Source organism: Perna viridis, chromosome 8 (genome assembly GCF_037379345.1).
Source record: "Perna viridis isolate PV_CMFRI_1.1 ecotype Kerala chromosome 8, ASM3737934v1, whole genome shotgun sequence".
In the NCBI taxonomy this organism is placed as follows: domain Eukaryota; kingdom Metazoa; phylum Mollusca; class Bivalvia; order Mytilida; family Mytilidae; genus Perna; species Perna viridis.
Genome location: NC_142452.1, coordinates 13,588,468 through 13,657,661, shown reverse-complemented (window position 1 = coordinate 13,657,661; position 69,194 = coordinate 13,588,468). Strand labels below are relative to the sequence as shown.

The 69,194-nt window shown below is 32.6% G+C and overlaps 1 protein-coding gene across 4 annotated transcripts; it reads right to left on the bottom strand.

The window, feature by feature from the left end:
- Positions 1-8,645: 8,645 nt before the first annotated feature.
- LOC148609414 (uncharacterized) lies at positions 8,646-48,286 on the bottom strand. 4 transcript variants are annotated; one of them, XM_088541810.1, is made up of 4 exons: positions 33,365-33,488; positions 32,584-32,638; positions 9,631-10,485; positions 8,646-8,895 (listed from the first exon to the last, which is right to left on the bottom strand). In XM_088541810.1, exon 3 carries the CDS (start codon positions 10,453-10,455, stop codon positions 9,652-9,654), a length of 804 nt encoding a protein of 267 aa, XP_088397936.1. In that variant the 5' UTR covers positions 10,456-10,485; positions 32,584-32,638; positions 33,365-33,488; the 3' UTR covers positions 8,646-8,895; positions 9,631-9,651. The 4 variants fall into 4 exon arrangements, with proteins under 4 accessions (XP_088397936.1, XP_088397937.1, XP_088397935.1 ...); XM_088541811.1 differs by lacking the exons at positions 32,584-32,638; positions 33,365-33,488 and adding an exon at positions 48,215-48,286; XM_088541809.1 differs by lacking the exon at positions 32,584-32,638 and having other exon boundaries at positions 33,365-33,521.
- Positions 48,287-69,194: the final 20,908 nt, after the last annotated feature.

Sequence of the window (69,194 nt, the reverse complement as noted above, 5' to 3'; positions counted from 1 at the left end):
TGGTAAGTGATTTTTTGCATAAAAGTAGACATTCCCACAAATAGCGTAAATCAGAACACATTAAGTTGGAATATAAATTTATATCGAGCGTTTCTTGGCAGTTTGATATATTCAATATAAAAGTGGTAAAACCTAGAGTATCGTCCCGTCAGTCTTCTCTTAAATAATGTTTTCTCTGCCTTATTTGATTTTAATGAAATTCGAACATATCCAAGGCTATTGTTACTAAAAACATAATCTGAAAATTAGTTTTAGTTCAAAATTTTAAAATCCAACCATGCATTAAAAAAGGCAAATGCTGTAGCGACTTTGGATGCATCTACCGCTTTCTTCTCCAAGGCAAAAATTACAGTGTAATGCTTATTTTTCCTTCTTAAAACGAAATACTTTAGTTGATTGAATATAAGCCATGGCTGATACAAAATATGCGTATGTTTATTGTTCTTTGTGTATATTTTGTAATGCATGTCTTTTGGTGAACACAAAAAAAACCGTTAGTCTCCAAACCTGGTGATTCTTTACATCAGTCATTGTTTGAGGTCTACTTTTACTTTATATCTTGTGCAACCGAATCGTTAATTTGTCGCAAATGAATCGTGCATTCTCAGTGTAGCCATTGTTAAAAAAGTATAATCAACCAAGTTTGATCCATTTTAAGGTCAGGATTCAGTTTGTGAACTCGACATAGCGGCAAATATAATACCTCAGTATACTTTTTCTTTACAAAATTTATGTGAATAGTTTTACTATTCTAATGATTTGCGCGCCAAAAACTATTGACCTGCAAATATTTTTCAAACGTTTTGCCCTCCCTGAATCTATTTGACCACAAGTGTAATTATATGCTGAGAATTACCCATTGCTGTTATGAATAAGGGATCGGCTTGGATTTTAGCACTTCATTCGGAATTCTTGGCATTCATTGTTCCTCTAGGTCGAGTCTAGATATTTCATTCTTCAGTCATCATGGACGGTGCCCAGTCGGATACATCAGGTCGATTTGCGTGTCTGTTGTCTCCTCAACGTAAAAAGAAAATATGACTGTGTATGTGACTCCTAAAATAGTTATATGGACTTCATAATTTCCTGAGATATAGCATGTTGTCTCTTAGGTCTTTGTGGTATATAAGTGTCTATTGTCTTTTACGGTATTATAAACCACTGGCTGTATATTCTGGGGAATAGAAAATTTGTTTTCTTTTCGGTTACACTATTGTTGTACATCGGGAAAATTGAATTTACTTTTCTCCTCATACTTAATAAGTACAAACACGTCCTAATATTACAAAATGAAAATTGCACGAGTACCAGTTCTTGCAACAGAAGATTGACTGTGTTCGATTCTCCAAAACGCATTTTTTTTTTCAAAATCTATCTAGAATATATTCAACCAGTAATCAAGGAACAAAAAGGTTCTCCAAAATATTTTGCAATAATATTGTGTGCACACTCATGAGCATAATTAAGCTTGATTGCTATCTTATTGAAATAATAATAATAATAATAATAAGATACGATGTTTCACGTTGTAGTATGTACGTTTGCTCGACAGTATCAAAGAATAAGTACAGTATATGCCATACCGATACATTACTTGGTTGTTTAAAATGATTGTACAACACGAGCCAAATTTTATAAGGAAAGAATCTTTTGCATACAGAACTACATGCATGTCACATCTTTTAAAAACAAATGCAAACTACTTTTTTAACCTCGATTTTTTTCTTTCCTGCACTAGACATGTAATGCCTCAGAGGAATGTTTAGACATGTATAACACAATCATAGGACAGAAACTCTGACAGAAAATGACTGAATCTGGGCTTGATACATTTACTTCTACTTCCTAAATAACCACGGTGCTGAATGGTAACGTCCATTGACTACTGACCGTGACCGTATAGTACATTGCATGAACATGAATGGGCGAGAACTAAAACTCTTTGTTGAAGAGATTTACAATAGATCTTTCACGGAATAATGTTTTTTTCTCATATAAGTGGTAAACACCATTCATAAATCCTTGTACAACCCAGCAGTTCTGCAATAAATAATTGAGATTTCATGTCTTCGTAAAATTATATCTTATTTCTGGAAACATGACATTTTTTCAGCAAATGTTATTGAAAGATAAGTTTTTGTAGATAAGCTCTTTATGGTGCACCTTTTTTTGAAAATTAAAACTACAGGCTTACTTACATGTGCATGCATTTTAAGTTTTCTTCTTAGATCAAGTCTTTCTTGACAAATTAATGTCTTTTCTTTTTTAACCTTTCTCAGGTTAACGTCCTGTCAGACTGAAATGAGATTTTCGGTGATTCTAAGGTCAAAGGTTAAATTCTTATTGAGTGCCATTATGTTGAGTTTGAAATCTATGAGTTCTTCACAGTCATCTATGTCTTACTAAAACACTTACGGATTTAACTGTCATCTTATTTGCAGTTTGTTGAGGACATGCCAATATTTGTGTATTTTATGAAAGTTTAAGTCCTTTTAAATTGCATCGATTAAATATAACCAACAAAGTAAGGAAAAAAAGCTTTGAACAAAAACATGCACTTAACAACATATGTCGCTCTGTTAGAGGTAATACTTAATACATTTTATGTTCGCTTCGTCAATTGTTCATTGTAATTACACGCAGTGAATGGCCAGTTTTGTTTTGTGCTATCATTAAAACAAATTTTGACATTACCATTTTATTGCAGTGCTAAACACATACAATTCTGCTAACAACTAATCTAGATGAATAATGTATGAATACCTTAAAATGTACTTAGCACGTTGTGATATTCCATGTGAAGAAATTAGCAGTTTCAGTTTTACCTTCTCAGGTAAACGGAAGTACAAATCAATTTATGCTTTTTTTATTTTAGATTGTTAAGTATTGTTCTTTTTAGTAATTACCAGCTGCCAAACAAATCATTACAGTTTTGTCTTTCATGCCCAATTCATTAACATACATGGAGTTATGTTCACATTTAAATTGCAAATATTCATTCGCTTTGTAAAGTCTCACTATTTCAACGATGAAGAGTTACACATGGGAAAAGATACGACACTTTTGAAGTAAAGTCGTTTCATCTAAAAGATGAAATTATACAGCTTTTAGTTTATTTCTAATTGTTTAGACAAAATTCTAAATACAAATTATAATAAAGAGTGTTCAATGTGACGGTGAGCTGTTCCTCCATTTACTTGTCCTGTAAATGCGCAACTCGGACGCCACTAGAAACTGGGAGCAGGACCAGGTGTACCGGTAGGGTAAGCGTCCTCTGCTTTTATAGAAACATCCGCCGAGCTGCTCATAAAGGTCAAGTCCGGGTTAGACGAAAGAGGAAAGGAAAACTATGACACGTTGAAAAAAATCAGTTTTCATGGTGCAGATGGATACACCGTAACGATCCATGAGTTCATGATGACGACCATAAAACCTCTGTAGTGATGATTTCAATCTTGTAGCAACATAACCTTGTTCCAGAAGCCTCATGGTAAGAAATCTGGCGCGCGCGATACAAAAACTCTGCGTAGTTACGGCAAGCTCTGGCATAACGTATTAGTTCTAATATGAAAACTCAATGCGCAAGTGCTGAAGAAATGTTGCTACGAATGAAAGGAAAGTTTGCAATTCTGAATGAAAAGTCATCACATTTGTCGTAAAGTTTGGATAATAGTTTCCTTTACCATCGATCTCTAAGTGTAGGTCACGTTTTGCAAACAGAAACAATGTTGTTTTGGGCTTTGTCTTCTGGTACGACAACATATGTGTCATGTATAATGCAGAAGTTTTTGCTACATCGGGGTCTTTGAAAACTGATGTAGCATTGACACTCATTGACCTACTTGAAACTTTCATTCGTTTCAAAATTAAAGACCTAAACAAAAGACTTTCGATTTCTTCCTTCCTAGAAACTGCTCCATATTTTTATATCCCGGTTTTAACAAAGAAATATATATGTAAAATAAAAGTCGCTATAAAAATTAGTCTCCATTCACAAATCTATGTATTGTCTTTTTCTGTGAATCATTAGGTAAAAGCTAATATTTTCAACAGTCCGACTTGACTTGGTTATGGGTAGACCCATACTAGTGTTTTTGTTCGCAGGTACTTCAAAATGAACTAAAATAGTTATTTTCATTTGAGATTTTTCGGATCAATTTCAACATTTTGAATCAAAAGGTCATATATATAAGCATGCAATGGTATTATGTATTAAGTTTTATTCAGGATTTGTCCATGCAATAAATTATTGACGAAACTTGGGCTTTATTGCTTTTTTTAATCACTTCATAGGTTTATAGGGTATGTGAGTCTCGTCACGTGACTCCGTGATTTCATGAGAATGGGTCCTCATCTCCCATTCAAAGGCATAGAGATTCGTCATTAACATAGCATTGAGTTCAATGTTAAAACCAAAATATCTCTTTGTGAAAAAATAATAATAATAACAAATGACAAATATCTGGTTCTACTGGATAAAGACGTAAACAAAAACATAAAATAGAAGATTTTGCATTGTGATACAGGGTTTCAATTTCCCGGAAATAAACATTAAAATACAGACCGGTTTCCGGATTTCGATACGTTCTACATCTAAAATTCCGGAAAGGAAACTGAAACTAGAACGAGATTTACGAACACTATTGAAAGTAAATGATAATCGTTAAGTAAGATTATTATAATTGCATAGATTATATGTAATTCTATTTTCTTAAGGAATTTGTTGCGGTTGTTTATGAAACCTTTCACTTGTTATTGCTTGTTTATTGGTCAGTTATTGCTGTTGTTATTGTTTCATATCTTTTTTGTCTATTTTTTTTATTGCGTATCACTTCTTTCTAAGCCCTATTTGCTCGGTAGTTATTATTATTTTATTTCAATTTATGTTCAATACCAATACATAACTTTCTCAATTCAATTATCTACTATCCTTAAAACTAAAACCCTTTAAGTGCATAACCTCAGCGCTAATGTCGATCCTAAATTATACAAGTATTGTTTTTAAATTCATAACCATTGGAAATAATCATCCTTTTCATTTAAGATAATTAAATCTGCAAATAATTGTACATTACCAGTGATGTAGAGTAGAAACCGATTTATTCGCTTCAGATACACAGTAGGATTATAACAAGCTCTGTGTGTTCTGACTGGCTTCCTTCATGCATTAATTGCACAGGTCGAATAACTGATTGAGGCACATCCCTAAAATTTTACAGCGTAAATTATTAATTCTGTCATGTCCTTCCTTGCTAAGACTTCTTTAAACACAGCTAATTATTTTTATTTATTTGAGAAGGTAATCAAATATTCATAGGTGTAGAAGATTTCACATTTGTTTATTTTGTTTCATATCAAAACAAAAGTATACATTTAAAGACCAACATTTCTTGTCATTTGACATAACGTGATATTATCATCAATGTTACTTAAGAGTAAAACAGGTTTCGACAATCTGTAGCTGGTAACCATTGAAAATCACAATGAATTTTTTTAACCTTATGAATATGGTTCATTTCCCACCTTGCTTTACGAGTAACTGTCTATTACAGAGAAGAAGAAATTATTGTAATTAATATATATTTTATTGAAATGCTCTCCACAGATCGATTTTTCATTCATATTGTTATAGTTTACGCAAATATTTCTCCCAAAATGCATGTTATGCAAAACGTAGTATAGAGATTTAATTAGTTAAATTTCTGACAATGTCACATTCAAAAACATTTCTGAGTTCCATATGTGTATGTAGCTTGTCTTAAAATACAACATCTGCGATTTTTGAACCCAATACCAATGTAATGTATACAAGTCTTTGATGTAAATATTTCATATCCTATATGTTGAAGTAAACAAACCATTCACGAAATCAAGTCGGTGTATATTAAAAAAAAATCATGTTCAGGTAATCTGTAGAAATTATCAAGTAAAGCACTAAAGAAACGAATGTTTAAAAACGGTTAATAATGAAAATGATATGGTCGTTGAATATGACTATTTCTGTTATAGCAATGCAGAACTGTTTTGTCGTGTTACCTGAACCTTGCTTCAGGAGATGATGGTCGTTGATTATGACTATTTCTGTTATAGCAATGCAGAACTGTTTTGTCGTGTTACCTGAACCTTGCTTCAGGAGTTGATGGTCGTTGATTATGACTATTTCTGTTATAGCAATGCAGAACTGTTTTGTCGTGTTACCTGAAACTTGCTTCAGGAGATAATGGTCGTTGATTATGACTATTTGTTATAGCTAAGCAGAACTGTTTTGTCGTGTTACCTGAACCTTGCTTCAGGAGATGGTGATCGTTGATTATGACTATTTCTGTTATAGCAATGCAGAACTGTTTTGTCGTGTTACCTGAACCTTGCTTCAGGAGATGGTGATCGTTGATTATGACTATTTGTTATAGCTAAGCAGAACTGTTTTGTCGTGCTGCTTCAGGAGTTGGTGGTCGTTGGTTATTATTACTTGATTTCCTCAATTTGCTTGTTCTGTTTTCTTTTGTATTTGTTTTGCTGTTGTTTTTGTTATGTTTTAATTATTTTGTTTGTGCCTCTGTTGTTGTTGTTGTTTTTTTTTTGTTTGCGTGTTTGTTTGTTTGTTTGTTTTGCTTGCTTGTTCCTTTCCTGGTTTCTCTTCATTTTTTGCCTCTAGCTCCAGTCATTCTTTGTGTTTTATTGTAATGTTCTTATTTGTAATATATGTTAGATATAGTTCAAGGGAACCAAGATTCTTGCGAAATCAAAAGAATATAATACAGGGTGACAGACCCAGCAAGGAAAGCAGACACACACAACAAAGAACATAAAATAACCAAAATAATACGCACAAAGTAACAAAAGTAAATGAGCAACTCGGACTCCACTAGAGACTCGGAGCATTGACTAGGTTCATCGGTAGGGTAAGCTTCCTCTCTCTGCTTTTTCTAGAAATACCCGCCAATTTGCTCATAAAAAGACAAGTCCAGGGTAGTCGAAAAAGGAAAGGAAAACTATGGCATGTTGAACAAATCAGTTTTCTTGGTGCAGAAGGATACACTGTAACGATCCATGAGTTCATGATGACGACCATAAAACTTCTGTTGTGATGACTTCAATCTTTTTGCAACATACATGTAACCCTGTTCCAGACGCTTTTTTAAAGAAGTCTAGCGAGTTAAAAAAGTCTGTGTAGTTAGGACAAGCTCTGGCATAACGTATGAGTTGTGATATGAACACTCCATAAGTAGGTGCTGAAGGAATGTTGCTACAGATGAAAGGAAAGTTGACGGAATAAAAAGTCATCGCGTTTGTCGTATAGTTTGGTCAATAGTTTTCTTTTACCATCACTTTTTAAGTGTAGGTCAAGATATGAGGCTGACTTCACAGTGTTTGTAGTATCCTTTATCTCAAGTTCTTTGGGGTATACGCGATGTATAAAATTCCCGAAATTAGCGTTGTTTAACAATAATACGTCATCTATACAGCGGAAACTGAGATTAAAGGATCTGGCTAAACGATGTTTCTTCTTTTTTGATCTAATCAGCTAAAAATTCAACTTCATAAGTGTGAATGAATAGGTCAGCTGGTAGAAGAGCACATAAACTTAGGTTCTGTAATTTTACATTTTAAAACTAAAATTTTACATTATAAAAACAGACGATGGATATATGTTGACAGAATTATTTTCTTTGATTGTAGTTATTTTGTTTTTGGTTATTCAATATTGAAAAGCTTTGCACTTTGTAAAAATGATTTCGGATTTTTATTTAAATAGTATGCTGATCGTGTGACTAGTACACCCAATGACAGGAATATACCGTTTTTCTATACCCATCAATCTGTTTCCACAATGGTGCTTGGTTTCTTACAACCAATAAACGCAAGGCTAACACAACAGAGTGAAAAGTCATTGCGTCTGTCGTAGGGTTTAGCTTTGTAACGAGTTGTGCTCTGTAACCATTTAACAATAAAAAATCATGAAAATGACAATGCATAAGTTTAGTTGAATAAAAGAAAACTATACTATAGAAAGGTTTATATAGACTGATTCAATATACATGTACAACTCGGAATGTGACCACTCTGTTTCGCTATGATGACCTATCGTATATTTTATTCCATAATGCAGGGAAGATCAAGTATGCATACTCTCCTAACTATTTTAAAATTGTCGCATTTGTATTCGTTCCCTCACTGTGACTTCATCGAGCCTCTCTGACATGAGTTGTAATAGCGCCTGCACGAAGCTTGGCTTCTTAAAAAAATGATATTGCTGAGTGAAACCGACTGTTTGGATTAATATGAGGTGTGACTTCAGTGCACGATATTTGGAATATGTGCTTGATGTAACCAACCTACTATCTGCAATTTGAGATGGATTCAATTAATATGTAATATTGGAAATTGGAATTTATGAGACTTAATAAAGAGGAATTGTAGCAGACTTGAATATTATTGAATTGAAATTATCGTCACATTTTGAGATTTAACTTTTTCTTTCCCCTCTTCGGTGTTGAGTTTAGTCATGAATGTCAAGGTTTGTTAATATTTAAAGATGGAAGATGGTTGTTAATAATATAACATGTTAGTGTTAGCATTGGCTGCATGGTAAAAACGATCTTTCACCGAATGAATAAAACATATCGTCGTATAACATATATGTGTCAGCGGTTGTCACAATTTATTACACAAATATTATTTATAAATAAATTTATTTTACTTCAAAGAAATGATTTATGTCTGTAAAACACGTTGAAACAAAACAAAAACATCAGATGCTCCACAAATGGTTCTATGATACGAATGTTAGTGATCTAGACAGACTGTTACGTCTTCACACTTCCAGTTTGTTTTTAGTTTTTTTTATTATCTCGACAAGTCTCCTCGAAATGTCTCTGGATTCAAGCATCTTCCCTAGAAAAAAGAACTTGCATTTAGAAGTACAGAACATTAGTCAGCATATTGAAGGCAGTGTCCTATATCAAATTAATATTAAGGCAGTTTTTTTGTGTTTCAATCAAACCTAATATATATTTTAACAATTAAAAGATAAATCTTAAAATCAAATTATATACAAAATAAAACTTTTTTAGACGCCAACAGTGTTGGTCATAAGGCACTTTCAAAATCTAGTTTTGGTTAGAAAATTCATTTTAAAACTTATTTGATTTTTTTTGTTTGCTTGTTAGAAATTGCAAATAGAAGAAATAATTATAAGTTTATCTCAACTAACTAAATAAAAAAAACTTTGAACCATTAACTCGTAAAAAATAGAGAAACATAAAGATAAGATAGAGAAAACAACAACGAAATGCGATATGAGAATATAAAATTGCACAATATAAAGTGAAAAAAAATCATAGCGACTTTTCAAACCACCTTGCAATAAAGCAAAACATTATGATGTAATTTCGCATTGGCGGCGCTGTATAGTTTTCTTTTGAAAACAGAAGCTGAAAGGATCATTCATATATTTAGTTTGCAACTAGCTTACGGGACAACAATGTGTAGACCATGCAGCATTGAGTATGAGTTTAAGAGCAAAATGTTCTACAGACAAGAGTGAATGAAAGCTTTTGCATGCAAGGTATATTATTAGTAAATTGATTCACGCTATAACAGAGGGTGGAATCGGTGTCCTTGACTTACGCCATGCAGCATTTTCTTTCTTTATGTTTCTTGTGGAATCTCTTGATCTATACTTCTTTTACCAAGGGAGCCAAACAATGAATATTTATCAATGCCCCGCTTTGAGCTTCGACTTGTCCTAAACCATGATCTAGTTTTTCGAGCTGGCAAAAAATCATTTGATTCATATGAGTTGTCTAATTCAGAGTCGTCAAAATTATAATTATTATACCTTTCTTCAATTTCATTGCCATTTCTTTTACCCAGAGTACCAAAGTATGCTAGTCTGTCCATTCGTCTTTTTCCCAGACTCCCAAAGAAAGCATGTCTATCAAAGGCTCTCTTACCAAGGCTACCAAAGAATGCATGTCTATCAAAGCCTCTTTTGCCTAGACTTCCAAGATAGGCAAGTCGGTCCATTCCTCTTTTGCCTAGATTGCCAAAATATGAAAACCGGTCCATTCGACGCTTGTCTGCTTCCATTTCGTCTTCATTGTTGTCAAATCGCTTACCTAAAGTGGGTGCAAACATGAATTTGTCGTATTTTGCTCTCTTATCTGGGTGGTTAAATGGGTGATAATCTTCAAGCTCAAAACGCTTGCCTAATGTGCCCATAAAGCGGGCATAGTCTATCCTTCTTTTTTCGAACTGATCTTCTGCTATTTGATCCTCGTCTTGCCTTTTCCCAAGACCTCCATGAAATTTGAACATGTCCATTTTTCTTTTGTACTCTGACATATCATTATTTGAGAGTTCACTGCCATCTTGACAAACGAGTTCATTGCATAGAAAGATTAAGTATATAACTAGGGAATACAGTCCTCGGAAGCACATGCTAGTTGCCATTTTAATTTGCACTTTCTGCCTTCACTTCACCTGAAAATAAAATTAAAACATAGTAATAATTACTGTTAGCTGATGATATATAACCGAAAGTTTTAAGTCTTTTAATAGTAAAACATGATGAATTGTGTTAAAATTAAACTGTTTAAATCTTGCTGACATTGAAAATGAATATGACAATAAAAAAACACAGTAAACAATGCTCATTAAATGATACCCCTACATCCCTATCAGATAACATTCAACTTTTGACCGATGACCTTAAAGATATATAGTGTTCTAGTTCTTGGTAAGGACTACTTACGTACCAAATCTGATCAAAATACAACCGAAAGATGTTTGTTTAAGATCCTCGTCAAGAATATAATATACAGTCTAAAAGTATCAATTTCTCACTAAATTGATGGTACCCTTTTTTCATTAACACTAAAAGAAACCCCCCAAAACACCCATGCCAAAATCTAAAATCAATATTTTATAAATATTATATGAAAGTTTCATTTAATCCAATTCAGTGGTGCATCAGGATTGCGGAACAAGAGATGGGCACCATAAATTAATCAAAGGCCAAGTCAATATTTTACCAATGACCCCCTAAAAATCAGATTGAAATCTGTTATAGAAAGTGTAAAACTAAAACATTGAGTAAATAATTCGTAAACGTTTCATTAAAGTCTATTTCGTGGTGTGGAGGAGTAGTGGACAAGGGAAAGGTACTCCTATACGTAACGCAAGTGAGGGCGGAGGACGGACACCCCTATCACTTTATGATATTACAAGTGGGTAATGATAATGGTGAAATATTGCATACGTCGCGATAGATATGTTTAAGAGATCATTCCATTTTCAAGTTAAAATCGAAATGACTTTACACGTATTGCTTCTGTGATGGATGGTGATTTGCCCAACTAATAAGAATAAGTATAATCTGCAGGTACCTCGAAAGAATCACCAATGTCCTTTGCCGGGTATAGTTTTCATGTATTCTGCCACGAAATTTTAATCTTTTAAATTTTGGAGGAAAATAGCGGAAAGTGATCGTAACAAATATTGTAAATTCTGATTATGACACCAATAATTATTCATTATCTAACCCTACCTTGCAATGTGGAAAAATGAAGATTTGAATGGCAATTAAACCAATTAAGCTTATTCACTTCATAAATATATAATTGCTATTAATCTCGTGTTTTACAGCCGACATTGATGTATTTGATAAAAACTGTATGGGAAAATGTCATTTATACCAAATTTAATCACAATCCATAATAAAACAATCAGTTTATTGATAATTAAATACCAATATAGTTCCCCTATCTGGAAAATCAATCAATTTACTTTAACATTTGAATCTTTTTTTATTAAAATTGAACAATTATTGCATTAATTTTTCAATTTGTCGACATTTTCTCAACAACATTTTCAACGAATGACAAATGTAATAGTGCATTTCAGGAAGCGTTAATTGGAAATTTCAATATAGAATACATCAAGTTAAAATTTGAATTCGAAAGCAAAAAAATGGAGATATTTATCTGGAATTGAAATTGATTAGTTTACAGTTATTTTCACATATTAAATAATAGATACCTTAAGCCGGAGGCGGAATCTTTTATTGAAGATCTATAGAATTTTAACATTCTATTTACACTACAACTTTTTCCTTCCTAGATGTACATGTCCTTGACTGTCCAATATAATAATTACATGTAACGGTAGCTTGTTCATATTTTACCACTAACGTGTGTTTCAAAACTTTTTACAACTATTTAAAATACATTGACGGAATCATGGGTAATTATTTGTCTAACGATCATATTCCAAGGATGAAGACCAGACAAGGAAAACTGACACATACAAAAAAATGAAATATCAAAATAACACGCACAAATTAACGAGAGTAAATGAGCAACTCGGGGTCCACAATAACTGCGTGCATGGGCCAGATGAATCGGTAGTGTAAGCGTCTTTTACATTTCTTGAAACACTCGCCGAGTTCTTCATAAATGGCACGTCCAGGGTAAACGAAAGAGGAAATTCATACTATAACATGGTGATTGGATCGGTTCCCATGTTGCGTATGGATACCATTACGATCCTCGAGTTTATCATGACAACAATAAAACTACTGTAGGGGTGGCGTAAATCGTTAAAAGACAATATGTCATCTATATATCGGAAACTGAAAAGTATCTGGCTAATTAAAGTTCCTTCTTTTGTACAAAAGCAGCCAAAAAGTCAACTTAATAAAACTTTAGAAATGGGTCAACAAGTAGCGGAACACAATTTGAAATGCTGAAATGTTGATATGTACACGTCAACCACATGGACAAATGTGCCGTTGATAAAGAGAATGCCAACATTTGTGGAGGTTGTGGGATTTTATTGCGACAATTTGACAAACGCTGTGTTATAAACATAATAAACATCGGCAACCAATCATAAAGAAAAACTTTTTTCTGTCAATACTTCAGACAAAATATGTACTTTTTTTTATCATGTGGCCCATATTACCGGATTGTAAAACCGCACGGAAACTGATGTTCGCTAGAAGCAGAAATTATTAGACCGTAGTACAGTAAGCAGGATTGCTGTATTAGGTATTAACAGGATAATTAATTGGACAGAATTTAATATGATCACAACTGCCGAAGAACGCGCAGATTTAACGAGTACACGGAACTTGTTCCGCGCACGAGGAGTTAAGTCTTCAAGCGTTTTTGGCACAAGTGTGAATTACATAATTATTTTACACAGGGACAATACGGCAAATCAATTTTATCTATATAATAAACAGACGTAAATATCAAAATCAGTAAATACGTAATTCTTTGTACTATAGTACATAGATCAAATACTGTTCAAATAAACTACCAGAAAAAGTATCCAACTGTAAATGATTCTTTAATTGACAAAAAGACAGTTGTGTGATATTTAAATCTCTCAATATTGTAACAATTAAAATAAGACTTTTTTTACTTGAGTAGATTTTCTTAATACTTATAGTTTGACTTTTGAAGGATTTCTATTGATCTGTATTATTTGGATGATAATTCGATGACAAAATCCCAACAGCCTTCAAATATGGAAAAAAAATAGATTGGCAAGCGATAACGTTATAGTCTGGTTAAGATTTTATCAATATCTGGATACGGAGTTTTACACGAAAAAGGGCATTGCGAAACGAAACACAATAACTTCTAAGTGAATTATATCGTGTAGACTAACTTCCGATTTGTCGTCAATCAAAATGGGCAACGTAGTGCGATTACGTAAAAACTCACTGACAGAAATTGATTTAAGATGCGTCGAGTGGTCAATAAGACTTTATTTAACTGAATATGTTACACTTAATAAGATACTTCATTGTCGTTTTCAAGAGCGGTTTAAAATATGAACAATTTACGAACAAAGAATTTTCCATATTCAATGTTACTGCTGTTTTAAATGTATGGATATAAAATACTTTGGCTATATGTAGGTGGTATAAAAATAAGCTACATGTACAATTCAAGGCAAAAACTATAAGCAATTCATAAAGAGTTCTACGCTGGTGCATTTGTTACGTTTCTCTATATCCTTTCTTTTTTCTAATACTTGTAGTCAATGTTACTGCTGTTTTAAATTTATGCATATAAATACTTTTGTCACAATCAAAGTACACGTATAACATTTACGATTTTAGACTGATTGATTGATTGATTGTTGGGGTTTAACGCCCAAGCAGCAATATTTCAGCTATATTCAGGCAATGAAAATGAAATGGATGATAAAATGAACATGAAATGAAATGATGATGAAATGAAAAAAGGGATGGGGCACAAGGGCAAAAAGGTCGACAAAATTAAGATTGCCACTAGAAAATGGCGGGATGGGTAGGGTCGGGCAATTTTGCCTCCTGTGGCGGAGCGCAAAGGTTCTTACTTCTATCTTATACCACAGCAGGGTTCTTAAGCGTGCGAGGAACGTGGCATCTTTCCCAATATGGTGCACCACTATGGTTTGCGGTCATGTTTTCCGTATTATAGCATGACAATCCCAGCATGTAACACGCCAGGGGTACCCCATTCCACCACATGGGGCACACAACCCAGTTGCTCTGTGGGCAGAGCGCATAGCCCCCGGCTAGGTTTCTAAGTACTATTTAGTCGCCTTTTACGACAAGCGGCCTATTCTTTTTACACCTGGACCTGCTACGATCGTAGAGAAAAAAACGGAATTGGGCCATCATCAGTAAACTATTTTACATCAACATAAAACTCGTTTCAGTGGACAACCAACGTCTGGTTGTTATACGACGACTGACATATTCAAGCTTTCAATTAATATTTGTCTATGAATTTACGAAATATTCTTGAATACCATTGACCCAAAATATTTTTTTTTAATTTTTCCGGTTGTCTTAGACGTTCCAATAGTTCAGACCTTTGGAAAAAAATAGAAATATTCCATTAGTTAAACGAGGTGCGTATTCACTAACTTGCACAAATGTAGCAATCACCTAGATTATAAAAATGCTGGGAATGCCAAGCCATTTAAAGCATTGTTTACCAATGAATATGAACATGAATTGATACTTTTGCAGTTTTATAAATAATAAAATATTTTTTGAAAAAATTCAATGAAAACCAAACTTTTCCCATAAACTTTAAAGTATTCTCAAGAGACTGTTATGTTTAGTTGAAAATTAAAACTGCTGTCTATGGAACATAACATTTGATTGAATCGACAGGCTTGTAGTAGATCTTGGAACTTGGTTATATCTTCCTTACTTTTGTTCACTCAAATAAACATTGATTTGATCGCATAAAAGATATCAATAGTTCGTTGTGGTTAGTTTTTACTACTACCGCAAAAAGCAAGAAATAGCCAACAACCACCGAATATAGTAAATTTTGTAATAAAATACACCAACGGCCATCTACATGTAACATATATTGTGTATGATACAGGTCTTGTATGACCAAAAACCATCCCCTGTTCCGAATTCACTTTTACCCAATACTCCATACCCCGAAAAAGGAATGTCCATTCGTGATAAATTGTATTCAAAACATAATGAATTAAAAAAAATATATATATACATTTTGTTGACATTTCTGAGTTAATCACTGTAGATTTAAATGTAGCCTATTTGCTCTATTTGCTACAAAAGGTTGTTCAGATATGCATGTTCTTTTTACATGATATAATGATAACTTATCTCAGTCAATTTATAAATAATTATGGAACAAGGCAACGTAGCAAAATCACTTCAAAGCATTTGTCCCGAACAAAGTTTCACTCAACCACTAATTAACCACGAATATGAATCATTTTCATGGAATCATTTAATTAGAAACTCTACCATTACATTACAGTACTGACATATTGTTTCAAGTCATGCAATTTATTGCAGATATTAAGTGATTGGTTTTCTAAATTAGACCATATCAATTTCCCAAAGAAATGTTTGTATTTGGAAAATTGGAAAAAGATTTCAAAATGTTCCCAGCTGTCAATAGTAAATTGAAGAAGTCTGTCAGAAATATTTTTATCGAAGATGAATTCATATCTTCACATCTTAACTGAAGGCATATGGAGTCCCATTGACATCTTGTAGCCCGTCGTTGTTTTGTTGTTATCGCTATACGGAACCAAATCACGTATAAACGAGATTTGTTTTTATTACCAATATATTAAAAAGTGTCTGCACCATCTTAGCTTTTCTCTTTGGTCCTACATCTCTTATGATATCCTAATCCAATCTTGAACTATATTTCAGAAACAGAGGAAATGAAGGCAATTCAATTGATCTACGGCATAGATAACACATCAAAATTAATGTACGAAACATTACAAGAAACATATCAGTGCAGTGGTAACATTAATGGTTAACTTGAATCAAACGGTTCACCATAAAGACACTTTATTAAATACTGATGGAAAGAGATATAATATGATTCGAATATTGTTATATATATACATATAAACATATATTCAGACTCTTTGATTAATATACCAGTAATGGTGTATGGTCATGGTGTAGAGAATAAATCTAATCATGACTTTCCGTGTTGACAAGATTAACTGAACATGATATGATATTGAAGTGCTGTTAATCGTGTCGTTTTTCTTTAATCTTTTTTTTACCTTGGATATGAAAAATATATTTTGACGTTATGTTGTCTCTGAACAGTACAATAATGATTATAACATTATTTACATTATCAGTGTTTGAACTTTAAGTAAAATTTCGAAACCTAACACTGGAATGAGACTTCTTAGTTGGAAGTAAAATAAATAACCGATAAGTATTTCGAAATCACAACGATTTGTATAATATGCATCAAACGACATATCCAATCGAACTCCTCCAAGTTGGTATTATGCTGTTCACAAAACTAAAAACAAAAACAAAAACAAAAACAAAACAAAAAAAATATTTTCAACAAGAAATCTTGACAGGGAAATGTACTAAATTTGGGTATCTTTGAGATCTTTCAACATTAAATATATGTTAATTTATAGATACAGATATTTTGTATTTACGACGATATCTCAATTTAGCTAAGTATTTGTCAAGTCCCATATATCTTTTATATTGCTTCTTTTCATAACAGATTAGTCAAGTAATTGTTAAAAATAAAAAGGTTTCATTTTTTTAATTGATTCTGTCTCTTTATTCCGTGCGTTGTCAAAGTTAAACTGCAATTTTGAATTGAATCTTAGCACTAATGCTCAAGATTTAGGCAGTGCAATTTCAGATAATGAGGAAAAATTACAAAAGGTAATGACTTGAATAAACTAATTTGCATTAAAATTAAAATGATTCAATTTCGTTTATATATTTCTCATACTTTCTTGCACAACGAACAGATATACATGACTATGTATCCATTTAACTGTTTGATTAACGAAATCCACTGTTTGATATATTAATTCCTCTGAACTAATCAATAGGTTTGGTTATACTGAAAGAGCTAATTTGATCTTTTGTAATTTCTTTCAGAGAGAATAGTATTACAACCACGGTAGAACAACTTAGCGATTTTGTACACTGCAAGGAAATCTATTTTTTGCAAGTGATTCATTTTGCCATTTTTGCGGGTACAAAATTCGAAAAATATCGGGAACGTTTGTTACGAACAGTCGACCTAATGTAATGACACAGAAACAATCAAACTATGTTAAAATGCAATATGAAGCCTTCGTAATTATGAAATCTTATATTTCATACTAAATTTTATCTATAACTGAAGTGTAATGATACAGTTTTGTGCCGTCTCATATGATTTCGCTCACTACTGACTTGAATGTAATACGTTATAGCAATAGTCTATTTTCTACTATTACTGTAAATATTACCCAAATGCTGGTAATTCAGAAACCATTGCACGCATTACTTATAGCTATTCTGTCAATGAGTCATGTGCAGTTTTAATGTTTTGAAATTTTGAAGAAAAAAAAAACATAAGTTCTGTGTAAATTTCCATAATGTGAATTTTTATTATTGCTATTCAATATCAGTCGCATATTTTGCAATTCTGAAAACATCGCATTGATTTCTGAATTTACTATATTCAATAATAACTCATGTATTTGTTTCCCCAATAAAATACACTTATTCAATTTAGTACAATTTTGGAAGTTACTATTAAGGTACGAAATTTTCCATTAATGCCGATTTCCCCCAAGATCTATCTATACGATTCCTAGCATTTACGATTAGAACAGGAAATATGATTAATTATGTAGATAGCAGTGATTTACAGAATGTTGCCTGTGTTAAAATTTTTGATCATTTACACAATGTAATAAAATTGGTAATTTCACTATCTGATTTTACCCGCCAAAACGTCACAAAACAAGAAATAAGAACATAATACCCATAAACAAACGTAACTCTATAATTACATAAATCATCTGCAAGAAAATGTTAAGAAACAAAAGTCATTTCATACGTAGAGTTTAGGCCAGGTGCATCGATAGGGTAAGCTTGTCAGCTTTTTAAACATCAGTTGATATCATGTTTAATCCTGGTTAAAACAAAAGAGGGAAACTACAACATTGTGAAACAAGTACTATCTTTAAAAAGACAGCCGACGCAGTAACATCTTGTTATTTTTACTTATAATTTTCTACATTTCATTCAGGAAAATAACACATGGCACGTAATTACGATACAGTTTTTTTTTCGAACGCCACTAAGTTATCAGTATTTGGCCAATCGGGGAACAGAAAGGGTAAAAAGCGAAATTATAAAAATTGAAAAAAAAATTATTCTCACTGTGAAGATAGTTACGATAGAACGAGTTTATTGTATCGAATAAATGTTGTTTGCTATGTTTCCGTATTTTACTAAAGTCAATTATGACGTCTGATACGGAGACAGTGTATGGAAGATCATGCAATATAACAACACGAAAGGTGACAAGTCATACAAAAGAGATTAACCTCTCGAGTTTAAACTATTCCCTTGCTATTTTGAATTATTATTGCTGATGATAATGATTCCATAAACAAGATTTAGTTTAGACACCTTATAAATAAAGACATAGGTTGGGGTTTTATATTCTCTGCTTTTAATCAACTTAAAAATTATGTTAAAACCTTCTGGGCAGTTAATCAAAGTAAATAGCCTATCTTGTTCCGGTAAGGAATCCCGTAATGGTCATTTATAAATTAGATTAAGCCTTGTTATTCTTCAATGATGAACTCATATTGGACATTTATTTGCTAAATATCCATTCTTAAAATAGAAATTTCGTATGAAACAAAACTGTCTTCCATAGACTGAAAAATGGATTTTGTTTTTCTTTTGAACATCATGTTAAATCTTATTACAACATTCTTAGGTTGTATAACTAAGGGCTGTTTGATAAGATACAATCATCATGACAGTTTATCAGGTCAGTGACTCGAGTTGAGATTTGTCAATAAGAAATTTGAAGATAGTCAGCGAGTATACTTAATATAATTTTAAAGGTGAATTTAAGGGATACGATGCCAAATACTAGTACACTTATATCAGGGGAAAAGGTAATAGGGGTAAGGAGTATTTATGTCAAGTTCATTACCTTATATAAATAAGTAAAAGGCATAATTGTAAAGTAAAACCGAAACAAAAAATGAAAAAAGACGAATAAACAAACACAAACAAAAACCGATACAAAATAGACAAAAGATAAAGTATATGAAATATGAAACATAAAATAACAAAAAAACACGAACATAAAATGTAAGGTAAGTAATATCCGCCCTACCGAGAAGACCCGCCAAGTAACTTATAAAATGTAACATCCGAGGTAGACAAAAAAAAAGTTTGTTTGTTTGTTGGGGTTTAACGCCCGAGCAGCAATATTTCGGCTATATTCAGGCGATGAACATAAAATAGATGATAAAATGAATATGAAATAATGATGAAATGAAAAATGGGATGGGACACAAGGATAATGGGGTCGACAAATTTTGATTGCCACTAGAAAAAGGGGGAATGGGTAGGTCGGGCAATTTTGCCTCCTGTGGTGGTGCCCTATTGTTCCTACTCCTATCGAATACCACAGTAGAGTTTTTTAACGTGCGAGGAACGTGGCATCTTTCCCAACATGGTGCACCACTATGGTTTCCGGTCAGGTTTTCCGTATTATAGCTTGACAACCCCAGCATGTAACACGCCAAGGGTACCCCATTCCACCACCTGGGGCACACATCCCAGTTGCACTGTGGGCAGAGCGCCCTAACCCCAAGCCTATTCTTTTAAAACACGGACCTGCAAGGGGCCAAAAAAAAAGACATGGTGAACAAATCGGTTCTCATTGTGCAGATGGATGCACCATTACGATCCACAAGTTCATGATTATAAATCTTTCTTTTATATTAATAATTTTAATCCTTTAGCATTTAATCCTTTTAATTGTAAGAGGTCTAGCATATGTATAATACAAAAATTCCGCTTAGCTTCGGCAAGCTTTGGCATAGTGTATGATTTGTGTTATAAAAACTCCATACGTCTGTAGTATAGTTGATTTAATGTGTTGTATATTAATGTCTTACAAATACCTTACACTTACAGCTTGAGTTGAGGGTAGTTACTAGATAACTACACGAATGAAGAATATTGCCCGAGACGAAGTTATCTTCCCTTCTATGTGTGTTGATCTAGTATATACAGGATAAATTGCTACATATGTTTTTCATATGTTTTAGAAACTTGTGAAAAACTTATGTTTCTCACATGTTTTGAATATGTGTAGGACCATCAAGAACAGAAACATATGAACAACACAAGTGAAGGACTACCAAATAAATTCATGAAAAGAAGATGAATAAAATCAAAAGGTTATTACATATCTTCCATAGGATTTAGATCTGAAAAGGGATTGGTTTTCCTATACTTTCGGAAAAAAACGTTTGTTTCCATGTTATATTAATACACAAAAATACAAAAATAAAAATTTCCATATTTGTCCAAAGCAATTGTTTCCACATACTTTCAAGCATGTGGAAACATATGTTACGATTTTTCCCGTGAACCACCATCACCTGCATGAAATACGTGTTTTATTATACTAAATCTTTAAATAAGTTATGAATCTCTAAACGGTCTTATACATACATCGTTATTTAACCTTTAACTAAATTAATAGAAACTGGTTGAGTAACATCAATTCTGTAATGACTTCTTTGTTTTCTTTGATTACATGACTGATACTTTTTTAGTTTATTTTTCCTGACGCAGTCGTTAAAGTTTCGCTTTTGACCCTTTGACCTTAAAAAACGCTCTTCCATGGAAACGCAAGTCACCTGATCACAGTTCTGTTTTTCCAGTTAGCAAGATACTGATAACTTAGTGGCGTTTGGTAAACTGTATCGAAAATTGAAAGTGTCATATTTTTTTCCTGAATGAAATGTAGAAAATTATAAGTAAAAAGAACAATTTTTACTGCGTCGGCCATCTTTTTTTCTAAAAATAGTACTTGTTTAATATAATATTTTTTGATAATGTTGTTGTCGAGATAAACTATTAATTAGCGGACATTGGAACGGAAAGGATAAGAATTATTTCCAGCTGAAACGGGCAATATTCGTGAGAAAAGAGTGGTGTTCATAAAGGAATGGTGGAATACCAGAATAAACAATCATTATTTATACAATTATAAACATTAAATATTATGTGAATTGTAATATAATGTGATAATGCAAATTTCTGTATACTATCTGATATTGAGATAAGGTACTTATATTATAAAACATTTTTCTTTAAATGTTTCGTTGCAATATAAAGACAATAACAGTCTCAACCATATATCAGTTTTATGTCAAGTCAGAGCACCGTTATTGTTTATATATTCGTTTATTGTGGGTGTCTTTTGAGAGGCAGTTACCGGTTGTTAGATGAGTTCGTGCTCCGTAGGTCAAACGTATGAGAAAAGATGTGTTAATATGTTTAATTTCTTGAATTTTAGTTATAATTCCTTATTAACACATGTCTTTAAGTAAAAAATTCGAATCTTGTTGAGGAAAGATTATGAATGCAAAAGAATAAATTTATTTGCTTAGGTTCACAAAAATTAATATGGCACATATTGGGAGTATATAGAAACACTCCCACATTCCCTCAATTTGCAGTGCAAGCTGCGATACATACGTCACACTGAAGAAACACTGTACTGTCATTTATTTAGAAGTTAATCAAGAAACGTGTAATCAATGAATAAATTGAAAGTAATATGTTTTCCTAAATAAACACATAGACGCTTGACAGGAGAAAGTTAAAATTTATCTAGTATTAAAGTTCAGTTGTTGCAGCAGCACTAAGCTTGTCGTAAAAGGCGATTAAATAGTGCTCAGAAACCTAGCCGGGGGCTAGGCGCTCTGCCCACAAAGCAACTGGGATGTGTGTCCCAGGTGGTGGAATGGGGTACCCCTGGTGTGTTACATGCTGGGGTTGTCAGCCTATAATACGGAAAACCTGACCGCAAACCATAGTGGTGCACCGTGTTCCTCGCACGTTAAAGAACCATGCTGTGGTATTCGATAGGAGTAGGAACCTTTGCGCTCCGCCACAGGAGGCTAAATTGCCTCCTTTTTCTAGTGGCAATCAAAATTGGTCGACCCTATTATCCTTGTGTCCCATCCCTTGTTTTATTTCATCATCATTCATGTTCGTTGTATCACCCATTTCATGTTCATCACCTGAATATAGCTGAAATATTGCTGCTCGGGTGTAAACCCCCCAACAATCAATTGCCTGGAATGTAGATCCATTGCTGTGCATTGCCAAGGTTAAAGTTGTTATCGAAATACAATCGAATACTTGGAGGGTAAATCATAAATATTACAGTAAGCAAAATTGAAATGATTAAAATGTAGCGGAGATAAGATTGGCATTGAAGAGCCCTCCGACGCTTAAGGGAATAGCGACAAATATTAATCCTTGAGACATAGGTACAGTGTATTGACCAGACACGTAACAAAAAAACAGTTGACAGGAGGGTGATATGTTGTTATCATGTTTTTTCATGACTTCTTATCCATACAGTTCAATAATCTTTGGTCTTAATAAGCGGATGTTGAATGATGTGTCATTCAGTACTAGGTTTGTCTTTAAGTAGAGTATTTTAAATATTGATAAGTGTGCTAACGAAGGGTAAGGAACCATTACAAGAAAAGGAGTAAATATATATTGAAAATGCATGAGATTTTCGAAGATAAAAAATATTTTAATAGACAATTTGGGATTATGAATTGTTTGTGTTTGTTATAGCATTGAAAATAAGTCCTCGGTAAAAAAAGGCTAATAATTGGGGATGACGAACCAACAGTTGATCATAACTTTTAAATGTACTACTGTATATTGTATGTACCAGTAAGTTAATGATTTTTCTGATAATCTTTAAAGGGGTATTTCCTGTTGATATAAAAAAAAATCCTAATCATAAACTTTGCCAAATCAACGTACATCTTGCATACACTTTGAATGATGCTTAGATTGGATTAAAATTGACACAAAAGTATTCATAAATAGAAAACACAATGATTTATTTTGGAATAATGAAATATTTCTAATAAGACTTAAGGTTATAACTTTTCATATTTGATATCTTTTTATGGAACATGTATATTGAACAAAAACTTAATTTTCATGTCATTTTGCATCAGGCAATTAATCGCAGTGCTTGCCTAACACTTTTTAAATCTTTCTTTTTTTCCCATTTGGTAAATGATCACATTTTCACTGAACAAAATATAGAATTTACTTTTTTTAGGTATAACTAGGCATCAACCTGATTTGAACAATCACGCCGCAAGGTCCGCGAGTTAAATAATCCAAAACAATATAAAACAATATCTTTGCATTTGAACCACCAGAAATTAAATTAAAGTTAATTGCCACAGAAACATTTTATATAACTTTCCAAAAGTAACAAATATTCCTCAAATCATTTGCATCGACAAAACGGATCGCATTTGTTTGGATAATAACTGACAGGTACACAGCACATAATTTTTTTTTACTTTTGTGGAGCTTATTTCATCGCAATTGTCAGCAAATAAACACATGCATTAAATGTATGTAACAAAACGTTTACAATTAAGTAGCAATCAAACAGCATATGTGTCCACTTCAATATAATAAGTTTCATATGAATTGAGTTAACCTTGTCAGTAAGACATTTCCCGATTTAATTCGAAAGCTTCCTATGGGAAAACTTACATGGTCATTTATTCAGTCAATGTGAATGCAATGAAACAATTATACATATATACTTCATGAAATGAATATTAAGTAATTGATTACTTCTGCCAAGATCATGAATCTGATGGGCAATTCAACACCCAAAGGACTCCCATGGACACGTTCCGATTGTCATTATCATATCTAATTAGTAATTATTTTTTGCGCGCTGTCAGTCCAGGATTGATTTGCTTTTCGATATCATATCATTAATCGATTGATCTTTTAGGATTGACCTTTGCTTATATCAAAGCAAAGTTTTTTTTTGTGAAAAAGGTCATATTCCTTGTGTGATAGATAAAAATGTACTGAATTATGAATTACAAACATACCGGTCAAGGAGTAGGTCTAGCCGGCAAGTAATTTTCTGTAATCGATTTTCCGTCCTGTCCTGTGAAACAAGTTCAAACCCAAATTTTAAGAAAAAAAAATCTAACAGATTAATGATATTTTGCCTTCAAAAATGATCTATCATACAATGATTTTCATTGCGGAATAAACTTTTGGTGAACAGATTGGCGTGAATTGCTGAAAATGGTCAGATCTATTCTTTCACCAGTAGTTACATCACAAGTATGTACAAATGATTGGAAAAGTTCATATTACATATCCCTAAAAGAACCGCAATAAATACATGTAGTACACAATAATCCACAAAGCACGATATAAGATTAGATATCAAAAGCATAATTGGAAATTCAAACTATGACGTCATAGATTACATGGTCATGCTGTAATCATTTAGCTTACCATCGCATTATGTGAAGCTTCTAGAGACGAATCTATGATGTTAAAAATAATCGTTTTAATAGTGATGTCATGAATAATCAGGATTCTTATCACACAGCTTTATCTACTTAAATATCAAAATTGTAATACACTTTGTATTATTTTACACAATAAATATATTGAATATGTGATATGTCTTACATATCTTAAATTATATGTGAATATAATAATGATGGTACTACGAGGATCCTTTTGACTCAATGATGTATTTAAAAAATATAATTACACTGTAATATCGGTTCATTCATAAAACAGTAATTAATTGCAAGAAAAGTATTTCCTTCGAACCTCGAATATAATCCCTTTTAACACGATGGAATTCGGTATAATTACATATGTTATATATTTTATGCTATGATGTAATTGTACACTACGCTTGTGTGCTATTAACTTTATATATATACCAGCAATTTCAAAACAATTAATTATGGATCCTTAGTCGACGGACAATGGTAGCTTGAAGTTTTGCTTATAGTTGATTGGTCATTTAAATTTTCAAGAATACCTCTTAGGGAGATAGACCTAGGGTAAGGGATATAACTTTTAAAAAGCAGTGATATGTTGGTATCATATTCAATATTACCACAGCCTTTCAAGCTTTTTTTAAACAGAATGAAATCAGTCTAATTTACTTTGATGCTTACATGAGATTGATGTAAAATGCTGAATGTAAACGTTCCCATGATTTGTACGAGTTGTGTCCCTGACCAAAGTTCTACTTCCTCAAATGTAAACCTCCCGAATGGAGGAAGGTTCGTCACATCTACTTCTTATTCAGCGTTTTGAGTCATTTACACAGCAGTATTGAGGTTTTTTGATTTTTGTATTTGATCACGTTAAGCATTAATGACATAATCCGTTTAACAATTAAATTGCAGCTGTACTAATAGATTTGTATTGTTTTGTGCTTAAAGACTTGTTATCGCTGCTTCATTTATTAAATGATATTTATTTCACATCGCACATAAAATATCAATACTGCATTTAAATTCAGAGATTTTAATTCTGAACAAATAGTTAAAATGCAAAAACTTCATTGTAGCCGATGAATACATATACTTTCATTGAATTGTTTCTCTTTCTTTAATCCACTGAATATATAATTAAGAGTAATGAAAAACTAACTTACTTTCATCATGCTTAAATATTATACATTATTTTGCTATCATTCGAGATCAAATGTATCGGCTGATATTTCTCCATTCCTTTACAAATGTTAAAAATTGAAGCCTATAGAAAGCATTTATACGCTATATCACCGATGCTTTTTAGCGCTGCTGCAGGCCTATTCTTTTAACACCCGGACCTGCTGATGCTTTTGAGGCTATATTTGTTTGGAATTTATTTTACATGTACCACAAGGCCATTACTTTAAACGAATGAAACTTTACTCAATACAAGCAATTTGTGTATAATTGTGATACTTTTTTATTAGATAATACACTTTACAAATAACATAGCATTTCCTAAATTCAAGTTCGATTATATAGAACCATGAATAAACACCCAAAGTACCAAACGATGAAAGTGAATAAACAAATACATAAAACAAACAAAAAACATTAATACACCAACAACAAACAAATTGTTCTTATTTCATCATACCTGCAATTAGTTAATAGGTGCACTATTTCTAGAAAATGCAACAAACGCACTGTTCTATAATCGAATATAAAAGGTACAAATCTTTAGTGTGACAGTTTGGCGTTTTTATGTGAAACATTCAAAAGGAAAATGTTGAATGGTCAACAATCAGTTTTGCACATTTGCATTGACAAGTTACATGTATATGCAATTGTAACTTATTTTCCCTATCAACATTTTCATGCCCTCTCTGTGTTGAGAGAGATGACGTGAAAATATTAATACGCCTTAAATCTGAATTGTTTGCCTTATTTTTAAACAAACAAGTATTAAGCTATAGAATCTAAATTTGTTTCAATACTGTTCCTACAATATATTTTGACTATAATGTGCCGAAAACATTAATTTCTTTTTTAATCAATTAGATTTATGGCAAAGTATTGTTAGAGACTCTTTTTCTATTGAAACCATCCCATTCAACACATTCTTCATAAAGTTCACTGCTCAAAGATTTGAGTAGTCTTAATTGGTTCAACGTGTATCAGCTTTGCATAAAACAAATTAAATAATCGGTTTTAATGCTAAAGCAATTAAATTCTTCCAGATTGTTTGCATAAAATTCTTAACTGAAATGTTTTATCAAGGGTATAAAATAGTTGAAAATGTTCTATGGCGATAAACCATGTTCGCGCAGCATCCACAATGTTGTATGGCACTGAACCGGAAATTCGTCATTTGTCGGTACTTGACTTTGTATTTTATCCTAAGAGTAACTTTGTGGTAATGAAGAGATAATGCCTTTTATGGCTCTATTGAAGAACTTAATTGTTCCCAACGACAGCTTGGAATTAATCATTCTTTGTTTCTATCGTTGATGTTGTATCATTTTACGATTTATTTACTAGCAGCAAAGTGCATACACTTGACAAGTTATTGTGATGCAAAATGTATTTAAGCATTTAAATCGTGCTTTCGATTTTGTGCAGATGCTTGTCCTGAGATACTTAATTTGTGAATAGAAGGAAACATTGACCCTTTTCTGAGTTTCTTGAGTGTATTTACAGTTTTGAAATATTTGATGCTTTGGCAGCTTCATTGTTATACATGTCATTCAAATGACTTGTCATACCTTTGTGTCGATATTGACGTAACTTGACATAATATACTTCTAGTGACTTCAAGAATGAGTTATTCAATAACTATAAGCTAAAAGAAGCGAAATCGAGAATCATTGAATTCCGGGACATTTCAGTGTAATCGTCTTATAAACAAGCTCTATCAAATTTTAAACAATTTGTATTGTTCCTCAACTTTCCAAGATTGGTCAGAAGTGTAAGAAGAATGCGTTAAGACTCACAACCGAAGCCAACAAACGCTAGGGGCAAATACATGTACATAAAATGTGTTCTCCATTCAAACATGTTTTCCTAAGCATAACATAATTGGTTTTATTCAAATATACCTATACATTGTTTAGGTGTCCTGATGATTTACAAATGATATACAGCATTTAAACTAAAGTTTGTGGGTTACGTATTGCCTCGTCAATTAAACTGGTGGCTTTAAAGGTCGATTACTTAAAGTATCAAATTTATTATTACGTTGTTGAATGCAATTTTTGCGCATTGCAATTAGTTAAAAACATATTAGTTATGTTTGAAAAAAAAAACAAATTTGAACATTCACCGCACATATTTTAGTCACAATCATCGAAACGACTATTTTATATTGGTTTATGTATATCTTTTCCCTATTTATCTTCTTGTCGGATACTTTTTTATCTATTGTACAAGACGAGATATTCGAAATTATCTGTCAAAACATTGGTAGTGGTGTTGACGTATCCAAATCGTCTTCTATAAATTTTGAATAAAAAAGTAATCCTATAAAAATGTACATTTAAATGATTAAAGATGCCAAAATTAAATCACAGGTGAACAGAATAACTGTTACTTTCGATATTGATACTGATAATATCACGTGGAACTTCTATTCAATGACATATGAGATACATATTGCAAAGATATATAGTTATTTAAGGACAAACATTTACCACAATATTTTTTAATAACAAATGATCTTTTGACTTATCAAAATTGGCAATAATTAAACAATAAGAAATATACGGAACAGGTTATGTCTATAACAATTGAAGGGTTAAACGTTTCTTCAGAAACATTTACAATTATAATAAATGTAAACATGGTAAGTAGTTGGACACTGTTGCTGGTTCTAATTTAATGGCGAAATTTTATAGTTTTAAGAATCTCCATTTAATGAATGCCACAAAACTAAAAAAAAATCACTTAACTCTGTGGATTTCTTAACTTACAAAAAGTCCCTACAACTGATTATGTCACAAACAGTTAAAATGCCTACAACTAAGTAGCCTTTGAAGCATTTTTTGTATTAAAACTGAGATGACACTTATCCACCTTCTATATAAAGTTTGATTTTCAGCATTATTTGGTATTCATTATAATTGTATCCTGGAAAACGTTTGACCTCTAAATAACATATTATAAACAAAACAAAACAGGAAGTTAAGAAAACAACTAGAAGAACAACTGAAGTTTTACACTTTTATCTTATAACCAAGCCTTAATTTTCAATGGCAGTTGTAATAATATATAAACAATGCATATGATGTAATTTTTAATTGCTCAAAAAAGGAAGAAAAGAAACTTATAGCATTAGCGGTGTAACCCAAATGTCATAAAATCTCCCTATTTATTTAATAATTATTAGTTTGTTCTCAAACGTTGTATCGTGATTTTCGTTTTCGTTCGAGGTTTTCAGCAAGCGACAGAAGCAAAACATATTTTAAATGAGAACTAAAACCAACAGCTTGCAATGTCAGACATGTGTTTTTTATTTGATCAACAAACAGTTTCGGTAAGGAATCAATTAGGGAATGATGAAGTCTACGTATCATTTTTGACAGGAGTCTCATGATTCAATACATAAAAGCTGAATAATGGGAGAGTGTAAAAATCTAATACAAATTTGATTATATTCCATAGGAACGCATTGAAAACTTTAGAACCCAAGAGCTCTTTGTTATTATTTTGCGTATTTTGGTGTAAATGAGTAGATGTGTCTAAAAATTGCACTTACACGTGTGTGTTAAAATTCTTTGCAATGAATTAATCCACAACGGTTTACAAAAGTTCGATTTTCGAGTTTCAGATTTAAATTTGAATAGCTTTCTTCCTCTTTCGCCTTGTACCAGGACAGGACTTAACATTTTTTGGGCGATTCGGCAAGTGTTTCTAGAATAGAAGAGGACGCTTATCCTTTTGGTGCACCTGGTCCATGCTCTTGTTTTAGTGGAGTCCGAGTTATTCATTTACTTTTTTTCTTTACAAGTGATATTTGGGATTGTTTTTTATCGATATAATTCACTCATACAAGTCGTACAAAAGTTACCGCTTTTAAAGCAAGACCTACACAAACTGACAATTTACTTAAAAATTCATTTGATAATGAACTATGAAATAGTTGACAATAATACATTGTACGTTTGGATTCTTTTTTTTTCTTAGAAGACTTTCAAAAGGTCTCCGCTCAATGATGTGCAATTAATTATTCTCTATATTGATATTCATGTCTGGTTGTTATGACTGTCTTCTAAACACACTCAAGTGAGAGAATAATCATATAAATATTCTTGACATTTCCATTTCATGGAGACTTTTACACATATGAACCAAACTTAGTATTCGAAATGCACTATGAAGTAGTGAATTGTATAAAGAGAAATGAACACATTTCTTACTAAGAAACTGACTGAAAACATGTATTATGCTATAGACAATATCATTTAATAAAGCAAAAGTCTAACGAAAACAAATCGTTGTTATTCATTGAATATGCAGTTTTTTTTTTATTAAAATGCAGAATTGATTTACGACATTTTATATGAAGTAATTGTAAATATTGAATCCTTGTCAATAAGAGAAAATATTGTTTTTTATTGTATATTTTTCATGTAACTAAATTAAACATATTGTTGAATTTTGTTTGATACTTTTTAAAAGTAGATGTATAGTTGTAAATCATTCTTATATTGCACTGTAAATGAACTCATTGTTTAATCTTTATAACAATTTTATTAAATTATAATTAATGTTTAATATCATTATTTATCCATCGATTTGTAAATCGATTCTCTGTTGTGACAAAAAAATTAGTTTCAATACGATTTTTCTTTGTTTTATTTTTTTGTATTTCTTTTTGTTCTGATGGACAAAAATAATTTTCAAACATGACCTTTATTCATACAACTTCCGGCATTGTAAAGTTCATCCAAAACGTTAACACTATCAACCTACATAATTCAAAATTATTCAACATCTTTTCCCTAAGCTATGATTACCACATATCTCAAGGCAGAGAACTCAGAGATTAAAGGAGCTGAGGCATTGAAAATTGAACTATAACAATGCAGCTAATGTCATTTTAAGAGTCAATGTCATGAAACTTTTACGATGGCAGTACCATGAAATTGTGTGGTAGTCTTTAAGAACTAAGCAATTAAGATTTTAATTAAATATGCTTTGGCTTTTCTCTTTTTTACTGACTATACAGTTGAGATAATTTTAATTATAGTATGTTATTAATGGTGCAACCTATTTATTTTCATATTTCATTTGAATTTCCCTAAACGCCTACTTTCTTGAACGATCCTTTTGTACCCAGTGATCAACCAATCAAATCGTTTATTAAATAACCTTTTCAAGTACTTGTATTAAGAGATGAGATCAAAAGGACTTTGTAAAATTAAGTCTTTTCTCCTTTTTTATAACTGTATCTTATATTTAGCAGTACAATGCAACATACACATGAACTATATCATTATCACACTTTAGCTTTGGCCTTTACAGTCTTTTTGTTTATGGAATCTTATGAAATAGTCTAGTATACCCGTATGATATTGCAATGATATTTCGGAAGGTTTTGTTTAGTAAATAAATTTAAAACTTCACTAAAATAACCCATATGTTATCCTTTCTGATTCAATTTTATAGGAATAAATTCACTGAAAGAATTTAAAGAATGAAGGAGGCAATAGTTTACAAATGTTTTTACGTTTTTTAGTAGTTTTCCTGTCTTTAATGCTTAATCGTAATCAAAGTTAAGTTTGTATGAATAAGCGTTATATTTTAATTTAGAATTGGATGCAAAGAATTAAATTTAGTTATAAAATAAGAATAAAAAAACAAAATTGTTAAAAAAAAACTATTCAACATACACCAACAGTTTTCTTGTGAAATTTCTTTAGTAACTATATAAATATAAGATGTGTTATACTTTGTTTTCTTGCAGAGTAGTGAGATGTTTTTACTAGTAGTAATACTTCTTACTATTGTAGAATCATAGCCAGTAAAGAACACAAGCGAAAAGAACAAGCTAATAACAGACAATTTTTAGAGACTACATTCAAGTACAATTAACTTTGTTTTTTATGGATTCTAAATTTATTCACGTAACAGAACAAATTATACTTATGTAATGTGGTTTCAACTTTTTGATGCAAACAATTGCGAAAAATATGCATTTCGCACACACACATGATGACATAAAACAGTTAATATTTTTTTTCTAATATGTATACTTTCAGGGTGTTCTATCTTACACAGTATTACTGAATATTTTCAGCGTGTTCTATCCTATACAGTATCACTTAACTCGGTTAAGAGGTCTCTATACTAAATAACTGAAATCTTATCAACCATTTATAAATATTTGGTACCATGTATATCAGATCTTACTCATAACTTATAATTTAAAGACCTTTCCGTTTGTGTGTGTTTTTGTTCTTAATTTGGAGTACCTAAAACACCATATCAGTGAAATAATTTTAACTGTAAAAAACGCATTACTGAAGCTAAACATAAGTGTATCTAATATCTTCAAATAACGTTTTCTTCGTTCATTGACCGTTAAGTATGATCTAAATATTTTAAGTCAGGCCTAATGAAGAACAATACAATAAAATTTATTCAACTTAAAACAAAATCGGACCTCTGTTTTACCTTATATAATCTTTCCATTGACCGAAGATAATTTCGAAAATCTTTAACAGACACCCTAAAACAAAGTTGAAAAAAAAAACTTTGTATAATGCATGGCCTGAAAATAACACTTGATATATAAAAAATATCATCATAGTAGATTCGACTTTAAGTGTATACTATGTGTTGAAGACTTAATATCATGGTTACAAAAGATGCCTGGTTTGTGGGTACAAGAATTATATATAAGAATGTCATTCATTATGATAGCTGTTCGAAGTGTATACAAAATTTCCTTTCATGATTTGATGTTTAATATGGTCTTTGCGAAGCGTAAAACAAAGATCAGTCTTACAAATGTTCCTAACAAATAATACCAGTAACTCATTACAGTACTATGCTTTTTATCTTCTTGTCAAAAGGTTGTCAAACTAACTCGCATGAACATGTTGTTTGGCTGATTGCACCTGTATTTAAAACTAGTATTTTGTACACATTTATTTTTTAACTGAGGGAAAAAAAACAGAAATTTAATAGCTATGGTTAAATGTTTCATTTAGATGCTGAATTAATTTCATAAGATCGTTTCATCAAAATCAAACTGTGCTAGTACTACAGATTAACACAGCGTTTCAGATTTATGAGAGTAAGGAATGATAAATGATTAAGAAGTTGTTGTTTAAACCTACTCAGTATATCCTTAATACTCGCTTTATATTTTATAGTTAAATTTTATTCATTTGAAACAAACTGTTAAATTAGTTGCTTTTTTTACATTAACTAACTGTTATAATGCTCTTACCGATTGCCTTGCTAGTATTCCAGGTACAAAAATATCAACTTAATTAATAAACGAGAAGGCTTTTATAGACTGTGTTGTTATAGTCTGGTGGGTGTTCCACAGATCAATCCTATAGTTATTCAGCCTGCATCCTCCCTCGTTCACGGAATCCCAAAGAGCATTGGATGATAGAAATTTATTTAGTTATTCAACCGTCGTTTATCATATAACCGAAACATGCTTGATATTGGTATCCGAGCTAAATGGTTAATCTAATTTGATAGGACTGATAACAGTTAATAAAATTATAAGTAAATTTTATTTGTTTTGGTATTGTCTTTGTGGTTCCGCTTTCGTGCTGTATATCGGTGTTTACGTGACGTTGTCTTGTCCTTCAAGTTCCGTCTCCGGGTTTTATCACTTTTATTAATTTAGCGTTCAAACTGACGTCTATAAAAATGATTCTTAACAAACAGTTTTACAGTTAGTTACTGGAATATTGCACTTCTATATTATATTTTAATATTTCTATTTAAGCTTTACTCAGCAGAATTCGTTATGATATCTTATTTTTCTTTTCCAAAGGATTGTTTAACAATGTAACTTCGAAATGTTTAGAATTAACGTTTATAATTGAATAAACAACAGTGATATGAGTGGGTTCCTTGTCGCAGAAAGTATATTTAGATTATACATAAATGTAAAAACATTATAGCCATAAAATGAAGTCAGTTATGTAAGACTTTTCCTGTTATATGACAAAAAAAAAACTAGCAAGATAAAGGTGAATAACCACAAATATATTTTAATACCGAAAAAATGACAACGCAGTGTAAATTCCAGTTGAAAGCTAGAAAGAGTAATCAAGGGAATCAATGTTATAGCGGTAATTAAAAGAATGTAATCCAGGGACAATGACCAGACATGGAAAACAGACATACACAACAAAGAACATAAAGTAATTAAAATCATACATACAAAGTAACAAAAGCAACTAAAAACTGGGAGCATGCACGAGGTGCACCGGCAGGGTAAGCGACCTTTGCTTTTCTAGAAACACCCGCCGAGTTGCTCATAAAAAGTCAAGTCCGGGGTAGACAACGAGGAAAGGAAAACATGACCCGTTGAATAAATTAGTTTTCATGGTGCAGATGGATACACCATAACGATCCACGAGTTCATGATGACGACCATAAAACTTCTGTAGTGATGACTTCACGTTTGTCGTAAAGTTTGGTCAATAGTTCCTTTACCATCGATTTCTAAGTGTAGGTCAAGATATGAGGCTGACTTCACAGTGTCTGTAGTATCCTTTATCTCAAGTTCTTTTGGGTAGATGCGATGTATCAAATCCCCGAAATTAGGATTGTTTAAAGATAATACGTCATCTATATAGCGGAAACTGAGATTGAAGGATCTAGCCAAACGATATTCGTTCTTTCTGATCAGATCAGCTATAAAGTCAGTCTCATAAGAGTGAAGGAATAGGTCAGCAAGTAAAGGAGCACAATTTATTCCCATTGGAATGCCGACCGTTTGTTGAAAAACACGTCCACCACAATGGACAAATATGTTGTCGATTAGAAGGTCCGATTATCATCTTTTTTCAAACAGGACTATAAAGGGACTATACTTAAAAGGGCAATAATACATTTCAAACGTGTTTTCCTAAAAAATTGGTTTTAACTTGGCAAAATAAAACATAATAATAGATTGTGGGATATTTTACCCTGATATCTCTTGTTTGTTTAAATCTAATGACGAGTAGAAACAATACATGAATTTATGTTTACTGGTAATTTTCTTACACAAAATATAAATGTTATCATGCTTCGTTTAAAAAGATGATAAAACGACTACTGTGTGTGCAAGTGCTAACAATGATTGTGGTATTTATCGGACGAACGTTTTATTGGAGCCAATATAGGATGTCATATAATAATATAAATCTTATTTTGACACCATATGATTTCATATTTGGCATTCGATAATACAAAAAAAACTATTGGTACAAATTGGAAATGTTATTTATTTTCATTTCTGCAAATCAAATCAATTAATTGTTCTCGATCGATGTTCATTTAATTCATTAATAGTTAAACGTAATAAGTGATAGAAATCTAAAACCATATTGATTGTTTAATTATTCATACATTCTGTCAATTTTCTAGTTGTCAATTAGATAAAAATGCCATATTAAAACTGACATACATGTACATCTTATCTCTGAAATAAAACATAATTAAAGAAATATCTTTTCTTGTTTAGTTCATCACGAAAGATGATTATTAAATATAAATATAAATATAAATAAACGAAGAGTTCCAATTCTATTAATTATCCGACTGAGTGATACCGAAATACTTCAAAGTAAGAAATGAAAGTAGTATTTCCGATAAGCACGTGGTAAAGAACGGATAGGGTAGGAAAATTACGAGACCCTCGAAATTAGAAAATATGCGTGATGGACAGGACATGCCACATGGCGAATGTTGCTTAATTTAGCTTGGAGATTTAAATTGTGGATCAGCATGTCGAACTGGTTCAAAGCAGAGTTGATTGATATTTTTTTTTTTTGTTTTTTTTTTTTGCCCTGACATGCTTCACGATGTATCACTACATTAAACTAAATAACCAATCAAATAATCTATCGTTTAGTAACTATCTGACAACTCATCAATTACATCATTTCACTGACTTCCAAGGTAGAGTTTATCGGTTACAGCAACCTATAAAAGATTATTACACCTATGGGTTAGGGTCGTTGCTTCAAATGCCCAACTGTCTTCCTATAACCTGAATGACCTATATGGAGTGTTAATTTCCATACTACCTCTATTTGTAGATATTGTACTTCCTCCTTAAACTGACATGATCTCCAAAAGAAAGCGGGAATTTGTTTTATGATTTTATATTTTGTACTGTTGTTAAACATTGAAGTTCCTGTACGTTTTTGTCTTTTTCTCTCGGATTTATTTCGATTTTGTTGGACACAGCACAAGAACCATCGTTCTAGAGCGCTGGTTCAGCTAAGCAATATGAAATTATAGCTATCATTTACTGAGTGATACTTTCTCGGAGGAAAACCCATAGCACATGATATTTATATCAGTATGTCAAATTTATTCAAGTTTCCCCTTGTGTTGAAAACATATACGACATTTTTATCTTTAATAAATGCAAAAATGTTTTGACGATGAAAAGGCCCAGTTGCTCATCTCCTTTTGTTACTTTGTATGTATGATTTTAGTTACTTTATGTTTTTTGTTGTGTATGTCTGTTTTCCATGTCTAGTCTTTTTCCCTGGGTTACATTCTTTTGATTACTGCTATAACCGTGGTTCCTTTGATTACTCTTTGATACTTTTTAATTTGAAAGTCATCTATACAGTCAGTAATTCATTCGAGATTCATTTGTTTTTTTGACAACAAAAATACATGGCTGAAATATTAATTACAAATAGATATTAATTAATAACAAGAATCAACACCTCTGTAAACACCCTAAGCCTATCGCCTCTTGAATTATCGTGACCCTCTCTTCATTAAAAAGCCATATAATTATAATAAAGCGTGATTCGAAAAATCTGATAACTTTTTGGCAGTATTACAAGATAATACCATTGTTCTTTGTGCCAACAGTATATTCACAACGTAATGGAAGAAGGAGGTTAAACTCTTTCAGACCTATATTTAACCCACCATTTCGTTTGAAATGTTAAGCCTGAATGGAATGAAGTCTGGACCATTGCTGTACCAGCTGCGTCGGTTATGTAATGTCTATTTGTCTGGATTTGTTTTGAAATTGACTTGATTATGGATCGGATTTTGTTGTTACCCTTTTTATGATACATTTTCCATTTGTTCATTAATTTTCAGTTTCACTTCCGGTTTTATCGCCCCTCATTTCATCGTCAAATTCACAATACTGCCATTCCAAGCATTTGAACTAAAGGTGGCGGTTAAAACAAGATAATTCACATGTCGGCACAACAATACTAACGCATCAAATTGGAAGGACAATTCCAAAAATTAGGGCCAAAAGACAGCAGCCCTTTTCACAAAAAAATCGTAAGAGTAAAGTTAGTTTTAAGTTGTATTTAACTCTATTATGACATCATAACTTACGACTAATTTTACACTTACGATTTTTTGTGAAAAGGACCGCAGGTTCTTAAAGAAAACCGAGGACGATCCTCATACACAATGTACCATGTAGAATTATCACCAATTTGATTGTGATTTCCGTTGATCGGGAGGGAAAACGGCTGAGATGAGCCTTTATTGGTTTTGAGACCGAAATATATGTATGGATAGTATTTGCGTTTGGGTAACATATAACGTGAAAAGTGCTTTCTACGCGTATGTCAACGTTTTAGTCGTGCCGTTTGCCTAAAACATTTGTGAAAAGATGAATTCTTGGGATAGATAAGTTTTGAAAAGTCTGAATCTGGAGTACTTTGGTGATACTTCGTGATTTAATATTGGATGGTGCACAGTTATGTTATGAGACAAATTCGTGCAGAACTTCCGATTTCAGAACAAGCCTTTATTTGATCATGTCTATCAGATTAGCAAGTACAATATGGTAATTGCATAAATGGATGTAAGTATCATTTCAACATTAACACTAAATTATTACACAGGCACTACGTATATTCTTCCTCTGTGGATAACAATTTAGACAATACTTTTTGTATTGTAGGTAACATCAACTTTGCATTTCTACTGCAGTGCCAATAAGAGTATGATACGAAATTTGGTAAAAAAATTTTGAAGCCTAATGAATATCGACAGGATTTCATTTGCCTATTTCAATATGAGAGTTTAACCCATACGTAAAATAACAGTGAACGTGACCGTTTAACATTTCAAAAAAATAGTTTTAAATGGCAAAAGATGGTATGAGTTAGCCTTTTCTTATTGTTTACGTTTCGAAGAACCCTTCTGCTGCCACTTGTGCAAAGGTTTTTTTTCTTAAACTACAAGTACAATTTTCGGAAATTCTGCGTTTTCGTTTAAAGAATACTTTTTTCGAAAATATCCTTCCAGAGATTTCTTAAGTCTGGTAAAAAGGTTATAATTAGGTAATTACCTAAAGTTACACATATAAGATGTGTAATTGTACCCCATCTTGTTCACTCAGTGCACGTGTATGTTTACGTCTTCGGCCGTCTGCCTTTTCCATTATGAAACCCAGTCTAGTTTAAAACCCGTAAATCATGGAATTAGTGACAGTATGCGCGTAACATAAAAATGAAAACGAAGCTTGGGAAAGGAGTCAAGAGAACAAAACAAACTAAACAAACAAAAAACATGGAAGCAACACCCAATCATAAATCCATAGAATTTGTAAAGACACGTAAATGTTTGAAAATGCATTATATATCGAAATAAAGTAATAAAACTTATTATGCTATATGTTCGCAGTCACGACAAATGCTAAAAAAAGTATTCAAACTTCTAAAGACTCATTCCAAATGAAGTTAAATGTGTAGTCGAATTAATAAATGAGTCCAATATCGAACAGATTGAATTCGGTGTTGGCACATGCTAGCATAATCTCTTCACAAGTACAATTAACCTTGAATATGCTGATATGCTTATTGAAGTAATCACTAACACATAAAGTAAAATTATGTCATTTGTATACCGGAAAGTCAACAATGTCCCGACTCACTTCATTTTTTTTTTGTAACTTTTATTGCTAGATAAAGTCTATAAATTGGCACAATGGTAGATACACACCTGGCGGTTAACATCCATTTGTTATTAACGTACACTACTCAAAGTCCTTTCAATTAAAGATCGTGGCTTAATCTTACTTTTGTTTTCCCAGGTTTTTGTGAAAAAAACGTTGTTTTCATGATTGATTGATTGATTGATTGTTGGCGTTAAACGCCCGAGCAGCAATATTTCAGCTATATTCAGGCGATGACCATAAAATGGATGATAAAATGAACATGAAATTTTGATGAAAAGAAAAAAAAAGATGGAACAAAAGGATAAAAGGGTCGACAAATTTTAATTGACACTAGAAAAAAAGAGGGATGGATAGGGTCAGGCAATTAAGCCTACCGAGAGGGAGCGCAAAGGGTCCTACTCCTATCGAATACCACAGCAGTGTTCTTTAACGTGCTAGGAACGTGGCATATTTCTCATTACGGTGCACCACTATGGTTTACGTCAGCTTTTCCGTATTTTAGCTTGACAACCCCAGTATGTAACACGCCAGGAGTACCCCATTCCACCACCTGGGGCACACAACTTAGTTGCTCTGTGGGCAGAGCGCCCTAGCCCCCGGCTAGGTTTCTGAGTACTATTTAGTAGCCTTTTACGACAAGCTTAGCGCGGCTGCAGGCCTATTCTTTTTACACCCGGACCTGTTACGATCGTAGAGAAAAAACTGAGTTGGGCCATCGTCAGTAAACTATTTTACATCAACATAAAACACGTTTCAGTGGACAACCAACGTCTGGTTGTTGTTACACGACGACTGACATATCAAAGCTTTCCATTAATATTTACTTATTAGCTTTTTTTTTGTCTGGTAGTTACTTTTAAAGGCATTGGCAAAGAACATAACAACAGTATTTACTGTAGCGAGAGCACGATTCTTATTGTTAACATCGTGGTAAATTTCTGCCTGATGTACATCATATAATAAAATGCAATACATACTGAAGATAAGAAAGCAAGACAGTAAACACTAAAACAATATACTCCAAAATGAATTTTATAATTGTACATTCTTGTAATGTAAGACAAAAGCAGTTAACGCAGTTTTATTTAACTTTTTACCAGTAGTAAAGAAATTCAATTATTTGTGATATAAAAACACTGAATAAGAAACGTTTAATGATGTTTAGGCGTTCATAAAGTGAAAATATTTTTTCTAATAATCATGACTTTTGATCGAATTATTTGATAAGGAATATTGTTATGCTTGCACAAGTCACATTTCACACTTCAAGAGTCGCATTGAAAGGCCATAGCAAGTTTGTCTAGACAATTAAGAAAAAAAAAACGTGAAATGAAACCTTTTACGTCTAAAAGGCTCAGAAAGGAAAACCATGGACATAGGTGCAGTCTACAATAGCTTCAATATAACAAAAATAAGACGGTTAAAATAACCAACATATTTCTATATAATATCACTTCACTAATAGAAGAAATTGATATTTTTTAGAGCTGCCGATCACAATCTATTTTTTTTCTAACTAATAAGGCCTCCTCTTTTTATCTAACGTAGCAAATTAATTTTACGGATAAATTAATACATTTTTATCCTTTTGGCGTATAATCTCTCTAATATTCATGTTATAAATCGTATTTCAGTAAACAAGAAGTTGTTGACGTACACACTGTAATGTTGTTGACCATTTGTACAATGCATGAAATCGATGGACAGTGTTGCTTTGCACCTCAACAGTCTTGGTCAAAGCGATTAACGTACCAGCAGACGTACCAAAAATCAATGTCTGCTATGACAAGTTGTGCAATATAAGGGTGAATATATTGTCCGCAGTATTTGTCCTGCAAATGTTCTAGAAAATAAGTAGTTTATTTATCATAACCTTATGCATTGTTTACAAGTGCTTTTTGTCTTTCCTGAAAGAGTAATCAAGGGAACCAAGATTATAGGGTAATCAAAAGAATGTTATCCAGGGACAAAGACCAGACATGGAAAACAGACATACACAACAAACAACATAAAATAACTAAAATCATACATACAAAGTAACAAAAGCAAATGAGCAACTCGGACTCCACTAAAAACTGGGAGCATGGACCAGGTGCACCGGTAGGGTCAGCGTCCTTTGCCTTTCTAGAAACACCCGCCGAGTTGCTCATAAAAAGTCAAGTCCGGGGTAGACAAACGAGGAAAGGAAAACTATGACCCGTTGAATAAATCAGTTTTCTTGGTGCAGATGGATACACCACAGCGATCCATGAGTTCATGATGACGACCATAAAACTTCTGTAGTGATGACCTCAATCTTGTAGCAACATAACCCTGTTTCAGAAGCCTTTTTGTTTGAGTTCTAGCGCGATACAAAAAGTCTGCGTAGTTTCGGCAAGCTCTGGCATAACGTATCAGTTGTGATATGAACACTCCATACGCAGGTGCCGAAGGGATTTTGCCACAGATGAAGGGAAAGTTGACAATTCTGAATGAAAAGTCATCACGTTTGTCGTAATGTTTGGTCAGTAGTTTTCCTTTACCATCGATTTCTAAGTGTAGGTCAAGATATGAGGCTGACTTCACAGTATCTGTAGTATCCTTTATCTCAAGTTCTTTTGGGTAGATGCGATGTATCAAATCCCCGAAATTAGGATTGTTTAAAGATAATACGTCATCTATATAGCGGAAACTGAGATTGAAGGATCTAGCCAAATGATATTCTTTCTTTCTGATCAGATCAGCTATAAAGTCAGCCTCATAAAAGTGAAGAAATAGGTCAGCAAGTAAAGGAGCACAATTTATTTCCATTGGAATGCCGACCGTTTGTTGAAAAACACGTCCACCACACATAGAAAATATACATAGAACAAAATAAGACTACATAACTAAACGTTGAGTTAAAACTTAAATCTTATGAGTATAACTTTTTGTTGATGTGGCTAAAAACTGGGTAAACTAATGGTTCAGTTGTAGTGATGATTTTGTAGCAGAGACACATGGGGCTTTTTAAGGAAATGTCATAAATATAAAATTTCAGCATCGTTGTATATGTTGAGAGTCATGTAGAGATATTTACATGGTGTTGGAATGTGTTATTTCAACAACATCACATGAGTTGCTGACTAAATGTTAGGCAGTCGTTTAAAATAACACTTCTCCTGTTTGAGGGCAACATAACTGAACCTTGTATCACATTAAAATCATAAATGCATACGATTGAATAAAACTTTTAGCCAGAAATCATGGTGCCAAGTCATCTTAGAATACTTTATCACAGACACAAGTAACCACTTCTACTCTACATTATACCAAATCATATCAATACGTATTACCAACTTCAATTTTCCAAATATTAACTGAGAAACCAACAATACGGAAGTAAACCAAACAACAATAAAATACAATCAAACATAAACAAACAAGAAAATCAAAACATAGTTTGAAATGATAACAATAAATTATTGCAATTGAGTGTTCATAATCAGTTTAAAATGAAACAAACGATGTGTTTGTAACAGCTTACACAATGTTCGATATTCTCCAAGTAAGGTAAACATTTTTATTTTTTGCGAAGACGATAACCATTGACCAATTCAAAAGATCGTGCTTTGTACTAGCCTGATCTTAAGTCTGCTAGCTCACAAAAACAATAGCATGCAGAGGCATGTCCCCAATTCTGACCCCAAGATAACTATTTGTCATTCTATCTCGATAAAAGTTAATATATCGAATATGATTTAAAGATTGATTTGATACTATTTCTACGAAAAGGAAAAGGGAATGGAACAAACTCCTGGTAGCTACGTGTCTTATCTCGTTTCCAGGTAGTTGTTAATGAAATGCAAAACTGTCACTAATTTTAATACTTTCAGCTGTGGACATATCGTATTCCATTACAAAACTAGAACTAGACCACAAGACTTATACAGCGGATAGAGTTAGATCAGATGTAATACAAGGCGTACTTTATCTAAGGCCTATAAACTGAATTTTATCTTTATTGGCGACAAACTTTGTCATTGCATTGCCTATAAATTACAATTCATATTCCACCAAGATGAAAATAGAAACACCGAGTGACCAAACAGTGATGACACATAATGATGGTACCGTTGAACTTACAGGTTACTTACTTTAATTTGATATTATCAAAAACCAAATTAACAAATCGTGTACTGTAATAATTCTGATTAAGAAAAAAAATGCTCCAAAGAATAATCTGACCTATCTACCTTTTCGTGCATAGCCGCTGCACAAGTGATACCGTAACATTATACACACAGGAACATTATGAAATGATATCAAGTCGATACAATTTAGATTTATATTTAAAATCAAAGACGGAAATATCACACCGGTAAAATTCCGGAACTTTATATCCAAACAAATTTATTACATAACTGCTGATTCGCTGTTTAAATGGGTCACTTGGGTCTCGTTACGGAGTTCCCAACAAGATTTAGATAAAATATTCACTACAAACTATTAATAATGCATGCATTGAGAAAGCGGTTTCCCTTGAAGGTGAATCTTTATTGTGCCCGCATAGGGAAGATCAAATGATTTGTTTCACGTATATAATTCATAATAAAATTGAGTAAGGCTAATTCAAATCAGAGAAAGTGTTCTGTAAAATCAAAAGAGTATGCTATTCAGATATCAAATACATTTACATGGTCGTAATGAATAATGATGATCATCAATTTATACTTATATTTATATTTACAGACTATGGTACTAGAATGGAATCAATGATTCACTATGTATATCGTATTTATATAAAGTGAATTTAGTGAAGGCAGATCTATTTTAATTCAGAAAATAAGAAGTACCTAGTTCATTCTGCATTTGTGCTATTTTTTTTCCTTTTTTTTTGTATTGTAATTATTATTATTATTATTATTATTATTATTTATATGTGCTACTAGCTCCTGGCTTGCTATCTCCCCTTTATTTTATTTTGTTATAGTGTCTTTATCAATCGGCATACCGTAGTGGATTATATTGTAATCTGTTCTATTCTTAGTTTGTCATGTTTTGTTTTTTAATTTCGATATTTTTTAACGTTTCGATTATTTAGTTGCACATACAAGTCCTGAATGTTTGTGCAAGGATCATAAACAGCGGCTACGTTATTGTCACAACGAGGATACAAAATATCGGCAAAATACAGGGGCGTCAGCAGTGTTTTATAAATGTTTTTTAATAAAGTGTTTTATGCATTTTATAAAGCTTGTAACAGTTATTCAGGCATGCTGAAAAGACAAAAATCAGATGACTTTTGATAATTAAAGATCAATATACGGAGTTTATCATGTTCGTTTGCAAGCTCCGATGTCTGGTCTTTTCCCTGGATTACATTCTTTTGATTACCCTATAACCTTGGTTCCCTTGATTACTCTTCCGAACAGCGTCTGACGTTCGAAATTCACTCCAGACGATGCAGCCAACTCTCTCAGAAAATGCAACAATCTTGCAAAGTCGGGAAAAAATGGGAATGATTTTGCCAAGCTCCAAATAGCGTCTAACGTTCAAAATTCACTCTAGACGCTACAACCAGCCCTCTTAGAAAATCGAAGAATCTTGCAAAGTCGGGAAAAGTGAAAGAAATTACGTTTGTCAAACGAAATATTATTTGAATAACCCGGCGAATTTCAAAAGGCTTGTCTGCATCGGTTAGTAAGAGGGGAAACGAACGTCTGCCGCTGCGTGGAGCTTAGTTAGTTTGTTTTCTTTGTTCTTGCTATTACTAAAATAAATCGGGTTTCACTTATTTGAATAAATGCGCAACTATATGAATCCAAAGCGTAGTTCAGGAGCTATTTCCAAACTTCGTAATATTGCAATCATTTACTTGTGTTTTTAAGATATATAGTTGAAAGTTGCTCCATAAATACAGTAGACCTAGCAATGAAAAATATTGTTTTGTTATAGTTATTGTATTCATCAAAGCTGGTTTAGGAAATTACCATGATCTATGGATGTATAATAAAATAAATCTAGTTTTATTGTCATTGTTTTACATTGACAAATGTAATTATTCCTCATTTACAATGATTTGATTGCAGTTATATCAGTCACTGCAGACAACGATGTTGTAAACTGTGCATGTCATACATAGCAGATTAAATTAATGAACAACAAACTGAAACTTTATCTATTCAGTTTTTTTGTTGCCAAGTCAGGACTTTTTTTACAATGCTCAACCATTTTATTATGGTCAAAACTTCACTTCCGTATTTTGTACGTCATTTCCGACCGTTTAATCCATTCGCGTACCAAACTCCTTACATATAAAAAACGTCATTATGAACGATACAAAACAAATTAACATAATACACCTCCAAATCCAAACTGGCAAAATAATAGGAGGACGAGTAAAATGAAATGTGTAGCAATGAACTGCACACAAAGAGGCTGTTTTATACCGTTCAATTTCAAATGACAAATTTTCTCTTCATAACAAAATGGTTGCAGTTACCATAAAGTCGCAATCATGACATTTCGAAACAAAGTGTTAATTTTTTCGGAGTATGATTTGTGACATTCGTTATTTCAGCTGTATAATTACAAGTATCAATTATGAATAGCCATTCTGTATATTTTATTGATAAGATTGAAGTATAATAAATATGAATCTGATATATTCAGGGTCAAATGCATTTTTGTCGGCTTGTAATAGGATTCTCATATTTATTGATGTAATTCCTAGTCTGCCATTGCATTGTTATACATATATCTGTAAATAAGTTAAGCTATGTTCAATTTATTAAAAGGTTGAATTCAATATTAATGTCAAAGGTACTATTATCACCTCAAAAAGACCAAGTTTTTAGTCAAAAGTTTTAGTTGGAACAATTAAGTACAGCAATATATTCATTCGTGTTATCTGTACATCATTTATTTCAATAGAAAAGATATTTTAATGGAGAAGTTGAGAATTGATTGTCTATTTTAATTCACAAATTTGTTTTCAGCATACAACATAAGACCAAATTTAAAAATAAAACAAGAATAATAAGAATTAGATAAGGCGAACGATGATTAAGGGTTTATCTCTTTCTACACACTTAGTTGAAATGAAGCTATGGCACATCCTGATATAAGTATGTCTTTGTCCAAATGCGTATTTGTGCCATATGCGCATCATCCGACTTTATCAATACACGTTTTTTTCCCCATTATTACTTCTGATTCCTTCTCTTTATATGATTAATACGCTGATTGGATACGCTTTACAATTATACGACATGTATTTTAGGATACCTAACGGTAAACGTATTCAAACATTTTCAAAATAAAATACACGCAGAATACCAAATATATTTTTTTTCAATGTGTAATTGAACCAAATACAAGGAGCAGATCGTAACGCTAACAAAATAGATTTCCTATTAAAATATGATCAGTAATGATTCAGTGAAATTAATAAACATAAATTCAAGTTTAAACATGGTTTATTCAGATATTGGAATATTAAATAAAGACCATCAGGGTTGATGACATAAAGATACAAACTACTCTGTTTAGTGTTACATCCTCATGGGAGTTGTTTCTATTAACGGTTGATAAATTTTAAGAGCGATGAAAATTGAAGTTGAAATGTCCTCTGATGGCTATCATATTTAATAGTTATTCCGCGTTTTGATCCTTTTTGCTCTGAAACGTTTCAGTTTCCTCTGATAAACCCACATAGTCGACCGTAATTTTGTTAATGTAATCAGAACACAATTTCGTTTTATTATATTTACAAACGGATGTATATAGTAAAACATTCATTTATAATTTGACTATTGCTCTAATTAATTTACCCAATTTATCAAATTAATCTTCCAAAATGAATGCTTTATTAGTATGCCTTTCGATGATCAAATAGGTTGAAGGTTGGGCTAATAATCTGTGACCACCTTGACGACGACATAATATTAATGATTATAATGTACTTTTGTCGCATTTGAACAAAGGTACAATATATAAACTAATTTCCGAAACTGTGATGAGGTTAGGCTTCAAAAATAACGTATCTTCTAATGCCGAATTTATGACAGTCTGTTGATCGTTGTTTTTTTTTATAATATGAAGAGGACGAATTTAGATATAATTGATATATTTGAAAATCTTCTTGTCACTTTTTGACGCTACTTGACAGTTCTTGTCGATAATCAGTGAGACCGGTATTTTTAAGAGTTCATACTTTGGACTCTCTAGCTAAAGCTATACATGCCTACCCTTATGACATGTCGGAAACGAAAAAGAGTTTCCTAACTTAAATAATTATTGGAGATAAAAAATAAACGGTCTTTAGTAAATTGGAAGAATATTATATAATACCAAATTGTGTTTGTGAAGCTCCGTAAGAAGTGAGTCAGACTGAAATTAGACTTTTGACGCTTCCAAGCAAGCTATTTACTTTGCATTAAATACCTAATAATGTCCGTGTGTTTTTCCTTTCTTCCAAAATAAAATGGCGATTGATATTACAATCTCAAGGGACACCTTTTATTCCCCCCTTTGTATAGATCCGTATTTGATTCATTGTTTGAATGTTGGGATAAACTTAATGAAAATTGACGGCTGGTTGTTCGTTTGTACAACAAAAATGGATGCATTCAGATATAAGCTTTTATGTTAATTGCAAACAAAGGATAAATGTACAGTATTACGTTCGGTATTTAGATATTTGGTTTAAAAATGATGAGCGAAGTTCCACTATAATATACATGTCCTACATGTTAATAAGCCCTTGACTCGAAGGCGGACATGTCGTAAAATAAAATTATCTTGTTATGAACGTTGTATGATCATTTGGTTATTATCATGTCATGAATTATCTACTAATGAGTTGTAGTGCGTGTTAACAATGTAGGGCACTTGTTTTAAAATACACTGACAAGAAACGCAGAAATTTAACGCGACTTTCAGGTCCAGCCAAAATGATTTTCAGGTTTATTCAAATGCAAAAAAAGTTCAGATTCTAGATGAATTCGCAACTGGATTTTATCATTAAATATCAATTAAGATGAAAAGTGAAGCATTTTGTTTTAAATTTTCGATACAATATCTAAAGACGAGTCACAGGACATGCACATCATTCAGAAGTTCAGAAATCTTATCTGAAAAAAATAATATTATCAACAAATTCTATATCAAAAGCATACAAGCATTACGAGAATGTATTCTACTTACCGCAAAATATACAAGTTTTCGTCAAGCCAAATGGCAAGTCAATTGTGACTTTTTGTCACTATCACCTATTTATTATTCAGAAATGACTTATTTTGAATTATGTCATAAAATACTTAATACATGTATTTGTTTTTTGTAATTATCAATTTCAAAGTACAACATGGGTACAAACTATTAATTTACTAAATGCAGATATAAATAAGGAGCATATATGAAATTATATGCTATAAATCATCTTTATGGAAGATTCAACGGTTTTAAAAAGTAATATGCGGTCAAACAATTGTCAAATAAATACCATTACAATTTGTTTTATTGATATTAGTAGTTTGTACTTATACCATTCGAATTATTTTAACTCTCATTATAAGTTTATGACTAATTTTATGTAGGTTTAATTGCGGACACAATACTTAAAGATAAACGTAAACAAATTTCTAAACATTAGGGTTTTTTTTTACTTTCTTGTATTTCTTCTTCTAATTAAAGTATTACAGAATTACGTAATTTGTTACTAACGGTAGACTACATGGGAATCTCCTTGATTTTTAGTGTCCTTGGCTATTTCTTATCTAAATATCGGTATTTACTCACACAATTTCAAGATCAAATGACTTGTCAGCAGAAGATTTTTGAACTAATTTTGTACACGAAATCTAAAACAATTATAATTGTACATATCTATGCAATGGGGTGAAAAGTCACAGATCAAAGACAAATTTCAACCATGTATCCCTTCTCACTCATAAATTTTGTGTTATCTCCAAAGGGAAAAAAATACCAGCGTATTGCTATATATGTGGCATTACATGACAACTATCTATAAAATGATCATATTGACTGTTCCTTTTTCTAAAATTTTAACTATAAGCTTGCCATATGTTATGCTGTTCCCCATGTATTTATCATCATTAATATGATGTTTGAATGGAATTTCCTCGGTCATTGCTCCTCTTTGTTCCTTATAAAGGAAACATATCTTTGCTAGTTTTGCCCATAGCAAACCATAAAATATCTTAATCTTTGTTTTCCTTAACGCATGTCCATAGCATTGAACGTTATTAACCTTAGAGATTCATTAACTTCAAATAACAGTTAGTACAGAAGGTAAACATAAACGAAAAAAAAATAATCCAGGTATAGAGTCATTAACAACTGAATTCAAGTGAAGTACGGAGATAATACCAAAGGGACAAGAAATCTTGCAGTACAATTTACAGGTAAACATACTATCAGAAATTCAATAAATATTTAATATAGTTTTTGTATTTGTCTACTTTATGGATTATAAAGAAATAAATTCTGTACTTTTCGCCATAACGTGATAACCGTTAATAAAAGACTATAAGACCGAGATGAAAGACTACGATACGTATGTTTTTATTTTCCATTGTAACTGTTTCTGCTTTAATGTATAAATATTTTTTCGTTATTCGTCCGACGTGATACGAATAATCGATTGATCTAACAAATAACGAAATGCTCACCATATTGACACAGGTTATCTGAGTTCAAAAAGGATAAGCTTTGTTTCTTTTAAGTTTGTATTTGTTTGTTTGTTTGTTTTTTTTTTTTTTGTTTGGGCTATTCTGGTATTGCCCCTTCTTACATTGTGCTCGTCATTGGCTTTTATTAGATTTTCATATCGCTATAACGTAGATATTGACAAATGTCTTTTTGAACAATTTCAAGTACAATTTGCAAGAACATAGCTTTATACAAGTATATTGATTTTAATTAGTTTTCAGTTCGTTTTTATAGTCAAAATGTACGGTATTCATAAGTTCAATTGTTTCTATTTATTAAACAAGTTATAGGAAATAACCTGGTTTGCAGAAAGTTACCCTTGTATACTGCGTAGCAGTTTATAAAAGGTGTAAAGTGGCCGAAATCAGGTGACCGAGTTTAACGTATTCAAAAACTAGAAAAATTCCATGTAATTAGATTTCTGATAAATGACAGTCCAAGTTTAAATATTTGTTTCGTATTCAAAATTATACTTTGTTTGAGATTATTTGAATCGCTAATTAGGTTGATTGATTGATTGTTGGGGTATAACGTCCGAGCAGCAATATTTCAGCTATAGGGATCAATCGATATTAACTACGTCATAGTTCCAAGCCAGGTTGCCTAAGCCAATCAGTATGATTGTTACAAAACAAATTAAATTATTTACATTTAAGGTAGCAATGTATAAAGATAAGCAAGTATTAATTTTAAAGCAGTTTTGCAAACAACATGGCAATCTTCACTTGTTGAACAAATATTCTTTAGCTTAGAGTGTTTTTCAAAATCATCTCTATTGTATGTTGGGAAAAAGCGATATGATAAACGTACTACACACTAACTGTCGTTCTACCGTTTACACTACCTGTAGTTTTAAAAGTTCTACGGTGGCTTCTTCGATCTGATTGTTTGATCTGGAATTGCAAAATATTCAGCAACCTCTTATTTGTGATCTTTATCTTTCAACGGATTTGACCCCATAATGAAGGTTTTGCAATACGTTGAAATTGATAATCATTCTGAAGGATCCGAGTTCAGTTCTAATGGGGTTCGTTATGTTCGATTATCTGTTTGTTTGGTTTCGTAGATTCTGAGTTTTACGGTCTTTAAACAAAAAATCGTATATTATCCTCTTAGTAAATCTTTGTTTTAGATATCAGTCGTTGGTTAACGTTTGTTTGTTTGTTTGGGTTTTTTTTGTTTTTTGTTTGTTTTTGTTTGTTTGTTTATTTTTGTTTGTTTGTTTGTTTTTGTTTTGTTTGTTTTGTTTTTTTTTTGTTTTTTTTTGTTGTTTTTTGTTGTTGTAAATTGTTCTTTGTGCCGATGTTCACGCTGCTATGGGAAAGGGAAGTTTTGTGCGCGGTAAAACCTAGATTTAACCCGTCACTTCGTTTGAAATGCCTGTACCAACTGCTCCGGTGGATAAATATATATTTTGCTAGATTTATTTTGGACTTGACTTGATTATGAATCGGATCACTGTTCAGTACTTTTGTTGGTACCCTTATTTGGTTTACCAGGGTAGGAAACTCACTCAATTTCTAGCCAGTCCTGAATACACTTTTTTAATATATTTACTATATGACTTTATAGATTTTTGCTAAAATTAGCCAGCCCTGCCAAAAATAGCCACTCTCCGGCTACTATTTGTAACCCGCGTGTAATTATGTTCAATGACTTTCTATCGTTTCCACTTTTGGTATCGCTAATTTCTTTTAATGTAAACTAACTTATTATTGTGCTTCATGATATCGATTAAGTTTGTTACAATTTATGTTCTCGACTTACACTCTGATAAGTATTTATTGCATAGTGATTAGACATATTCGCGTTTATTTTTTGTGCGACTTTGTCATGTTCGCGAAATCATTGAAAATAACCTGCTCAAAACCGCTTAGATGATTTACAATATATGCTTCCACTACTTCTGATTAATAAAATATATACAAATATTGCTGTATTTTTAATATCTATTTATGCGCCCATTTATTGCCTTTATTTACACTCCTTGAAACGTTCACGTTTCCCATTTTGGCGTTCGTGCATCGTTTATCGTTTGTTTACACACTTTTCGATTGTTTAAACGCATGATAGAAGCGTTCGTGTAAACGCAGACTAGAAGCTTTTGTTTGAACGCACGACAGAAGAGTTCGTTTATGTTTTGTACATTCAGTATTTCCTTTGTTCAACTGTTGTTTTCGTATGTTTTGCTATAATTATTGTTTATATTTTCAATAATTCTGGTTTTTTTTTTCATTAATATTTGTTAATATTTTTTTTCATCGTTCGACTATAGTGCGTGTATCGTGCATTTAAGTGCACGCTAAGAGCGTTCGTTTATTGTTTGTTTAAATACATGCTGGGAGCGATCATTCCACGTGCGTTTTTTGTGATAGTTAGCGTCCGTTTAGATAGCTTGCATGCGGGAAACTTTAACGTCTCAAGGAATGTAACTGTACGACAATGTAACGTTTATACTATTTTCAGATTATTTCTTATGTGCAATTAAGCTATCGATTCGACCAAGAATTATTAGGAAATGGTAATGGACAATTGATAAAATATAGATTGTAGTCATTTATAAAAAATAAATGAATGAAGTAATGAAACAACTTATGAAATAAACAATACAACACTTCCATTATAAATTAATTAGCAATGTCGACGTATTAATACGTGGAAAATATTAATGAACAATTACCGAAAGTATTGTGAACGTTGATATTGTTAATGAACAAAAAAATCAAAACTTAAACTATATAATCTTCTAGTAGCTGTTATCATATTTGAGCAATCGAAATGGGAAAAACCTGAGATAATACACTGCATCTTTAATCTTGTAGAAATGCATTCCATTCTAATATGACGTTCATAAAGGCCTTGAGACAAAATTGGTTGATTTATTTTTGAGCACATATTTAATTGTAAAAAATATTAATGTGAAAATTACATGTACCTCTCATAATTTTAATCGTGTAAGCAAACACCGGTATAATTTACACGTCTATAAACCACAAATTCATTTTATTCATTTCATTAGAATAAAAGAAAATCAAAATTAATAGTCATAATATGTAAAACGTAATAAAAGGACTTACGAGACCTTTTCGAAAACATTGAAGGCCTTTCAGTTAAAATAAAATTCATCATCAAAAATGTATTATCTTGTTCACGTTGTCTATATAATGATTCATTATAATTGCTGTAAACTGTAGGACCACATGTGAACACTGCAACCTTAACTGGCATCACTACAGAAGTTTTATGGTCGTCGTCATAAACTCGTGGGTCGTTATGGTGTATCCATCAGGACCATGAAAACTGATTTATTCAACGGGTCATAGTTTTCCGTTCCTCGTTTGTCTAAATCGGACTTGACTTTTTATAAGCAACTCGGTGGGTGTTTCTAGAAAAGCAGAGGACGCTTACCCTATCGGTGCACCTGGTCCATGCTCCCAGTTTTTAGTGGAGTCCGAGTGGCTCATTTGCTTTTATTATTTGATTTTAGTTATTTTGTTCTTTGTTTTGTATGTCTGTTTTCCATGTCAGGTCTTTGTCCCTGGATTGCATTCTTTTGATTACCGCTGTAACCTTTGTTCCCTTGATTACTCTTAAAGATGCATGAAGTCTGTTGCATGGTGTGTGTTTGCCAACCGAAAGACCCGAATTGAATATGGTGAAAAAGTAAGGTTACATTAGGTGACAAAATCACAAAAATATGGAAATAGCACCATAACTGCCCTATTAGAATCAATGATTGATTTATTGTTGGGGTTTAACGTCCGAGCAGCAATATTACAGCTATATTCAGACGACGAACATGAAATGATGATGACATGAAAAAAGGGATGGGACACAAGGATAATAGGGTCGAAAAATTTTGATTGCCACTAGAAGAAGGGAGGGATGGGTAAAGTTAGGCAATTTAGCCTCCTGTGGCGGAGCACAAAGGTTCCTACTCCTATTGAATACCACAACAGGGTTCTTTAACGTGCTAGGAACGAGACATCTTTCCCACTCGGTCCACCACTATGGTTTGCGGTCAGGTTTTCCGTATTATAACCTGACAACCACAGCAAGTAACACGCCAGGGGTACCCCTTTTCCACCACCTGGGGCACACACCCCAGTTTCTCTGTGTGAAAAGCGCCTAGCCCCCGGCTAGCTTTCTGAGCACTATTTAGTCGCCTTTTACAACAAGCTTAGCGCTGCTTAGGCCTATTCGTTTGACGCCCGGGCCTGCACGGTGCCCTATTAGAATCAAACAAAACAAAATCATGAAAACTCTACTTTACAATTGCTTACCAAGGGCTTGGCATTTGTGCTGATATTTGTCCCCTTCCTATCGCTCAAGATAAAATAATGCGACATAGAAGCCAGCCCTTGCTAAAACAAAGATAAAATTATGTTATTAGAAAAAAAAAGTATTAGATTCTTTTTAATCAAAGTTACATATTCTTACCATGATTTATTAGAGCTCAGAATTCATATTTCAACTTACACGGTACAACAACAATGTCTTTCATATGTGAGTAGGAGTACTTTTCTAATAAGTTGAGCAAAGAAAGTTCAGGGTAAGAATTATCATAATATGGTTGCACTAAAACAAACCATGAAAGCTTTATCTGTTACTTTCTGATATTATTCGTTCTGCTTTTTACAATAAACTACAAACAATTAGAGTTAGAAGAAAGTATTCAGGTATATCGTTGACATATCAGAAATCTTTTATCCTGAAATGAAAGGAAAAAGAAGATTAAAAATGACAACAAACCAAACCTTTTGAAGCCTTATAGTATCAGACAAAAACACCAATTAACCTACCTACATTAATAAGTACTCAACTACTGCTTGGCGGTATGTCCAGTGAAGCCAATACGCCCCAGTAAAACTCGGTTGTTTTCTTATTGTAAATTGCACTCTTAAAGAATACCAACAAAATACGTAAATAATCTAATTACCAATGTCATTTATTAGAAATCCTTCTACGATTAAAAGACAACGAAGTGAAGTTCAACTCAGCAAGATGATTCCTCGGTAATAGGAATTAATGCTCGCCTTGCTATTTTCCAACAATTTAAACCATGTGAGACCGCGAATTACGGTTTTGTTAAAAAACGAAAGTTGATCCATAATGCAAAAAGGCAAATAAAGGTCAAAAGAGCATGACATAAAAAGCAACAGAGAAATGTAGGGATTTTTTAAACAATATCACATGTTGAAACTGTTAGTGTTGACATTACAATTTTATATGTAAACGTATTAAGACTACAGAAAATTTGTTCTGGTTCGCATCTTATGCAGAAAAATATCTGTCGGTACCTTTTACGCATCATCATTTTTCTTGATAGCATAAGCAGAAGAACTTGTTATACCATCAATCTCTATACATTTTATGTTCCAAATGCTCATCTCTTTGTGTAAATTTAAGCTTTACTGACATTAAGTTGACGTAATTTTTTTTGTCTACCAATCCATAAACATGGTTTATCCATGAAAAATCGCTGCTAAAGTCAAAGCAATTTTGCTTTTCTATTTTTTGAATATGATTTCTCATCTCAGAAGATATGTTCTTTGAACTTTTAAAACTTACAGTGCTAGTACCTTCCCTATTGGGTCCAACTGCTTTGTTGGGATACAATGTGCAGAAGGTGTCGTTTACAATTCTCAGATAACGCATTCGAAAAAATGAAATTATCGTGTGCCTTGTTTCAACTCGACTGCAAACGATGGAGAGATGATAATTGGTTTTTTCAAAGTGCATATATCAAGCAGTGTTTACTATCTTTGTTTTTTAGATCAACAAGAAAACTGCTTTCAAATTTCTTTCAGCAAATTATTTACCTTATTATTGATTGCACACATTGGAAATTAAACCTCCTTTTTGTTTGCTGTTAAAAGTGTTCGTAAAAGGATCCTGCTTTCAACTTTCTCCCCCGAATGTTCGAGCTAATCTACACTTTGTCAGCATACAAATATTTGTATCTCTGAAGAAATGGAAGATCATTTTTATGAAATATACTACCTTATCTACGGGCGTTATGAAGAAGCTATGTCAAATCCCTATTTTTTTTGCGGTATCTCATACATGTAATCCCATTTATATAATCCCATTCACTAGAATGTTGGTTTAGATCTTAAACGGCCATTTCTGTCTGACATGTCTGGACAGAAATTTGCTAAGATATCGGGGTTCTAGGCATTTCAATCTCATTCAGTCGATTGTCTTTATTTGCCGAGACCGGTTCAAGAGGGTCTCCACCCATGTTAAGATGAAGATAGTCCTTGTTTCGGTATGTCCATTCAAAAAAAATCATTTAGTTACGTTAAATGTACTAATTTGGCGGTGTACTAATTTTCCCTATTTTCGCGGTGAACTCGCGAAATTGATTTTTAACACTATACTAGTATTACGCTAATCATTTTTTGAAACCTCGAAAAGTTATACCCGCGCATATGTTCATTTGAGAGTATCCGCGAAAATTAATACGTTTAGTAATCATACGTCAAAGGATATATACTTTGTTTTATATTTTATAAACAAAAAAAACTGTATTCATATAAGATAAATAATGTTTGGAGATGAATATTATGAACTAATTGACATACGTCGGAATGTTTTTTTTTTCAATTACTGTAAACGTATCAATTTTTGCAATTGCTAATTTTTGCGGATTCTGTCAAGTGAACATATTTGCGGGTATCAATTTTCGCGATGTATAAAAAATAGCATTATATAATGTTTAAAATCAATTTCGCGGGTACTCTTTTTCGCGTTTTTCTATCTATCGCGAAAATAGCAAAAAGTAGTACACCGCGAATATTAGTACGCTTACAGTATCATTTTATTACCATTTATTGATTTTTCAGTTTGCAAGTTTGATATCTTACGCATCTATGTTTAAGAAGTTATGTAACCCGAATGAATACTTAATATATGTTCCGTCGCGATTGATAATGCTCTGATCAGTAGGTATAACACCTTATCAATGGGTGATCGAAATTTGATCTAGAAGTCGACCATCATAAATGCGTAGGTTTCAATATAAAGTTTTTTGGTTAGGATCCCCTAAACAAATACCATTGTTGTTTTCATCTTCCACAATTTGCTTCATCATATCAAAGTGTATTCCATAGTATATATGCAATAATATAGACCAATGTTTAAACTTGAGTTTGAACTACATGCTCAAATGTGTTTGAACTGTGGACGAAGCAAAATATATACGTAACATTTAAGATGCATTATAGATAACGCCCTTGATGTGAGTTTCTTTCTTTTCGTACCAAATATTTTAAACCCTCAATTGAAATATAAATGTTAAGGATATTTGTGCCCACGTGATTTTCCGTTCAAAATACGTTATAATTACTCTATTTATCACACTTTTTTATATTACAGTGTAACATAGACATGGTGTTATCGGATTTTACTTGAAGCAGATGTACTATCAGGTCTATGGTTGATTTCAATATCCTAACACACTAACAATATTTTTTTTCAAAAGTATATGATAAGTTATTCGTTGTTCTTCAATTGTTCAATTTTACAATATAACGACGCCTTATGCATTTTTTTCAGTTTTAATTGCATTATCCATTGTTAAACAGGCAAAAACAAAATAAAGAAATGGCATTACACACCGAAATATGTAACAACGATGAAAAATGGCCAAGTGATTTCCTTTTTGGAATCATTTATATGTATGCAAAACAAAACAAATGTGTGTGTGTGTGTGTGTGTGTGTGTGTGTGTGTGTGTGTGTGTGTGTGTGTGTGTGTGTGTGTGTGTGTGTGCTGAACAAAATATTCAATGATTGAACATTATTCCTTTGCTTCAGGTGATAAATCACAAGGAGGAAACTAGAAAATAATAAAATATGTATTTCTACAACGTAAATGTTAACACGAAAAGTGATCAAAGTATCCTTTCAATTAGGAACTGTGTGCAAAAAATGGCAAAAATTGGAAAATACTAATATTTGAACCAGTTTTCTTTATTTTAGTTGTGTTGAGTCAGGTCTTTGTTAGAAGTCCTTGAATCTTACCAGTTTATCAATCTCAAACTGTAAGCAAGATTTTTCATTCCAGTAGATGAAATTATTAAACACTCAGCTTCAAACTTAGTTGAAGAAATAAAGTCTAAGGAAATTGCAATAATCGTCTGTATCACAAATTTTAAAGAAAGAAAAAAACTGACATCATTTTAACGTCGTAGTTAATGGGTGGTTATTGATGCTATTATATTGTTTTCCTGTCACGGTCGCAGTAAGGGGAGATAAAATTTTGAATTTTACCCCTCATTTATTAAAGGATAATGGCAAAAAAGCGATATTCTATCATTTCAAATAATAGCCTAGTTGGAGAATACTTTGGTCATTGCTAAAATTGTTTTCGTAAACTTTGTTAAGAAATAAACAAAACATATTTATTTAGCTTAGTAAGCGCATACATCACGTCGTTTAGTAATACACGTCATTTTATCTTGAGTATAAATGCAGAGGAAGACATAATCGACAGTGCGGAAATATTCCGCCTTTTAAAACGAAAATACAATCATTAATGCATACTAGATAAATCAAGCTTTGTATTGATGTCTATGAATTTTACCTTTTGAAAATAAATATATTTTATTTCATCTTGAAAGCAATGACAGGTGTAAGCGAAAAAAAAATGCTTGCGGTCGGTAATTTGGAATAATGTTTATTCAGCAATTATCTTCCTACATCAAAATGTTGAAACCAATTCACCAGAACTGTACCAGAACTGTGCCTATGTGTTAGTCACGGATATTTGTGATTCATCAGGAAACTGAATCAGAGGTTGTAATAGCGACATATATTGTGGGTTATATAGGCACAAAAAACACTGAGCCCTTGCACTTACCAACCGGATTTGTTTAGGCGTTTAAAAATTACAAACGCCCGATGCAACGTGTTTTTCCGAACAGCCCGTTAGTGAACTTTCCTGGGGTGATTAGTGTCAACAAGAAAAAAACTAATAGAGCTGTCGCTATAAAGATGGTTTTGTAACTTTCGAATGATTGTTGTTGTATTCCCATGAGTGTGTGTACAGCTGTGGCTTCATTAATTAATATATTGCCTTTTAATAACTGCTAGACTACTTTTTCAATTTCTTTCAAATTGTTTTGAATTCCTACAAAACCTCCCCAAGACACTTGATATCTAATTCACGTCTTATTGAATCATTAACATTTATCTCCTATTTACATATATTTGCACTCGACATCATGAAGTTGATGTTCTTAATAACCACTTTGTTAGCAGCGATTTCTGTATTAAAATAAGCCTTAACAGGCGAGATAAGCTGATGTTAAATGGTCATAGATAAGTACATGAAGACATTAATACTGTATAAACTTATTTCCCAAAAGTTTGTATATATCTTACACAATATAAACCACGATGAACATTATTACCTTCTGATCATGTATAACTTAAATTTCAGTAAATATGTGTAATATAGCATACCGAAACCGAAATTTTGCATCTATATCCGGACTTTGTTATTCTGAATGATATACATCAAGATGACACAGATAAAAAACCCGACAGGAATTTCAAGAAAAAATCACAAGTGGCCCAATAGACCAACGAAAAGTGTGCTCTTTCAGAACCACACATAATAGATAATGAATGATATTCATAATCATTTTTATTTTTGATACAGAGATGATAGAAACTATGGCTACAGAGGGTACCTACATTTCTCCAACGACAAGTCTCGATTGGTGACAATTATTTTGTAATTCTATATCTACTAAACGTTTTAACATATGCAATATCTAAAATATTTAAACATGCGTCAAACTTTACCTCTAAAATTACATCGATACAAGTTAAATGTGATTCAATATCATTGGAGTACCAATTTTGAACAAGTTGGAACGCATGTGGTTGTCTTTTTTAGCAAATCTGTTTGGCGCAGATTGTTTATTATTTCAAAGAATATCAAAAAGGAACCAGGAAATAAAATGTCAACTCTAAACAAAATAGGCGATGCATTTACAAAATTTCAAAGATTAAGCTCATTTTAAAAATGTTAATTGAGTATAAACTGAATGTTAATACGGCTTTAAGAAATCTCTTCTGAGACGTTTGAGCATAATATCGCATAACAGTCACGCTAAAACGCATTAAAACTGATAACCACTAAGGCGTGAAAACCTTATTTGTAAGAGTTTTACACGTAAGACGACCACTGCCTTATTAAACAAACGAGTTATTCTACCATACTCATATCACGAACATCTTATAACATAACAAAAAACATAAAATCCGATAAGTATCTTTCTTATCATAGGGTATACATGTAAGCTTTGTAACGCGACTCCGTGGTTTCACGAGAATGGGTCCTAGTCTACAATTCAAATTCATGGATATTTGTCACTTTCAGAGTGATGACTTCAGAAGCTATAAGCAAAACACATTTCTTGCTAAAATTACTGATAACAAATGATACGTTTCTTTTTCTATGTAATAGAAGCGTTCGGAAAAAGTATAAAATTGAAGATTTGCATTGTAATGCAGCGTTTCCAGATACCACAAGTAAACAGTAAAATGCAGATCGGTTTTAGCATTCAATACGTTCAATATTGGAAATTCCGGTAAAGAAAATGGCCATTTTGAAATGTCAAGACCGCGGTAAAATACATACTGACAACAAACACAACTGAATTGTTTACATTGTTTACATTGTTTAAATTGTTGCAATTCAAATGAACTAATTTATTTCAAGAAAGTACGTATACTTTATAAACAAAATACTCTCTGAACAAACGTTAGGGCCCCGTGCAGGTCCGGGTGTTAAAAGAATAGGCCTGCAGCAGCGCTAAGCTTGTCGTAAAAGACGACTAAATAGTGCTCAGAAACCTAGCCGGGGGCTAGGCGCTCTGCCCACAGAGCAACTGGGATGTGTGCCCCAGGTGGTGGAATGGGGTACCCCTGGCGTGTTACATGCTGGGGTTGTCAGGCTATAATACGGAAAACCTGACCGCAAGCCATAGTGGTGCACCGTGTTGGGAAAGACGCCACGTTCCTCGCACGTTAAAGAACCCTGCTGTGGTATTCGATAGGAGTAGGAACCTTTGCGCTCCGCCACAGGAGGCTAAATTGCCCGACCTTACCCATCCCCCCTTTTTCCAGTGGTAATCAAAATTTGTTGACCCTATTATCCTTGTGACCCATCCTTTTTTTTTCATTTCATGTTCATTTTATCATCCTTTTCATGTTCATTGTCTGAATATAGCTGAAATATTGCTGCTCGGACGTTAAACCCCAACAAACAAAACAAACAAATGAACAAACGTTAGGTCATCAACAACATACACCACTGTTAAATATAATATTTTCAACAATCTTTTTAGAATGAAAAACATAAAAACGAATTTCAGAAATGTTAATAACAACACCGCATAATAAAACACCACAAACCACTTTGAGCTCTACGGTTATAACATGTTCATAAATTATCTTTCGTATCCTGCCCAGTGCGGGGTGACAATAACATGCCCGCAGCAGTGCTACGCTTGTCATAAAAGTCGACTAAATAGTGCACAGATCCCTGGCCGGGGGCTAAGGCGCTCTGCCCTCAGAGCACCTGGGTTGTGTGCCCCAAATGGTGGAATGGGGTATCTCTGGCGTGTTACATGCTGGAGTTGTCATGCTTTAATACGGAACATCTGACCGCAAACCATAGTGGTGTACCGTGTTGGAAAAGATACCACGTTCCTCACACGTTAAAGAATCCTGCAGTTGGTTGTATTCGATAGGAGTAAGACCCTTTGCGCTACACCACAGGAGGCTAAATTGCCCTACGCTACCCATCTCCCTTTTTCTAGTGGCAATTGGTATTATCCTTGTGTCCCATCCCTTTTTTTTTCATTTCATCATCACCATCATCATCATCATTTCATGTTCATTTTATCATCCATTTCATGTTCATCGCCTGAATATAGCTGATATATTGATGCTCGGGCGTTAAACCCAAACAATCAATCAATCTTTCCTATCCTCAACATATCAACGGAAGTATAATAATAAAGTTAAATATAGGAGAGTACATTACTATCTCTTGGAAGTTAAACTGTCAGTTGCGTCAAAAATTTGTTATGCATTTCCAGAATCTATCATTTATGAGTTATAGCCGTTCAAAGGAAAAATAGTAGTATTTATGTCCCTGCATTGAGGTTGACCAATCTTGTATCCTATTCAGATGAAAGGATGCAGAATTTCGAAAGGAAATATTGGTTTACAGAGAAAGTTTGTAATCGCTCAGATTTTTTAAAGTACTAAGTGGCAGTCTTTATAAAATCAGGCAGAAGTTCATTCATGCATGTCAAAAAACCACCTAATTCAGTTTTATTTCTTGTTCAGAAACAGTTACTGATCACATAACCAGTCTTACTGTTTCATCTCTTTGTTACGCTTTTGAGATAAAAAAAATAAATAGATTGTACGTGGCATTTTGCAAGAGTTTTTGTTCTTGATTTGGTTTGCTTTGGTTGATTTAGTGGGAGTTGAATGTGTTATTTAAAAAAAATAAGTTTTTTTACCTTGAAAATACATTGCTTATGAAATTTTAAAAAAAGATGCATATTACAAATGAACGCGGAACCAAAACAAATACAAAACTTTCTGTACCTTCAAACCGGATGGTGGTTGAAAAAAAAAGGTCAACCCCTAATGGTGATTTTTCCCATCAGAATAAACACTACAACAAAAATAGTTTTTATAAATTATTGAAAAACTAGAAAAGGTTGGTATTACATGTGTGTTTAATCTCACGGTATTAGCCAATATATACAGTGCCTTCTCCATTTCATATTGAAAGTCTCGGTGATATTTTCTTTTTCTTTTTTTTTCTGTTTTCTGTTTTTGTTTTTTGTTTTTTGTTTTTTTTTGTTTTGTTTCGTTAGATATTGTCGACAAACTTTCATTAACACTCATCTAAATCTAAGCGCAAACAAAATATTACTTCGAAGATGATTTATTATCACGGAATTATTAGAAAATCTGTTGTATTCAAATTTAGAATAACATAGCTCTATCTATTGAATGTAGCTTCCAAACGCATGTATGAAAATTAAATAACTGCTACCTAATGTAGGAATATTAATGATTTTCTTGCATGACAAAGCTCTATTGGGTTTCTTAATTAAACGAGGGCAAATACTGTAAAATCAAAGTGTTTAGCGGGCTTTCGTCAACAGGATGTTTTCGTTCTTGACATTTGGTGTTCACTTTTATGGTTTATTAGCACGGGAATGACTACGTTCAATTCGACGACACCGATAATAGTGAGATGTGTATTCAAGTAGGAGTAACTTATTACAATTTAAATTCTACTTTCAGTTATGACACGCCATTCTAAAATGGCCATTTCATTACATATTATGCTCTTATCATTCACATGACTAGCTCTGTGGTTATTTCTTTGATATTAATCTAAATAAGGAAGAGATATCAAATAAACAAATGATTCAAGTTTTATCACGTAATGCAAAGGGGAATCCTGAAATTAATTTGCTTTAACATAATACGAAACTAACTGATAAAAACGTCAAAAGACTATAAACGTTTAATTGTAATTCCCAAACTTAAAATCTATTGATAACATGCCGTTGAGGGTACTTTTCTGTACTATAAAGATTTCTTAAGCTGACGTCCATACATGGCTTCATCTTATATTAAATTATGAAAACAATCAGAAATTCATTTCTTATTTTGAAATACTGTAGTTTGTTAGATTTTGGTGTGTAAGTACTGCATATCATATGCAGAATTCGGTAAAACTTTATTTACCTTTTCTTGTTTTGTTTGTTTGTTAGGGTTTAACGCCCGAGCAGCAAAATTTCAGCTATTCTCAGGCGATGAACATGAAAGGGATGATAAAATGAACATGAAATGATGATGATGAAATTAAAAAGGGAGGGGACACACGGATGATGGGACAACACATTTTGATTGCCACAAGGTAAAAGGGAGGGATGGGTAGGGTCGGACAATTTAGCCTCCTGTCGAATACCACAACAGGGTTCTTTAACGTGCGAGGAACATGACATCTTTCCCAAAACGGTGCACCACTATGGTTTGCAGTCAGGTTTTCCGTATTATAGCCTGACAACCCCAGCATGTAACACCCCATTCCACCACCTGGGTCACACATCCCAGTTGCTCTGTGGGCAGAGCGCCTAGCACCCGGCTAAGTTATTGATCACTATTAAGTCACCTTTTACGACAAGCTTAGCGCGGATACAGGCCTATCCTTTTGACACCTGGACCTGCACGGGGCTTTTTACCTTTCCAACAAATAGTTTAATTTTTGCAAAACAATCAGGTAAAAAGTACGTAGGACGTGTTAAAACATATTAGTTCTTGTCATGATCATGTCTGTTGTTTGTGGTCTTAAGTTGTTGTTAATACTGTTATTGTGTGTGTGTGTGTGTGTGTGTGTGTGTGTGTGTGTGTGTGTGTGTAATTATTTTTGATGAATCGTTGTCGTTATTAACTCTCGTATTTCATCGTTATGCTGGTTTAATTTATTTAATCACATTAAAGTCATCGATATGTGCTTAAACGTAAATAGTCTTATCATTTACCGATAACTTCTATTAAATACGTAATAATAAAAAAAGTTCTTAATGGCTCTGATTTGTCACAAAAATATGTTACAAACAAACCACGGCATTGCCGAGGCTAACGATATGACTATGTATCGTTTGCAAAAACAAGAATATTTTTCAGTAATGTGATTCGATGTACTAGCTCGCCTTTTGCTATATGCATGGTAAGTATGGCCAATAAGTATAGGATTCTATACATCAGTGGATTATTGAAAAGAGAAGAATGATACAAAATGTCATAGCTAATTGTGGTCATAACCCTTTCCCAAATGATTTATATATGTCTAATGTGAGTTGACATACTTGGAAATAAATTTGTCTTTCATTATCCCTCAGATGTAATGAATATCTGGCCAGTCAAAAGACGTACAAGTAACAAATGATCTTTGTGTTATAAAAATATATATTTATCACCTTCAAATGAAAAACCTGTGTTTATGTTAATTCAAAAAAAAATGTTTTGTAAATCAAGATAGTCCGGAAATTTCAGTGAATTGAAAATATTCTATTGCAATATCATCTGTATCTTAAGCGTACTTCATTATAATAGATATTATTTATAGCAATAAAATTTCTCCACAGAAAACAATGCAAAGCCAGCGTGCAATCAATTTCCGTATTTCACTAGTCAAAATTTATCCGTGACAAAAATTCATTTTGAACAAGTTTGGTTGCCATACAATAAAAGGGTTTTTGCATTAATACTGGGAATATTTTCTGCTCACAAAGCGACTGGTTTGTGTTCCCCAGAGGGTGAAATGAGGTACCCCTGGCGTGTTACATACTGGGGTTGTCAGGCAAAAATACGGAAATTCTGACCGCAAACCATAGTGGTGCACCGTGTTGGGAAAAATGTCACGTTCCTTGCACGTTAAATAACCCTGCTGCGGTAATTGATAGGAGTAGGAACCTTTGCGCTCCGCCACAGGAGGCTAAATTTCCAGACAAGCTTAGTGCTGCAGCCGGCCTCTTTTGTCACCCGGACCCGCACGGGCAATCTGTAACATAGATGGTGTCTTGACTGCTTATATTTGGGATTTTGTTTCTATTATGCATTTTAACCTTATTTGACAATTGATTATAAAAAGGCAAACTTTCCAAATATTTTGATCGAAATTTATGAGGTATTAATACTTACTTACTTCAATGAAATTTCTGCCTTTTTTTCTTCGTCTGGCACACCTTTTACACATTTTGCACCTTTTATACATTTTGCCTAATTGTAAAACAGTGAAGTACTTTTTAAAAAAAAAACTTAATAGTCAAAAAATATTTTTTGTAAGATAAATTGTGGTATCTTTTTTAATCGTAAACAAATATTCTAAATGAATAGTAATGTTGTTTTTTATAGCACATGATTTATATAAAATCACCATATATACGTTTTTCTTAATCTGTTATCTGCTGTTTTGACCACTGGATTACTGATTTTGCTAGGTGTCATTCTGTAATTCTTGCTTGTATTGCAATATACTGAAAACGATTAATCATGATTTAAGCGGAAAGGTGAGCACGAATTGAAGGGTTAAGACCATGCTGCTTTAATTAGCAACTTGGCGGTTGTTTCTAGAACAGGCGTCAGAAACAGGGTTACAAGATTGGAGTCATCACTACAGAGGTTTTATGGTCGTCATCATTAACTCGTGGACCGTTTCGATGTATCCATCTGCGCCATGAAAACTGATTTGTTCAACGTGTCATAGTTTTCCTTTCCTCTTTCGTCTACCCCGGAACTGACTTTTTATGAGCAACTCGGTGGGTGTTTCTAGAAAAGCAGAGGATGCTAATCCTACCGGTGCACCTGGTCTATGCTCCCGGTGGAGTCCAAGTTGCTCATTTGCTTTTGTTACTTTGTATGTATGATTTTAGTTACTTTATGTTTTTTGTTGTGCATGTCTGTTTCCATGACTGGTTTTTGTCTCTGGATTACATTCTTTTGATTACCGTTATAACATTGATTCCTTTGATTACTATATAAAAGCATACGACACTTATCCTTTCAGTGTACCTGGTCCATGCTCCCAGTGTATACTTCGAGTTGCTTATTTATTTTGTTGGTTATGTTTTGTTCTGTTGTGTACCTCTATTTTGTTTGTCTTGCTGCAATGCCTGGATTATGTTGTTTTTATTACCTTTCGAATCCTGGTTTCCAGGTTTACCCTTATATGCTTCATTTCATAAATGTAAAGTATTGACCTCAACATCCAGTTCATACATAAAAGGTTAACGGATATATTAAGATTGCATGATAAATTTCTGCTTGTCATGTCGTAAGGGAAGGAACTCTAGTTAAAATATACTAACGGTCATTTCACATATTCATTTTTTTCCAATTTTTATAAACTGGTACAATTTTTCCAATTTTTATAAACTCATACAATCAATTAGTAATATAAAAGTCAAAATCAAAAATGTAAACATGACACCAGCGAAAACTAATCAAATTATAAATATAAGGTGCAATTTGTCTAGAAAATATAATAAATATCCAGTTTCATGGTCCTGATTACAAATAATTGTTTTGGATGGTTAATAATAAAGATGCCAAAGAATCAAATTATATTAATAAAATATAACCACGCTTTGTAGATGATATTATTCAGTATATATATGTCAAACACATTTATAGCGAAATATTATGAAAAAAATGGTTGAATGTTTGCAAAGCACTCGAACGAAACAAGGAGAAACTAGTAATTATAGTGGATAAGTGTTCTGTGTTGATTTTAATTTAACCATATATAAAATCGGCAGATTTAGAGTGACAATACCTTTAATTTAACAGACTTTTTAACTCAAATATAATCACATACTTAAAATTAAAATCTGACTCATTGTGTACTTGTATATTTGGGTTTTGTCTTTATGTCTCAGGTTCTTTATAAATTGTAAAATTATTATATGGGATGACTTATTTAAATCACAACTCATACGTTATGCCAGAGCTTGCCGAAACTACGCAGACTTTTTGTATCGTGCTAGAACTCTAACAAATAGGCTTCTGAAACACGGTTATTTTGCTACAAGATTGAAATCATCACTACAGAAGTTTTATGGTCGTCATCATGAACTCGTGGATCGTTATGGTGTATCCATCAGCACCATGAAAACTGATTTATTCAACGGGTCATAGTTCACCTTCCCTCGTTTGTCTACCCCGGACTTGACTTTTTATGAGCAACTCGGTGGGTGTGTCTAGAAAAGCAGAGGACGCTTACCCTACCGGTGCACCTGGTCCATGCTCCCAGTTTTTAGTGGAGTCCCAGTTGCTCATTTACTTTTGTTACTTTGTATGTATGATTTTAGCTACTTTATGTTCTTTGTTGTGTATGTCTGTTTTCCATGTCTGGTCTTTGTCTCTGGATTACATTCTTTTGATTACCGCTATGGCCTTGGTTCCCTTGATTACTCTTTATCATAATTTCTTGTTTTAATCTGTTAATCTTCCATCACATGATTTTTTTATTGCAAGTTCCATTCGTGCTTTCTAATTTACCATTTTGTCAGATAGTCATCATTAAATGTGTTCACCATCATATTTTGTGTGCATCTGGTGTTGTTTAAATTTGCAGTTTTACAAATTTCAAAATCTATAAAACACTGAGGATTTATTCCTTGTACTGCATATGTGATGGATTTTGCTTTCTATTTCGATAGTTTCGGTTTTGTGTACTTCTTGAGTAAATAATGTTGTATTGCCGTTTGTCGCGTGTAGGTCCGGGTGTCACAAGGATAGGCTTGCTGCAGCGCTAAACTTGTCGTAAAAGGGGACTAAATAGAGCTCACAAACCTAGCCGAGGGCTAGGCGCTCAACTGGGATGTGTGCTCCAGGAGGTGGAATGGGATACCCCTGACGTGTTACACGCTGGGGTTGTCAGACTATAATACAGAAACCCTGACCGAGAACCATAGTGGTGCACGGTGTTGGGAAAGATGCCACGTTCCTCGCACGTTAAAGAACCCTGCTGTGGTATTCGATAAGAGTAGGAACCTTGCACTCCGCCACAAGAGGCTAAATTGCCCGACCCTACCCATCCCTCCCTTTTATCTTGTGGCATTCAAAATTTGTCTACCCTATTATCTTTTTGTCCCATCCTTTTTTTTATTTCATCATTCCATGTTTATTTTATCACCCCTTTCTTGTTCATTGCCTGAATATAGTTGAAATATTGCTGCTCGGGCGTTAAACCCCAACAATCAATCAATCAACCATTACAGTTTACCGAGGTGTTGTCGTCTATATGGTTGCATTCTTTGCAATAAGTGTGTGGATTTAGCACTTCCTTCGTTTTTTTATTATAATGTTGCAGATGAGAGTTTACTCTATAACATATTTTTATTATCTCTATTTTTTGTATTAAAAAAAAAGAAATCTAATTCAACAAAACAACATTTCAGCAAATCTTTTATCTTTCTTCAGACAAACAAATCAAATCCAGATCAAATACTAACACTCCGTCAACGTAAAAATAAACAAAAAAACAAAAAAATACTACAGTAAAATTTTAAAGTTTAAATTTCACTTGGCACTTGTTGTATAAAAATGCATGTAAATCCCAAGTAACTCATTCTAACACTTAATACACCTAACAGTATTTGCCTACTTAAAAAAATAGTTATAAATCTGATTTGCTACTGTAAAACACATCAGAGAACCAGGCTGTCATTTAAAAAAAATCCGAGATTTGTGGAAATCCTTTACTCTCGTTTAAGAAATATATAAACATTCTAAAAAACTAAAGTATGCAGACAAATGTGGGTTCTCCTTGAAGCTGAAAATGAATAGCTTCCTCTCGTTTTCATAGTATTATCTAGGATTTCATAATGACGT

Coding starts and splice junctions, on each gene's coding strand:
- LOC148609414 (XM_088541811.1), bottom strand. CDS start 10,455: ATGGCAACTAGCATGTGCTTCCGAGGACTGTATTCCCTAGTTATATAC.